The following is a 71918-nucleotide window of genomic DNA, read 5'->3' on the forward strand; positions in this document are numbered from 1 at the left end:
GCACAGTGGCCTCCATAATTCTCAAATGGAAGAAGTTTGGAACCACCAAGACTCGGCCCCGTCAAACTGAGCAATCGGGGAGAAGGGCCTTGGTCAGGGAGGTGACCAAGAACCCGATGGTCACTCTGACAGAGCTCCGGAGTTCCTCGGTGGAGATGGGAGAACCTTCTAGAAGGAGAACCATCTCTGCAGCACTCCACCAAGCAGGCCTTTATGGTAGAGTGGCCAGACGGAAGCCACTCCTCAGTAAAAGACACATGACAGCCCGCTTGGTGTTTGTCAAAAGTCACCTTAAGGACTCTCAGACCATGAGAAACAAGATTCTCTGGTCTGATGAAACCAAGATTGAACTCTTTGGGCTGAATGTCAAGCGTCACATCTGAAGGAAACCTGGCACCATCCCTACGGTGAAGCATGGTGGTGGCAGCATCATGTCTGGAGGAAACCTGACACCATTCCTACGGTGAAGCATGGTGGTGGCAGCATCATGCTGTGGGGATGTTTTCCAGCGGGCAGGGACTGGGAGACTAGTCAGGATCGAGGCAAAGATGAACGGAGAAAGTACAGAGAAATCCTTGATGAGAACCTGCTCCAGAGCACTCAGGACCTCAGACTGGGCCGAAGGTTAACCTTCCAACAGGACAACAACCCTAAGAACACAGCCAAGACAACACAGGAGTGGCATCGGGACAAGTCTCTGAATGTCCTTGAGTTGCCCAGCCAGAGCAAACATCTCTGGAGAGACATGAAAATAGCTGTGAAACGATGCTCCCTATCCAACCTGACAGAACTTTAGAGGATCTGCAGAGAAGAATGGGAGAAACTCAACAAATACAGGTGTGCCAAGCTTGTAGCGTCATACCCAAGAAGACTTGAGGCTGTAATCACTGCCAAAGGAGCTTCAACAAAGTACTGAGTAAAGGGTCTGAATACATATGTAAATGTGATATGTCAAATTCTAAAAACATGTTTTTGCTTTGTCATTATGGGGTATTGTGTGTAAATTGATGAGGGGAATCTCGTCAATTTTAGAATAAGGCTGTAATGTAACAAAATGTGGAAATAGTCAAGGGGTCTGAATACCTTCCAAATGCGCTGTATGCCCCTCCCTCTCTGCATTTCACCGTGTGACAGTATATATCTGTCTGTGTGATAGTATATATCTGTCTGTGTGATAGTATATATCTGTCTGTGTGACAGTATATATCTGTCTGTGTGATAGTGTATATCTGTGTGTGACAGTATATATCTGTCTGTGTGATAGTGTATATCTGTGTGTGACACTATATATCTGTGTGTGACAGTATATATCTGTCTGTGTGACAGTATATATCTGTCTGTGTGATAGTATATATCTGTGTGTGTGACAGTATATATCTGTGTGTGACAGTATATATCTGCGTGTGTGACAGTATATATCTGTGTGTGACAGTATATATCTGTGTGTGACAGTCTATATCTGTCTGTGTGACAGTATATATCTGTCTGTGTGTGACAGTATATATCTGTCTGTGTGACAGTATATATCTGTCTGTGTGTGACAGTATATATCTGTCTGTGTGTGATAGTATATATCTGTGTGTGACAGTATATATCTGTGTGTGATAGAATATATCTGTGTGTGACAGTATATATCTGTGTGTGATAGTATATATCTGTGTGTGACAGTATATATCTGTGTGTGACAGTATATATCTGTCTGTGTGATAGTATATATCTGTGTGTGTGACAGTATATATCTGTGTGTGACAGTATATATCTGCGTGTGTGACAGTATATATCTGTGTGTGACAGTATATATCTGTGTGTGACAGTATATATCTGTCTGTGTGACAGTATATATCTGTCTGTGTGTGACAGTATATATCTGTGTGTGACAGTATATATCTGTGTGTGACAGTATATATCTGTCTGTGTGACAGTATATATCTGTCTGTGTGTGACAGTATATATCTGTGTGTGACAGTATATATCTGTGTGTGACAGTATATATCTGTCTGTGTGACAGTATATATCTGTCTGTGTGATAGTATATATCTGTGTGTGACACTATATATCTGTGTGTGACAGTATATATCTGTCTGTGTGACAGTATATATCTGTCTGTGTGATAGTATATATCTGTGTGTGACACTATATATCTGTGTGTGACAGTATATATCTGTCTGTGTGACAGTATATATCTGTCTGTGTGATAGTATATATCTGTGCGTGACAGTATATATCTGTGTGTGACAGTATATATCTGTGTGTGTGACAGTATATATCTGTGTGTGACAGTATATATCTGTCTGTGTGATAGTATATATCTGTGTGTGTGACAGTATATATCTGTGTGTGACAGTATATATCTGTGTGTGACAGTATATATCTGTCTGTGTGACAGTCTATATCTGTCTGTGTGTGACAGTATATATCTGTGTGTGACAGTATATATCTGTGTGTGATAGAATATATCTGTGTGTGACAGTATATATCTGTGTGTGATAGTATATATCTGTGTGTGACAGTATATATCTGTGTGTGACAGTATATATCTGTCTGTGTGACAGTATATATCTGTCTGTGTGTGACAGTATATATCTGTGTGTGACAGTATATATCTGTCTGTGTGTGACAGTATATATCTCTGTGTGACAGTATATATATGTGTGTGACAGTATATATCTGTGTGTGTGTGTGTGTGTATGTGACAGTATATATATATCTGTGTGTGTGACAGTATATATTGGTCTGTGTGTGACAGTATACAGTATATATCTGTGTGTGTGACAGTATACATCTGTGTGACAGTATATATCTGTCTCTGTGTGTGACAGTATATATCTGTCTGAGTGTGACAGTATATATCTGTGTGTGTGACAGTATACATCTGTGTGACAGTATATCTGTGTGTCTTTTGTTTGTACTGCCTTCATCATAACTAATATATAAATCCATGCCTTTCTCTCAATTCAATTCATTTCAAAGGGCTTTATTGGCATGAGAAACATGTTTACATTGTTTACATAAATATGGGTTGTATTAACAATGGTGTTTGTTCTTCACTGGTTGTTTTCTTGTGGCAACAGGTCCCAAATCTTGCTGCTGTGATGTCACACTGTGGTATTTCACCCAGTAGATATGGGAGCTCATCCAAAATGGCTTTGTTTTCAAATTATTTGTGGGTCTGTGTAATCTGAGGGAAATATGTGTCTCTGATATGCTCATACATTTGACAGGAGGTTAGGAAGTGCAGCTCAGTTTCCACCTCATTTTGTGGGCAGTGAGCACATAGCCTGTCTTCTCTTGAGAGCCATAGGCACTATGGCGATCTCTCTCTATAGCAAGGCTATGCTCACTGAGTCTGTACATAGTCAAAGATTTCCTTAAGTTTGGGTCAGTCACAGTGGTCAGGTATTCAGCCACTGTGTACTCTCTGTTTAGGGCCAAATAGCATTCCAGTTTGCTCTGTTTTTTGGTTAATTCTTTCCAATGTGTCAAGTAATTATATTATAGTTGTCATGATTTGGTTGGGTCCAATTCTCTTTCCTCCTCTCTCTCTATCTCTCCTTCTCCAAACACCAACCATAAATCACACAATTAAATCCCAAAGCACTTAGACCCTTTGCATAGATTACAGTAACGAGTAAAGGGAGATAGCAAGGACGCGTTCAACAATATTATTTCAGGACAGTAGCGCCATCTGGCGCTGAGGTGAAACACCAGCTCATCCTCTTCGGCAGTGCTGGCGTAATCATTTGGCATGTCCCGGTGCTTGATGGGAATAGTAGTCATAGAATCTCCTGTATTTCCTGGAAACGAAAAGTCATAAGAAGTTCTTGCTCGCCTCTAAAAAGTTGTTTACCTGACTTCATCTACGGTGTAAAGCGAGAAAGGTTGAAACGAAAAACAGAGTAAGTACCGTGTTTTTACGAGGATTTTTGAAAACTGAGTGAAATCTCCGAAACGTGAAGGAAAAAATATGTTTGACTCACCTGGCAAACAAATGTTAGCTAGCTTGGTTAGCTACCTTGCTAGCTATTTTCCTAACAATGGGCCATTTATAGCTAACGTTAATACCGGGGTTTAGTGATCAAAACACCGTTTTTAGCTAGTTTCACAGTTTGCTACTTTTATTTATTGACTGGATGTTGGCGGTTACCCGTCAAAACAACCATTCCTTTGTTATGCTAGCAAAGCCAAATATCAATATGGAAATCTGGCAAAAATAATTGTATATTTTCACAGCTATACCATATGATAGTTGCGCCACGATGTTCTGTCTGATAGAGCAGTGGTTGTTGGGAGAAATGGAGAACGTCGCAGTGTTGACAATCCTTCAGATAATTTATTCAGGAACAACCGTCATAATAACCTCCTCTGCCCGGTTCTAGTCCCCTTTTCTCCTCCCCCTTTGTTCTCTTCTGTCCCTTCCCGTCCCTCTCCTCTTCTCCAGATGTCTCTGATGGAGCCCGGTGGTGGCGCCCACAACAGGCCGGTGACGGCAGTGGCCTGGGCCTCCAACAGCAGCACCTGTCCCAAAGACTTCAACCTGGTAGGAAGGGAGTCAGGGAGGAGGGAGGGATACAGGTAGAAAGAGTAGGAAATAGATTGAGATAATTTAAGGTCAGACTACATGCAGGCTTGGCTCATCGAGGAGACAGTAAGAGGTCAGACTACATTAAAGGCTCATCGAGGAGACAGTAAGAGGTCAGACTACATAAAGGCTTATAGAGGAGACAGTAAGAGGTCAGACTACATAAAGGCTTATAGAGGAGACAGTAAGAGGTCAGACTACATAAAGGCTTGGCTCATAGAGGAGGCAGTAAGAGGTCAGACTACATAAAGGCTTATAGAGGAGACAGTAAGAGGTCAGACTACATAAAGGCTTATAGAGGAGACAGTAAGAGGTCAGACTACATAAAGGCTTATAGAGGAGACAGTAAGAGGTCAGACTACATAAAGGCTCATCGAGGAGACAGTAAGAGGTCAGACTACATAAAGGCTCATAGAGGAGACATTAAGAGGTCAGACTACATACAGACTTGGCTCATAGAGGAGACAGTAAGAGGTCAGACTACATAAAGGCATGGCTCATAGAGGAGAGGTCAATAATTCTCAATATTGTGTGTAGCGTCTTACCCTCTCTCACTCTCTCTCTCTCTCTCTCTCACCCCCTCTGTCTCTCCCTCTCACCCTCTGTGTGTCTCTGTCTCTCACCCTCTGTGTGTCTCTGTCTCTCACTCCCTCTCTCTTTCTCTCTCTCCCCACCACCCCTCTCTCTCCCCACCACCCCTCTCTCCCATCTCTCTGTCTCTCTCTCCCATCTCTCTGTCTCTCTCTCCCCTCTCTCTGTCTCTCTCCCCTCTCTCTGTCTCTCTCCCCCCTCTCTGTCTCTCTCCCCTCTCTCTGTCTCTCTCTCCCCTCTCTCTGTCTCTCTCCCCTCTCTCTGTCTCTCTCCCCTCTCTCTGTCTCTCTCTCCCCTCTCTCTGTCTCTCTCCCCTCTCTCCCCTCTCTCTGTCTCTCTCCCCTCTCTCTGTCTCTCTCTCCCCTCTCTCTGTCTCTCTCTCCCCTCTCTCTGTCTCTCTCTCCCCTCTCTCTGTCTCTCTCCCCTCTCTCTGTCTCTCTCCCCTCTCTCTGTCTCTCTCCCCTCTCTCTGTCTCTCTCCCCTCTCTCTGTCTCTCTCTCCCCTCTCTCTGTCTCTCTCTCCCCTCTCTCTGTCTCTCTCTCCCCTCTCTCTGTCTCTCTCTCCCCTCTCTCTGTCTCTCTCTCCCCCCTCTCTGTCTCTCTCTCCCCTCTCTCTGTCTCTCTCCCCTCTCTCTGTCTCTCTCCCCTCTCTCTGTCTCTCTCCCCTCTCTCCCCTCTCTCTGTCTCTCTCCCCTCTCTCTTTCTCTCTCCCCTCTCTCTGTCTCTCTCCCCTCTCTCTGTCTCTCTCCCCTCTCTCTGTCTCTCTTTGTCTCTCTCCCCTCTCTGTCTCTCTCCCCTCTCTCTGTCTCTCTCCCCTCTCTCTGTCTCTCTCTGTGTCTCTCCCCTCTCTCTGTCTCTCTCCCCTCTCTCTGTCTCTCTCCCCTCTCTCTGTCTCTCTCCCCTCTCTCTGTCTCTCTCCCCTCTCTCTCTCTCTGTCTCTCTCCCCTGTCTCTGTCTCTCTCCCCTCTCTCTGTCTCTCTCCCCTCTCTCTGTCTCTCTCCCCTCTCTCTGTCTCTCTCCCCTCTCTCTGTCTCTCTCCCTGTCTCTCTCTGTCTCTCTCTCCCCTCTCTGTCTCTCTCTCCCCTCTCTGTCTCTCTCTGTCTCTCTCCCCTCTCTCTGTCTCTCTCCCCTCTCTCTGTCTCTCTCCCCTCTCTCTGTCTCTCTCCCCTCTCTCTGTCTCTCTCCCTGTCTCTCTCTGTCTCTCTCCCCTCTCTCTGTCTCTCTCCCCTCTCTCTCTCTCTCTCTCTCTGTCTCTCTCCCCTCTCTCTGTCTCTCTCTGTCTCTCTGTCTCTCTCCCCTCTCTCTGTCTCTCTCTGTCTCTCTCCCCTCTCTCTGTCTCTCTCCCCTCTCTGTCTCTCTCTGTCTCTCTCTCCCCTCTCTGTCTCTCTCTCCCCTCTCTGTCTCTCTCTCCCCTCTCTGTCTCTCTCTGTCTCTCTCCCCTCTCTCTGTCTCTCCCCTCTCTCTCTCTCTCTCTCTCTGTCTCTCTCCCCTCTCTCTGTCTCTCTCCCCTCTCTCTGTCTCTCTCCCCTCTCTCTGTCTCTCTCCCCTCTCTCTGTCTCTCTCTGTCTCTCTCCCCTCTCTCTGTCTCTCTCCCCTCTCTCTGTCTCTCTCTGTCTCTCTCTCCCCTCTCTGTCTCTCTCTGTCTCTCTCCCCTCTCTCTCCCTCTCTCTGTCTCTCTCCCCTCTCTCTGTCTCTCTCCCCTCTCTCTGTCTCTCTCCCCTCTCTCTGTCTCTCTCCCCTCTCTCTGTCTCTCTCCCCTCTCTCTCTCTTTCTAGATTAGTATAACTGAGGATGGAGCTGCTGCAAACTTCACACGGAGCTTCGCCATGAAGGCTGGCTACTACCTCTGCTACAGCAAGGTGTGTTATATACACACACACACACACACACACACACACTCAGACTCAGACTCAGACCCACACACTCAGACTCAGACCCACACACACACTCAGACTCAGACACACACACACACACTCAGACTCAGACACACACACACACACTCAGACTCAGACACACACACACACACACACACACACACACACACACGTGGACTCAGACAGCCACGTGCCTAAATGACATCTTCCCCCTCTCTAGGACATGTCAGGTGGTATGGTAGTATCAGATGTCCAGGTGATCTCAGACAAGGAGACTGTTCCTCATGGGTACTGTTACATACCTGAACACCTGGAGCCTAGTGAGTACCTGCTTCCCGCCTCAACACCTGGAGAAACACAGACATGCTTTACAGATACTTATTAAATACCTGAACACCTGGAGAAACACAGACATGCTTTACAGATACTTATTATATACCTGAACACCTGGAGGAACACAGACATGCTTTAGAGATGCTTATTATATACCTGAACACCTGGAGGAACACAGACATGCTTTACAGATACTTATTAAATACCTGAACACAGAGACATGCTTTACAGATACTTATTAAATACCTGAACACCTGGAGAAACACAGACATGCTTTACAGATGCTTATTAAATACCTGAACACCTGGAGAAACACAGACATGCTTTACAGATACTTATTAAATACCTGAACACCTGGAGAAACACAGACATGCTTTACAGATGCTTATTAAATACCTGAACACCTGGAGGAACACAGACATGCTTTACAGATACTTATTATATACCTGAACACCTGGAGAAACACAGACATGCTTTACAGATGCTCATTATATACCTGAACACCTGGAGGAACACAGACATGCTTTACAGATGCTCATTATATACCTGAACACCTGGAGGAACACAGACATGCTTTACAGATGCTTATTATATACCTGAACACCTGGAGAAACACAGACATGCTTTACAGATACTTATTAAATACCTGAACACCTGGAGAAACACAGACATGCTTTACAGATGCTTATTAAATACCTGAACACCTGGAGGAACACAGACATGCTTTACAGATACTTATTAAATACCTGAACACCTGGAGAAACACAGACATGCTTTACAGATGCTTATTAAATACCTGAACACCTGGAGGAACACAGACATGCTTTACAGATACTTATTATATACCTGAACACCTGGAGGAACACAGACATGCTTTACAGATGCTTATTATATACCTGAACACCTGGAGAAACACAGACATGCTTTACAGATGCTTATTATATACCTGAACACAGAGACATGCTTTACAGATGCTTATTAAATACCTGAACACCTGGAGAAACACAGACATGCTTTACAGATGCTTATTATATACCTGAACACCTGGAGAAACACAGACATGCTTTACAGATGCTTATTAAATACCTGAACACCTGGAGGAACACAGACATGCTTTACAGATGCTTATTATATACCTGAACACCTGGAGAAACACAGACATGCTTTACAGATGCTTATTATATACCTGAACACCTGGAGAAACACAGACATGCTTTACAGATGCTTATTAAATACCTGAACACCTGGAGGAACACAGACATGCTTTACAGATGCTTATTATATACCTGAACACCTGGAGGAACACAGACATGCTTTACAGATGCTTATTAAATACCTGAACACCTGGAGGAACACAGACATGCTTTACAGATGCTTATTAAATACCTGAACACAGAGACATGCTTTACAGATGCTTATTAAATACCTGAACACCTGGAGAAACACAGACATGCTTTACAGATACTTATTAAATACCTGAACACCTGGAGGAACACAGACATGCTTTACAGATGCTTATTAAATACCTGAACACAGAGACATGCTTTACAGATGCTTATTAAATACCTGAACACCTGGAGAAACACAGACATGCTTTACAGATACTTATTAAATACCTGAACACCTGGAGGAACACAGACATGCTTTACAGATGCTTATTAAATACCCGAACACCTGGAGAAACACAGACATGCTTTACAGATACTTATTATATACCTGAACACCTGGAGAAACACAGACATGCTTTACAGATACTTATTAAATACCTGAACACCTGGAGGAACACAGACATGCTTTACAGATGCTTATTATATACCTGAACACCTGGAGAAACACAGACATGCTTTACAGATACTTATTATATACCTGAACACCTGGAGAAACACAGACATGCTTTACAGATACTTATTAAATACCTGAACACCTGGAGGAACACAGACATGCTTTACAGATACTTATTAAATACCTGAACACCTGGAGGAACACAGACATGCTTTACAGATACTTATTAAATACCTGAACACCTGGAGGAACACAGACATGCTTTACAGATGCTTATTAAATACCTGAACACCTGGAGGAACACAGACATGCTTTACAGATACTTATTAAATACCTGAACACCTGGAGGAACACAGACATGCTTTACAGATGCTCATTATATACCTGAACACCTGGAGGAACACAGACATGCTTTACAGATGCTTATTATATACCTGAACACCTGGAGAAACACAGACATGCTTTACAGATACTTATTAAATACCTGAACACCTGGAGAAACACAGACATGCTTTACAGATACTTATTATATACCTGAACACAGACATGCTTTACAGATGCTCATTATATACCTGAACACCTGGAGAAACACAGACATGCTTTACAGATACTTGGAAAATGTTCATAACTCATTTATTAACAAGCGACTACTGCAAGTTATTTAAAAGTTGTTTTTAGTAGGACAGAAGTTTTTAGTAGGACAGTAGTTGTTTTTAGTAGGACAGAAGTTGTTTTTAGTAGGACAGTAGTTTTTTTTAGTAGGACAGTAGTTGTTTTTAGTAGGACAGTAGTTGTTTTTAGTAGGACAGTAGTTGTTTTTAGTAGGACAGTAGTTGTTTTTAGTAGGACAGAAGTTGTTTTTAGTAGGACAGTAGTTGTTTTTAGTAGGACAGTAGTTGTTTTTAGTAGGACAGTAGTTGTTTTTAGTAGGACAGTAGTTGTTTTTAGTAGGACAGAAGTTGTTTTTAGTAGGACAGAAGTTGTTTTTAGTAGGACAGAAGTTGTTTTTAGTAGGACAGAAGTTGTTTTTAGTAGGACAGAAGTTGTTTTTAGTAGGACAGTAGTTGTTTTTAGTAGGACAGAAGTTGTTTTTAGTAGGACAGTAGTTGTTTTTAGTAGGACAGTAGTTGTTTTTAGTAGGACAGTAGTTGTTTTTAGTAGGACAGAAGTTGTTTTTAGTAGGACAGAAGTTGTTTTTAGTAGGACAGTAGTTGTTTTTAGTAGGACAGTAGTTGTTTTTAGTAGGACAGAAGTTGTTTTTAGTAGGACAGAAGTTGTTTTTAGTAGGACAGTAGTTGTTTTTAGTAGGACAGTAGTTGTTTTTAGTAGGACAGTAGTTGTTTTTAGTAGGACAGTAGTTGTTTTTAGTAGGACAGTAGTTGTTTTTAGTAGGACAGAAGTTGTTTTTAGTAGGACAGTAGTTGTTTTTAGTAGGACAGTAGTTGTTTTTAGTAGGACAGTAGTTGTTTTTAGTAGGACAGAAGTTGTTTTTAGTAGGACAGTAGTTGTTTTTAGTAGGACAGAAGTTGTTCAGGTGGTTTTTGTTATGTTTCATACAACGTGATCCATGTCTGTTTATGTTCTGGATGGCTTAGACCAGACATCTATAGGAACGTTCCTCTATATGCCCTCTATGTTATGTGTTTATGTTCTGGATGGCTTAGACCAGACATCTATAGGAACGTTCCTCTATATGCCCTCTATGTTATGTGTTTATGTTCTGGATGGCTTAGACCAGACATCTATAGGAACGTTCCTCTATATGCCCTCTATGTTATGTGTTTATGTTCTGGATGGCTTAGACCAGAAATCTATAGGAACGTTCCTCTATATGCCCTCTGAATCTCCATTTTTAACTGGATTTTTTTTTTAAGTATTCAAAAATGTGTGTGTGTGTGTGTGTGTGTGTGTGTGTGTGTCCAGGGGCCTCCGTGTCTAAGAAGAAGCGTGTGTGTGTCCGCATGGTGCCAGTGGGCGGTGTGGAGACTGCTGTACTGGACATCAAACTGACTGCTAAGACTAGGAGGATGCTGCAACACTACACCTGCTTGGGGTCAGACACACACACACAGACACACAGACACACAGACACACACACACACACACACACACAGACACACAGACACACACACACACACACACACACACACACACACACACACACACACATAGACACACACACACACACACACACAAAGAGAGTGACAGACACACACAGACATCCCACTAATGTAGCTTCTTCCAGGACAAAATAACAACATTTGAGTGAAGATCCTCCATTGAGCTACTCTCAGTGTGTGTCTGGGAGATCAGGGGTCGGTGTGTCTGGGGGGTCAGGGGTCGGTGTGTCTGGGGGGTCAGGGGTCGGTGTGTCTGGGGGATCAGGGGTCGGTGTGTCTGGGAGATCAGGGGTTGGTGTGTCTGGGAGATCAGGGGTTGGTGTGTCTGGGAGATCAGGGGTTGGTGTGTCTGGGAGATCAGGGGTTGGTGTGTCTGGGAGATCAGGGGTTGGTGTGTCTGGGAGATCAGGGGTTGGTGTGTCTGGGAGATCAGGGGTCGGTGTGTCTGGGAGATCAGGGGTCGGTGTGTTTGGGAGATCAGGGGTCGGTGTGTCTGGGAGATCAGGGGTCGGTGTGTCTGGGAGATCAGGGGTCGGTGTGTCTGGGAGATCAGGGGTCGGTGTGTCTGGGAGATCAGGGGTCGGTGTGTCTGGGAGATCAGGGGTCGGTGTGTCTGGGAGATCAGGGGTCGGTGTGTCTGGGGGATCAGGGGTCGGTGTGTCTGGGGGATCAGGGGTCGGTGTGTCTGGGGGATCAGGGGTCGGTGTGTCTGGGGGATCAGGGGTCGGTGTGTATGGGAGATCAGGGGTCGGTGTGTCTGGGGGATCAGGGGTTGGTGTGTCTGGGGGATCAGGGGTTGGTGTGTCTGGGGGATCAGGGGTTGGTGTGTCTGGGAGATCAGGGGTTGGTGTGTCTGGGAGATCAGGGGTCGGTGTGCCTGGGAGATCAGGCGTCGGTGTGCCTGGGAGATCAGGGGTCGGTGTGCCTGGGAGATCAGGGGTCGGTGTGCCTGGGAGATCAGGGGTCGGTGTGTCTGGGAGATCAGGGGTCGGTGTGTCTGGGAGATCAGGGGTCGGTGTGTCTGGGAGATCAGGGGTCGGTGTGTCTGGGAGATCAGGGGTCGGTGTGTCTGGGGGATCAGGGGTCCGTGTGTCTGGGGGATCAGGGGTTGGTGTGTCTGGGGGATCAGGGGTTGGTGTGTCTGGGGGATCAGGGGTTGGTGTGTCTGTCCTAATTGGTGCGTTGTCCTGTCTGTCTCAGGGACATGCATGGCTATGTGATGTGGTGTAAGAAGGGGCCCTTCTCCAGCCCTCTACCCCAGGCAAAGCCTCGCAGCCTCAGCCTTGACCTCCGTCAGCTCTCCCTGGACCAGAACCTCCCTCCGCTACCCCTCAGACCCAGGTAACTACCCCCTCAGACCCAGGTAACTACCTCCTCTGACCCCGGTAACTACCCCCTCTGACCCTGGTAACTACCCCCGGTAACTACCGACTCTGACCCCGGCAACTACCCTCTCTGACCCTGGTAACTACCCCCGGTAACTACCCCCTCTGACCCCGGTAACTACCCCCGGTAATTACCCCCTCTGACACCGGTAACTACCCCTGGTAACTACCCCCTCTGACCCCAGTAACTAACCCCGGTAACTACCCCCTCTGACCCCGGTAACTACCCGCTCTGACCCCAGTAACTACCCCTCAGACCCCATGTACAGTACACCCTCACCTGTTTAGCCAGTTATTTACTCCTAGGCCTGACCTTTCCTCCACTGTCCCTCAGACCCAGGTGAGACTGTTACCTTAGACCTCCCACCCAGGTAAGACTGTTACCTTAGACCTCCCACCCAGGTGAGACTGTTACCTTAGACCTCCCACCCAGGTGAGACTAGGTTAGGTGAGACCTCCCACCCAGGTGAGACTGTTACCTTAGACCTCCCACCCAGGTGAGACTAGGTTAGGTGAGACCTCCCACCCAGGTGAGACTGTTACCTTAGACCTCCCACCCAGGTGAGACTAGGTTAGGTGAGACCTCCCACCCAGGTGAGACTGTTACCTTAGACCTCCCACCCAGGTGAGACTAGGTTAGGTGAGACCTCCCACCCAGGTGAGACTAGGTTAGGTGAGACCGTTACCTTAGACCTCCCACCCAGGTGAGACTAGGTTAGGTGAGACTGTTACCTTAGACCTCCCACCCAGGTGAGACTGTTACCTTGGACCTCCCACCCAGGTGAGACTAGGTTAGGTGAGACCTCCCACCCAGGTGAGACTGTTACCTTAGACCTCCCACCCAGGTGAGACTAGGTTAGGTGAGACCTCCCACCCAGGTGAGACTAGGTTAGATGAGACCTCCCACCCAGGTGAGACTAGGTTAGGTGAGACCGTTATCTTAGACCTCCCACCCAGGTGAGACTGTTACCTTAGACCTCCCACCCAGGTGAGACTGTTACCTTAGACCTCCCACCCAGGTGAGACTGTTACCTTAGACCTCCCACCCAGGTGAGACTGTTACCTTAGACCTCCCACCCAGGTGAGGCTGTTACCTTAGACCTCCCACCCAGGTGAGACTAGGTTAGGTGAGACTGTTACCTTAGACCTCCCACCCAGGTGAGACTGTTACCTTAGACCTCCCACCCAGGTGAGACTGTTACCTTAGACCTCCCACCCAGGTGAGACTGTTACCTTAGACCTCCCACCCAGGTGAGACTAGGTTAGGTGAGACTGTTACCTTAGACCTCCCACCCAGGTGAGACTGTTACCTTGGACCTCCCACCCAGGTGAGACTGTTACCTTAGACCTCCCACCCAGGTGAGGCTGTTACCTTAGACCTCCCACCCAGGTGAGACTAGGTTAGGTGAGACTGTTACCTTAGACCTCCCACCCAGGTGAGACTGTTACCTTGGACCTCCCACCCAGGTGAGACTGTTACCTTAGACCTCCCACCCAGGTGAGACTGTTACCTTAGACCTCCCACCCAGGTAAGACTGTTACCTTAGACCTCCCACCCAGGTGAGACTGTTACCTTAGACCTCCCACCCAGGTGAGACTAGGTTAGGTGAGACCTCCCACCCAGGTGAGACTGTTACCTTAGACCTCCCACCCAGGTGAGACTAGGTTAGGTGAGACCTCCCACCCAGGTGAGACTGTTACCTTAGACCTCCCACCCAGGTGAGACTAGGTTAGGTGAGACCTCCCACCCAGGTGAGACTAGGTTAGGTGAGACCGTTACCTTAGACCTCCCACCCAGGTGAGACTGTTACCTTAGACCTCCCACCCAGGTGAGACTAGGTTAGGTGAGACCTCCCACCCAGGTGAGACTGTTACCTTAGACCTCCCACCCAGGTGAGACTAGGTTAGGTGAGACCTCCCACCCAGGTGAGACTGTTACCTTAGACCTCCCACCCAGGTGAGACTAGGTTAGGTGAGACCTCCCACCCAGGTGAGACTAGGTTAGGTGAGACCGTTACCTTAGACCTCCCACCCAGGTGAGACTGTTACCTTAGACCTCCCACCCAGGTGAGACTAGGTTAGGTGAGACTGTTACCTTAGACCTCCCACCCAGGTGAGACTGTTACCTTGGACCTCCCACCCAGGTGAGACTAGGTTAGGTGAGACCTCCCACCCAGGTGAGACTGTTACCTTAGACCTCCCACCCAGGTGAGACTAGGTTAGGTGAGACCTCCCACCCAGGTGAGACTAGGTTAGATGAGACCTCCCACCCAGGTGAGACTAGGTTAGGTGAGACCGTTATCTTAGACCTCCCACCCAGGTGAGACTGTTACCTTAGACCTCCCACCCAGGTGAGACTGTTACCTTAGACCTCCCACCCAGGTGAGACTGTTACCTTAGACCTCCCACCCAGGTGAGACTGTTACCTTAGACCTCCCACCCAGGTGAGGCTGTTACCTTAGACCTCCCACCCAGGTGAGACTAGGTTAGGTGAGACTGTTACCTTAGACCTCCCACCCAGGTGAGACTGTTACCTTAGACCTCCCACCCAGGTGAGACTGTTACCTTAGACCTCCCACCCAGGTGAGACTGTTACCTTAGACCTCCCACCCAGGTGAGGCTGTTACCTTAGACCTCCCACCCAGGTGAGACTAGGTTAGGTGAGACTGTTACCTTAGACCTCCCACCCAGGTGAGACTGTTACCTTGGACCTCCCACCCAGGTGAGACTGTTACCTTAGACCTCCCACCCAGGTGAGGCTGTTACCTTAGACCTCCCACCCAGGTGAGACTAGGTTAGGTGAGACTGTTACCTTAGACCTCCCACCCAGGTGAGACTGTTACCTTGGACCTCCCACCCAGGTGAGACTGTTACCTTAGACCTCCCACCCAGGTGAGACTGTTACCTTAGACCTCCCACCCAGGTGAGACTGTTACCTTAGACCTCCCACCCAGGTGAGACTGTTACCTTAGACCTCCCACCCAGGTGAGACTGTTACCTTGGACCTCCCACTCAGGTGAGACTGTTACCTTAGACCTCCCACCCAGGTGAGACTGTTACCTTAGACCTCCCATCCAGGTGAGACTGTTACCTTAGACTTCCCACCCAGGTGAGACTGTTACCTTAGACCTCCCACCCAGGTGAGACTGTTACCTTGGACCTCCCACCCAGGTGAGCCTGTTACCTTGGACCTCCCACCCAGGTGAGACTAGGTTAGGTGAGACTGTTACCTTAGACCTCCCACCCAGGTGAGACTAGGTTAGGTGAGACTGTTACCTTAGACCTCCCACCCAGGTTTGACTGTTACCTTAGACCTCCCACCCAGGTGAGACTAGGTGAGGTGAGACTGTTACCTTAGACCTCCCACCCAGGTGAGACTAGGTTAGGTGAGACTGTTACCTTAGACCTCCCACCCAGGTGAGACTAGGTTAGGTGAGACTGTTACCTTAGACCTCCCACCCAGGTGAGACTAGGTGAGGTGAGGCTGTTACCTTAGACCCCCCACCCAGGTGAGACTGTTACCTTAGACCTCCCACCCAGGTGAGACTGTTACCTTAGACCTCCCACCCAGGTGAGACTAGGTTATGTGAGACTGTTACCTTAGACCTTCCACCCAGGTGAGACTAGGTTAGGTGAGACTGTTACCTTAGACCTCCCACCCAGGTGAGACTAGGTTAGGTGAGACTGTTACCTTAGACCTCCCACCCAGGTGAGACTAGATGAGGTGAGGCTGTTACCTTAGACCCCCCACCCAGGTGAGACTGTTACCTTAGACCTCCCACCCAGGTGAGACTGTTACCTTCGACCTCCCACCCAGGTGAGACTGTTACCTTAGACCCCCACCCAGGTGAGACTGTTACCTTAGACCTCCCACCCAGGTGAGACTGTTACCTTAGACCTCCCACCCAGGTGAGACTGTTACCTTCGACCTCCCACCCAGGTGAGACTGTTACCTTAGACCCCCACCCAGGTGAGACTGTTACCTTAGACCTCCCACCCAGGTGAGACTAGGTTAGGTGAGGCTGTTACCTTAGACCTCCCACCCAGGTGAGGCTGTTACCTTACACCCCCCACCCAGGTGAGACTGTTACCTTAGACCTCCCACCCAGGTGAGACTAGGTTAGGTGAGACTGTTACCTTAGACCTCCCACCCAGGTGAGACTAGGTTAGGTGAGACTGTTACCTCTCAGACCCAGGTACTATACACCTGCTGTCCAGGTAGCTCTCAGGTGAGAGACTCAGATCTTGGTGTGTGGCTACTGGCCTGGTTAACTTCTATTAACCAGGTGGGACCTACACAGGAAATCTCTCTGACTAAAACCCCTAATGGTAACCCTCTCTCTGTGGCCAGGTGAGAGTGATGGTAACCCTCTCTCTCTGTGGCCAGGTGAGAGTGATGATAACCCTCTCTCTGTGGCCAGGTGAGAGTGATGATAACCCTCTCTCTGTGGCCAGGTGAGAGTGATGGTAACCCTCCTCTCTGTGGCCAGGTGAGAGTGATGGTAACCCTCTCTCTGTGGCCAGGTGAGAGTGATGGTAACCCTCTCTCTCTGTGGCCAGGTGAGAGTGACGGTAACCCTCTCTCTCTGTGACCAGGTGAGAGTGATGGTAACCCTCTCTCTGTGGCCAGGTGAGAGTGATGGTAACCCTCTCTCTGTGGCCAGGTGAGAGTGATGGTAACCCTCTCTCTCTGTGGCCAGGTGAGAGTGATGGTAACCCTCTCTCTGTGTTCAGGCGAGAGTGATGGTAACCCTCTCTCTGTGGCCAGGTGAGAGTGATGGTAACCCTCTCTCTGTGGCCAGGTGAGAGTGATGGTAACCCTCTCTCTCTGTGGTCAGGTGAGAGTGATGGTAACCCTCTCTCTCTGTGTCCAGGTGAATCTGAGAGCCAGGTGAGAGTGATGGTAACCCTCTCTCTCTGTGGCCAGGTGAGAGTGATGGTAACCCTCTCTCTCTCTGGCCAGGTGAGAGTGATGGTAACCCTCTCTCTCTGTGGCCAGGTGAGAGTGATGGTAACCCTCTCTCTCTGTGGCCAGGTGAATCTCAGAGCCAGGTGAGAGTGATGGTAACCCTCTCTCTCTGTGGCCAGGTAGATCTCAGAGCCAGGTGAGAGTGATGGTAACCCTCTCTCTGTGGCCAGGTGAGAGTGATGGTAACCTTCTCTCTGTGGCCAGGTGAGAGTGATGGTAACCCTCTCGCTGTGGCCAGGTGAGAGTGATGGTAACCCTCTCTCTCTGTGGCCAGGTGGATCTCAGAGCCAGGTGAGAGTGATGGTAACCCTCTCTCTGTGGCCAGGTGGATCTCAGAGCCAGGTGAGAGTGATGGTAACCCTCTCTCTCTGTGGCCAGGTGGATCTCAGACCCAGGTGAGAGTGATGGTAACCCTCTCTCTCTGTGGCCAGGTGAGAGTGATGGTAACCCTCTCTCTCTGTGGCCAGGTGAGAGTGATGGTAACCCTCTCTCTCTGTGGCCAGGTGGATCTCAGAGCCAGGTGAGAGTGATGGTAAACCTCTCTCTCTGTGGCCAGGTGAGAGTGATGGTAAACCTCTCTCTCTGTGGCCAGGTGAGAGTGATGGTAACCCTCTCTCTGTGGCCAGGTTAATCTCAGAGCCAGGTGAGAGTGATGGTAGCCCTCTCTCTCTGTGGCCAGGTGGATCTCAGAGCCAGGCAAGAGTGATGGTAAACCTCTCTCTCTGTGGCCATGTGGATCTCAGAGCCAGGTGAGAGTGATGGTAACCCTCTCTCTCTGTGGCCAGGTCGATCTCAGAGCCAAGTGAGAGTGATGGTAACCCTCTCTCTCTGTGGCCAGGTGAGAGTGATGGTAACCCTCTCTCTCTGTGGCCAGGTGGATCTCAGAGCCAGGTGAGAGTGATGGTAACCCTCTCTCTCTGTGGCCAGGTGAGAGTGATGGTAACCCTCTCTCTCTGTGGCCAGGTGGATCTCAGAGCCAGGTGAGAGTGATGGTAAACCTCTCTCTCTGTGGCCAGATGGATCTCAGAGCCAGGTGAGAGTGATGGTAAACCTCTACTCAGAATTCCACAGACTGACTTGGGTCTCCCTGTCTCCATAGCAACGCTCCACCCATGCCCCCTGGCAGGAAGCTCAGCCATCGCCGCAGCAACCTCCAATTGAACGATGCTGTGGACAAAGTGGTTGACAGCAGCAACATCTACGGCATCTCAGGTTGACCAAAAAACACTTATAGAAAAGAGACAGCTACTGTACATGTTATAAAGACTGATGTACTGACTCTCTCTACCTCTCTCTACCTATCCTCCCTCTCTCTCTACCTATCTTCCCTCTCTCTACCTACCTCTCTCTACCTACCTACCTCTCTCTACCTACCTTCCTCTCTCTCTACCTACCTTCCTCTCTCTCTACCTACCTTCCTCTCTCTCTACCTCTACTCTCTCTACCTCTACTCTCTCTCTACCTACATTACTCTCTCTTGACCTCTACTCTCTCTCTACCTACATTCTACTCTCTCTACCTACCTTACTCTCTCTCTACCTCTACTCTCTCTCTACCTACATTCCTCTCTCTCTACCTACCTCTACTCTCTCTACCTACCTCTACTCTCTTTACCTCTACTCTCTCTACATCTACTCTCTCTACCTACCTCTACTCTCTCTCTCTCTCTCTCTACCTACCTTACTCTCTCTCTACCTCTACTCTCTTTACCTCTACTCTCTCTACCTCTACTCTCTCTCTCTCTCTCTACCTACCTTACTCTCTCTCTACCTCTACTCTCTTTACCTCTACTCTCTCTACCTCTACTCTCTCTACCTACCTCTACTCTCTCTCTCTCTCTCTACCTACCTTCCTCTCTCTACCTACCTTACTCTCTCCACCTACCTTACTCTCTCCACCTACCTTACTCTCTCTACCTACCTTACTCTCTCTACCTACCTTACTCTCTCTACCTCTACTCTCTCTCTCTACCTCTACTCTCTCTACCTACCTCTACTCTCTCTCTCTCTCTCTACCTACCTTACTCTCTCTCTACCTCTACTCTCTTTACCTCTACTCTCTCTACCTCTACTCTCTTTACCTCTACTCTCTACCTCTACTCTCTCTACCTACCTCTACTCTCTCTCTCTCTCTCTACCTACCTTACTCTCTCTCTACCTCTACTCTCTTTACCTCTACTCTCTCTACCTCTACTCTCTCTACCTACCTCTACTCTCTCTCTCTCTCTCTCTACCTACCTTCCTCTCTCTACCTACCTTCCTCTCTCTACCTACCTTACTCTCTCTACCTACCTTACTCTCTCTACCTACCTTACTCTCTCTACCTCTACTCTCTCTCTCTACCTCTACTCTCTCTACCTACCTATCCTCCCTCTCTCTACCTACCTTACTCTCTCTACCTACCTTACTCTCTCTACCTACCTTACTCTCTACCTACCTTACTCTCTCTACCTCTACTCTCTCTACCTACCTATCCTTCCTATCTCTACCTATCCTCCCTCTCTCTACCTACCTTCCTCTCTCTACCTATCCTCCCTCTCTCTACCTACCTCCCTCTCTCTACCTACCTCCCTCTCTCTGCCTACCTTTCTCTCTCTACCTCTACTCTCTCTACCTACCTTCCTCTACCTCTACTCTCTCTACTAGAGGTCGACCGATTCATCGGAATGGCCGATTTCAAGTTTTCATAAATATCAGAAATCTGTATTTTTGGACACCGATTTGGACAAATGTTTAAAAATAATAATAATAATTTACTCCATTATTTAATCTTTATTTAACTAGGCAAGTCAGTTAAGAACACATTCTTATTTTCAATGACTGCCTATGAACAGCGGGTTAACTGCCTTGTTCAGGGGCAGAACGACAGATGTTTACCTTGTCAGCTCAGGGGATTCAATCTTGCAACCTTACGGTTAACTAGTCCAACGCTCTGCCTCACGAGGAGCCTGCCTGTTACGCAAATGCAGTAAGAAGCCAAGGTAAGTTGCTAGCTAGCTAACTTATCTTATAAAGAACAATCAATCAATCATCATCACTAGTTAACTACACATGGTTGATGATATTACTAGTTTCCCTAGCGTGTCCTGTGTTGTATATAATCGATGTGGTGCGTATCGTTGTTCCAATGTTTACCTAACCATAAACATCAATGCCTTTCTTAAAATCCAAACACAGAAGTATATATTTTTAAACCTGCATATTTAGCTAAAAGAAATCCAGGTTAGCAGGCAATATTAACCAGGTGAAATTGTGTTACTTCTCTTTAGTTCATTGCACGCAGAGTCAGGGTATATGCAACAGTTTGGGGCGCCTAATTTGCCAGAATTGTACATATTTATGACATAACATTGAAGGTTGTGCAATGTAACAGGAATATTTAGACGTAGGGATGCCACCCGTTAGATAAAATACAGAACGGTTCCGTATTTCACTGAAAGAATAAACGTCTTGTTTTCGAGATGATAGTTTTCGGATTCGACCATATTAATGACCTAAGGCTCGTATTTCTGTGTGTTATTATGTTATAATTAAGTCTATGATTTGATAGAGCAGTCTGACTGAGCGGTGGTAGGCACCAGCAGGCTCGTAAGCATTCATTCAAACAGCACCTTCATGCGTTTTGCCAGCAGCTCTTCGTTGTGCGTCAAGCATTGCGCTGTTTATGACTTCAAGCCTATCAACTCCCAAGATGAGGCTGGTGTAACCGATGTGAAATGGCTAGCTAGTTAGCGGGGTGCGCGCTAATAGCGTTTCAAACTAGAGTGGTTGTTCCCCTTGCTCTGCATGGGTAACGCTGCTTCGAGGGTGGCTGTTGTCGATGTATTCCTGGTTCGAGCCCAGGTATGGGCGAGGAGAGGGACGGAAGCTATACTGTTACACTGGCAATACTAAAGTGTCCATAAGAACATCCAATAGTCAAAGGTTAATGAAATACAAATGGTATAGAGGGAAATAGTCCTATAATTCCTATAATAACTACAACCTAAAACTTCTTACCTGGGAATATTGAAGACTCATGTTAAAAGGAACCACCACCTTTCGTATGTTCTGAGCAAGGAACTGAAACGTTAGCTTTCTTACATGGCACATATTGCACTTTTACTTTCTTCTCCAACACTTTGTTCTTGCATTATTTAAACCAAATTGAACATGTTTCATTATTTATTTGAGGCTAAATGGATTTTTATTGATCTATTATATTAAGTTAAAATAAGTGTAAATTCAGTATTGTTGTAATTGTCATTATTACAAATAAATGTAAAAAAAAAAGGTCAGATTAATCGGTATCGGCTTTTTTTGGTCCTCCAATAATCGTTGTTGAAAAATCGGTCGACCTCTACATACCTCTACATCGACCTCTACATACATAACTCTCTCACTCACTCACTCACTCACTCACTCACTCACTCACTCACTCACTCATATTCATTATTTATTTGAGGCTAAATGGACCAGGGATATATATATATATATCCCTGGTCCGTTGTAGTGTATTGACCATGTACAGTGCCTTGCGAAAGTATTCGGCCCCCTTGAACTTTGCTAACTTTTGCCACATTTCAGGCTTCAAACATAAAGATATAAAACTGTATTTTTTTGTGAAGAATCAACAACAAGTGGGACACAATCATGAAGTGGAACGACATTTATTGGATATTTCAAACTTTTTTAACAAATCAAAAACTGAAAAATTGGGCGTGCAAAATTATTCAGCCCCTTTACTTTCAGTGCAGCAAACTCTCTCCAGAAGTTCAGTGAGGATCTCTGAATGATCCAATGTTGACCTAAATGACTAATGATGATAAATACAATCCACCTGTGTGTAATCAAGTCTCCGTATAAATTCACCTGCACTGTGATAGTCTCAGCGGTCCGTTAAACGCGCAGAGAGCATCATGAAGAACAAGGAACACACCAGGCAGGTCCGAGATACTGTTGTGAAGAAGTTTAAAGCCGGATTTGGATACAAAACGATTTCCCAAGCTTTAAACATCCCAAGGAGCACTGTGCAAGCGATAATATTGAAATGGAAGGAGTATCAGACCACTGCAAATCTACCAAGACCTGGCCGTCCCTCTAAACTTTCAGCTCATACAAGGAGAAGACTGATCAGAGATGCAGCCAAGAGGCCCATGATCACTCTGGATGAACTGCAGAGATCTACAGCTGAGGTGGGAGACTCTGTCCATAGGACAACAATCAGTCGTATATTGCACAAATCTGGCCTTTATGGAAGAGTGGCAAGAAGAAAGCCATTTCTTAAAGATATCCATAAAAAGTGTTGTTTAAAGTTTGCCACAAGCCACCTGGGAGACACACCAAACATGTGGAAGAAGGTGCTCTTGTCAGATGAAACCAAAATTGAACTTTTTGGCAACAATGCAAAACGTTATGTTTGGCGTAAAAGCAACACAGCTCATCACCCTGAACACACCATCCCCACTGTCAAACATGGTGGTGGCAGCATCATGGTTTGGGCCTGCTTTTCTTCAGCAGGGACAGGGAAGATGGTTAAAATTGATGGGAAGATGGATGGAGCCAAATACAGGACCATTCTGGAAGAAAACCTGATGGAGTCTGCAAAAAGACCTGAGACTGGGATGGAGATTTGTCTTCCAACAAGACAATGATCCAAAACATAAAGCAAAATCTACAATGGAATGGTTCAAAAATAAACATATCCAGGTGTTAGAATGGCCAAGTCAAAGTCCAGACCTGAATCCAATCGAGAATCTGTGGAAAGAACTGAAAACTGCTGTTCACAAATGCTCTCCATCCAACCTCACTGAGCTCGAGCTGTTTTGCAAGGAGGAATGGGAAAAAATGTCAGTCTCTCGATGTGCAAAACTGATAGAGACATACCCCAAGCGACATACAGCTGTAATCGCAGCAAAATGTGGCGCTACAAAGTATTAACTTAAGGGGGCTGAATAATTTTGCACGCCCAATTTTTCAGTTTTTGATTTGTTAAAAAATTTTGAAATATCCAATAAATGTCGTTCCACTTCATGATTGTGTCCCACTTGTTGTTGATTCTTCACAAAAAAATACAGTTTTATATCTTTATGTTTGAAGCCTGAAATGTGGCAAAATGTCGCAAAGTTCAAGGGGGCCGAATACTTTCGCAAGGCACTGTATGTAGGTCTGTCCTTCAGCTGTTCCTGTCTATTAATGTTATGTATTGTTTCATGTTGTGTGGTCCCCAGGAAGTGTATTATGTAATGTTGTGTGGACCCCAGGAAGTGTATTATGTAATGTGTCATGTTGTGTGGTCCCCAGGAAGTGTATTATGTAATGTTGTGTGGACCCCAGGAAGTGTATTATGTAATGTGTCATGTTGTGTGGTCCCCAGGAAGTGTATTATGTAATGTGTCATGTTGTGTGGTTCCCAGGAAGTGTATTATGTAATGTTGTGTGGACCCCAGGAAGTGTATTATGTAATGTGTCATGTTGTGTGGTCCCCAGGAAGTGTATTATGTAATGTGTCATGTTGTGTGGTCCCCAGGAAGTGTATTATGTAATGTTGTGTGGACCCCAGGAAGTGTATTATGTAATGTGTCATGTTGTGTGGTCCCCAGGAAGTGTATTATGTAATGTTGTGTGGACCCCAGGAAGTGTAGCTGCTGATTTTACAACAGCTAATGGGGATCCTACCAAAATACCTCTCCACCCTCCCTCTCCTCCCACCATCCCTCTCTCTCACTCTTTCTACCCTCCATCTCTTTCCCCTCCATCTCTCTTCTCTTCCTCCCTCTCCAGCCATAGATGGTGTTCCCTTCACTCTACACCCCAAGTTCAAGACCCAAACGAACGGCACGGTAAGTTGAAATACCAACTGCCATCGTTTTACTGGTAAAGTGACAGGGACTACTTTTACTCCCAGTGGTGAAATACCACGAGTCTAAACTCTCTCTCTCTCCTCCATGAGTCTAAACAGTCTCTCTTTCCTCCTAGACCCCAACAAACACTCTGAAATACCATGAGTCTAAACTGTCTCTCTCTCCTCCTAGACTCCAACAAACACTCTGAAATACCATGAGTCTAAACTCTCTCTCTCTCCTCCACGAGTCTAAACAGTCTCTCTTTCCTCCTAGACTCCAACAAACACTCTGAAATACCATGAGTCTAAACTCTCTCTCTCTCCTCCACGAGTCTAAACTGTCTCTCTCTCCTCCTAGACTCCAACAAACACTCTGAAATACCATGAGTCTAAACTGTCTCTCTCTCCTCCTAGACTCCAACAAACACTCTGAAATACCATGAGTCTAAACTGTGTCTTTCTCTCCTCCTAGACTCCAACAAACACTCTGAACAACATTCGCATCAAGTCTGTCCAGGACATTGAAAATGAGGTGTGTGTGTTTATGTATTTATTTAACCAGGCAAGTCAGTTAAGAACACATTTTCATTTTCAATGACGGCCTAGGAACAGTGGGTTAACTGGTCTAGGAACAGTGGGTTAACTGGTCTAGGAACAGTGGGTTAACTGGTCTAGGAACAGTGGGTTAACTGGTCTAGGAACAGTGGGTTAACTGGTCTAGGAACAGTGGGTTAACTGGTCTAGGAACAGTGGGTTAACTGGTCTAGGAACAGTGTGTTAACTGGTCTAGGAACAGTGGGTTAACTGGTCTAGGAACAGTGGGTTAACTGGTCTAGGAACAGTGGGTTAACTGGTCTAGGAACAGTGGGTTAACTGGTCTAGGAACAGTGGGTTAACTGGTCTAGGAACAGTGGGTTAACTGGTCTAGGAACAGTGGGTTAACTGGTCTAGGAACAGTGGGTTAACTGGTCTAGGAACAGTGGGTTAACTGGTCTAGGAACAGTGGGTTAACTGGTCTAGGAACAGTGGGTTAACTGGTCTAGGAACAGTGGGTTAACTGGTCTAGGAACAGTGGGTTAACTGGTCTAGGAACAGTGGGTTAACTGGTCTAGGAACAGTGGGTTAACTGGTCTAGGAACAGTGGGTTAACTGGTCTAGGAACAGTGGGTTAACTGGTCTAGGAACAGTGGGTTAACTGGTCTAGGAACAGTGGGTTAACTGGTCTAGGAACAGTGGGTTAACTGGTCTAGGAACAGTGGGTTAACTGGTCTAGGAACAGTGGGTTAACTGGTCTAGGAACAGTGGGTTAACTGGTCTAGGAACAGTGGGTTAACTGGTCTAGGAACAGTGGGTTAACTGGTCTAGGAACAGTGGGTTAACTGGTCTAGGAACAGTGGGTTAACTGGTCTAGGAACAGTGGGTTAACTGGTCTAGGAACAGTGGGTTAACTGGCCTAGGAACAGTGGGTTAACTGGTCTAGGAACAGTGGGTTAACTGGTCTAGGAACAGTGGGTTAACTGGTCTAGGAACAGGGGGTTAACTGGTCTAGGAACAGTGGGTTAACTGGTCTAGGAACAGTGGGTTAACTGGTCTAGGAACAGTGGGTTAACTGGTCTAGGAACAGTGGGTTAACTGGTCTAGGAACAGTGGGTTAACTGGTCTAGGAACAGTGGGTTAACTGGTCTAGGAACAGTGGGTTAACTGGTCTAGGAACAGTGGGTTAACTGGTCTAGGAACAGTGGGTTAACTGGTCTAGGAACAGTGGGTTAACTGGTCTAGGAACAGTGGGTTAACTGGTCTAGGAACAGTGGGTTAACTGGTCTAGGAACAGTGGGTTAACTGGTCTAGGAACAGTGGGTTAACTGGTCTAGGAACAGTGGGTTAACTGGTCTAGGAACAGTGGGTTAACTGGTCTAGGAACAGTGGGTTAACTGGTCTAGGAACAGTGGGTTAACTGGTCTAGGAACAGTGGGTTAACTGGTCTAGGAACAGTGGGTTAACTGGTCTAGGAACAGTGGGTTAACTGGTCTAGGAACAGTGGGTTAACTGGTCTAGGAACAGTGGGTTAACTGGTCTAGGAACAGTGGGTTAACTGGTCTAGGAACAGTGGGTTAACTGGTCTAGGAACAGTGGGTTAACTGCCTTGTTCAGAGGCAGAACGACAGATTTGTACCTTGTCGGCTCGGGGATTCAATCTTGCAACCTTTCGGTTACTAGTCCAACCACTAGGCTACCCTGCCACCCCAGTGGGCATGGTATTGATTGTGTTACAGTGGGGTCCATCGTAGTGTCGACCATGTTGTGGTACTGTGGGGTCTGTTGTAGTGTGTTAACCATGTTGTGTTACTGTGGGGTCTGTTGTAGTGTGTTAACCATGTTGTGTGTTTACAGTACAACTACACTTTCACCGTGGAGGAAAACGCAGCCAAGAGAACCACATCGCTCACCACAGGAAGCACCTCTTAAGCACAATGACCTTTCATCTCCGACCTCAACAATGGCGGCCTGCTCGACCCACAACACTACGGAGGTCAATGTGATATGCCTGGGTCATGAAATGATAATCAATGTCCAAGTGCCTCGAAGATGACTGACTAGAACAGAAGTGTCATTCTACATTCCAGAGTACCATTGGTTGTACCCACATTCTACATTCCAGAGTTCCATTGGTTGTACCCACATTCTACATTCCAGAGTTCCATTGGTTGTACCCACATTCTACATTCCAGAGTTCCATTGGTTGTACCCACATTCTACATTCCAGAGTTCCATTGGTTGTACCCACATTCTACATTCCAGAGTTCCATTGGTTATACCCACATTCTTATTCCGTGTTCTAAACTCTTGCACATTTCATTCTCACGCCCCGTATATGGGGCCAGTTATATATGTGAGGGATGACTCTTCCCCCGTATATGGGGCCAGTTATATATGTTAGGGATGACTCTTCCCCCGTATATGGGGCCAGTTATATATGTTAGGGATGACTCTTCCCCCGTATATGGGGCCAGTTATATATGTTAGGGATGACTCTTCCCCCGTATATGGGGCCAGTTATATATGTTAGGGATGACTCTTCCCCCGTATATGGGGCCAGTTATATATGTTAGGGATGACTCTTCCCCCGTATATGGGGCCAGTTATATATGTTAGGCATGACTCTTCCCCCGTATATGGGGCCAGTTATATATGTTAGGGATGACTCTTCCCCCGTATATGGGGCCAGTTATATATGTTAGAGATGACTCTTTGACGGGGAAGAGAGCGTTGTATGGCAGGGCACGCTTGTTTCTCTCGTTAGAATAATGACAGGAACCTGTTGCGGTGTACCTGTTAACGTCAGGCTATTGATCTTCATCTTTATTGGGATGTTTAGGGACCAAACTAAATGTTGTTACACTTTCAATGTAAATAATGTTACTATTATGTCTCTGTGGTGAAACATGGGTCATTTCATGGTTAAAATATATAATAAGGAAGTATGGTTACCGGTCACTGGTTATATCTGTATATTGTGCCTTGCATGCAAGTATAAACAAATAAAGTACCAAATAGTTTGACGTGTACCGTTCTTATAAGGAGAGTTTGATATCTGTCACAGGGAGATAAAACATGTTAACACAGCAACTGCTGACACTTTATGCTCGGACTGATAGACACGCCCACTTTTCTGCATGTTCAAACAGGTGATTGGAGATTTGGTTTCCGTGTGTAACCCATAAGACCATGTGAACCTGCCAGTCTGCAGCTTTCACCTGTATCCACACTAGGTGCACCAGTCGACAGAAAAGTCCGGTTTTGGGGATTCAACTCGATCCGGAGTCGGGTGGATAGAAGATCCTGCAACCACGTTGTCAATTTGAATGCAAAACAGAGGTGACGTTTCCATTTGTTATCTGCTTCCGCGGTGATCCGAGGCTACTCCAGCGTTCCATTAAAAAAAAAATGAAATAATGTGAAGATGTTCTAACAATACTTTGATAATATTTTGCAATCCAGAATCATTCAATTTTGACATTTTCTTATCTTGTGTTCACGCTGTACTACAGAATACACAATCAGAAATACAACATCTGTGATGTCACTGCCATAGAATGATGAATTAGAACTTACTGGTCACTCCTCTCAGTTTGAATAGGCCTACGATACGTATTGCCATCTACTGGGCAGGTTGTGTTACTACGTTGGATTCCCCTCTGAACTGTCATTCAGTGTGTGGAAGAGATGTTCAAATCAAATTTTATTGGTCACATACACATGGTTAGCAGATGTTATTGGTCACATACACATGGTTAGCAGATGTTAATGGTCACATACACATGGTTAGCAGATGTTATTGGTCACATACACATGGTTAGCAGATGTTAATGGTCACATACACATGGTTAGCAGATGTTAATGGTCACATACACATGGTTAGCAGATGTTAATGCGAGCGTAGCGAAATGCTTATGCTTCTAGTTCCGACAATGCAGTAATATCTAACAAATTCACAACAACTGCCTTATACACACAAACGTATCGGGATGAATAAGAAATATGTACATATAAATATATGGATGAGCGATGGCCGAACGGCATAGGCAAGATGCAGTAGATGGTATAGCGTACAGTATATACATATTAGTTGAGTAATGTAGGGTATGTAAACATTATTATAGTGGTGTTATTTAAAGTGACTAGTGATTCCTTTTATTAAGTCAATTTATTAAAGTGGCCAGAGATTTGAGTCTGTATGTTGGCAGCAGCCTCTCAATGTTAGTGACGGCTGTTTAACAGTCTAATGGCCTTGAGATGGAATCTGTTTTTCAGTCTCTCGGTCCCAGCTTTGATGCACCTGTACTGACCTCGCCTTCTGGATGATAGCGGGGTGAACAGGCAGTGGCTCGGGTGGTTGTTGTTCTTGTTGATCTTTATGGCCTTCCTGTGACATCGGGTGTTGAAGGTTCACACCCATCTGAACAACGTGCACCCATCCGCAGACCCACGGCAGATTGTCGATCACTAACACCAGTACTACTGGCTGTGGAGAATCCCCACCACACGCAGCTCCTTTTCCTAATTATTTTACCACCTCTATAAACTTGATAACGGAAGACATGTTATTGAACCGTGGTACTAAGCATGCCAGTGTTACCAGTGTCTTACTGGGGGCCAGTTTCCTGGACCCAGAACACATCTTCTCAGGAAGACATTGTCCATAGATAATCCCAGTGGTTTTCCCAGTCAGTCAGTAAGACGGAGTAGCAGAAGCTGTATTAGTGTAGTAGTGGTTGTAATGCATTAGATGAAGCTGTATTAGTGGAGTAGTGGTTGTAATGCATTAGATGAAGCTGTAGTAGTGGAGTAGTGGTTGTAACGCATTAGATGAAGCTGTATTAGTGGAGTAGTGGTTGTAACGCATTAGATGAAGCTGTATTAGTGGAGTAGTGGTTGTAATCAAATCAAATTTATTTATATAGCCCTTCGTACATCAGCTGATATCTCAAAGTGCTGTACAGAAACCCAGCCTAAAACCCCAAACAGCAAGCAATGCAGGTGTAGAAGCACGGTGGCTAGGAAAAACTCCCTAGAAAGGCCAAAACCTAGGAAGAAACCTAGAGAGGAACCAGGCTATGTGAGGTGGCCAGTCCTCTTCTGGCTGTGCCGGGTGGAGATTATAACAAAACATGGTCAAGATGTTCAAATGTTCATAAATGACCAGCATGGTCGAATAATAATAAGGCAGAACAGTTGAAACTGGAGCAGCAGCACAGTCAGGTGGACTGGGGACAGCAAGGAGTCATCATGTCAGGTATTCCTGGGGCATGGTCCTAGGGCTCAGGTCCTCCGAGAGAGAGAAAGAAAGAGAGAATTAGAGAGAGCATATGTGGGATGGCCAGTCCTCTTCTGGCTGTGCCGGGTGGAGATTATAACAGAACATGGCCAAGATGTTCAAATGTTCATAAATGACCAGCATGGTCGAATAATATTAAGGCAGAACAGTTTAAACTGGAGCAGCAGCACAGCCAGGTGGACTGGGGACAGCAAGGAGTCATCATGTCAGGTAGTCCTGGGGCATGGTCCTAGGGCTCAGGTCCTCCGAGAGAGAGAAAGAAAGAGAGAAAGAGAGAATTAGAGAACGCACACCTAGATTCACACAGGACACCGAATAGGACAGGAGAAGTACTCCAGATATAACAAACTGACCCTAGCCCCCCGACACATAAACTACTACTGCAGCATAAATACTGGAGGCTGAGACAGGAGGGGTCAGGAGACATGCATTAGATGCATGTAATGCATTAGATGAAGCTGTGTTAGTGGAGTAGTGGTTGTAATGCATTAGATGAAGCTGTGTTAGTGGAGTAGTGGTTGTAATGCATTAGATGAAGCTGTGTTAGTGGAGTAGTGGTTGTAATGCATTAGATGAAGCTGTGTTAGTGGAGTAGTGGTTGTAATGCATTAGATGAAGCTGTAGTAGTGGAGTAGTGGTTGTAATGCATTAGATGAAGCTGTGTTAGTGGAGTAGTGGTTGTAATGCATTAGATGAAGCTGTGTTAGTGGAGTAGTGGTTGTAATGCATTAGATGAAGCTGTATTAGTGGAGTAGTGGTTGTAATGCATTAGTGGAGTAGTGGTTGTAACGTATTAGATGAAGCAGAATTATGATACAGGTACGGTCGGTTCACTGACAAGGTGATGTCATTTCAGAGTCGCCCACCATGCGTCAGTGTTGTGATGTTTGAGCAGAGCATGCGTCAGTGTTGTGATGTTTGAGCAGAGCATGCGTCAGTGTTGTGATGTTTGAGCAGAGCCTACAGTCCTCTTTTTATATCTCCCCTGACTGTAAGTATTGATCGGTCCCCTAACAGTAAGTAAGTATTGATTGGTTCCCTCTACATATGTTTAGTGGTGTCCTCTCCACTTGACATCTGTGTCACCAGTCAGATCTGAACCCTGGTCTCCCGCATATAAAACCAACACCTTAACCATTAGGCCAAGAGGACATTCTGTCTCAAGTTGAAGGTGACACGTAGTTTATGCTTCAGGTAGTACCTCACCAGTAGAGCTTGAGTCCAACTCACCTCCACTACATACAGGGATGATAACCAAGGAAAATACATGTCTTTTAAAGTTTGTTGTCTAACGGTCTTTTTCAGTATCTGGTCTGGGGATCATTCAGCTGGGGAAGACTGGAGCAGGGATGAGTGCAACCGGAAACACCAAAGAGGTGTTTATAGAAGAGTTCTCTTGTGAGTCTGTGACGACACAATGTGAAGATGTCCAAAGGATGAAGAGGACAGCTTCAGACACTACTGAAACAGCAGGAGGAGGAGCAGCAGGAGGAGGTGCAGCAGGAGGAGGAGGTGCAGCATGCATAACAGAAGGTGTACTAGCAGCAGTACTAGAAGGAGTAGCAGGAGGAGAAGGAGTAGCAGGAGGAGAAGGAGTAGCAGCAACAGGAGCAACAGGTGTACTAGCAGCAGTACTAGGAGGAGTAGCAGCAGGAGGAGGAGTAGCAGCAACAGGAGCAACAGAAGGTGTACTAGCAGCAGTACTAGGAGTAGTAGCAGGAGAAGGAGAAGCAGGAGTAACAGAAGGTGTACTAGCAGCAGTACTAGGAGGAGAAGGAGCAGCAGGAGAAGGAGAAGCAGCAACAGAAGGTGTACTAGCAGTAGTAGCAGGAGAAGGAGAAGCAGGAGAAGGAGAAGCAGCAACAGGAGCAACAGAAGGTGTACTAGCAGCAGTACTAGGAGGAGTAGCAGGAGAAGGAGCAGCAGGAGGAGGAGCAGGGGAAGGTGTAGTAGCAGCAGTACTAGGAGGAGTAGCAGGAGGAGCAGCAACAGGAGTATTGGTACTAGCTTTGGGAATACCAACAGGAATAGCAGGAGCAGGAGTAGCAGCAGTTGCAGGAGTAGCATTTGCAGAGATTTTTCAAAAATGTACGCCTAAATCTACAAAAGGCAGGTGGAAAAGAGAAAGTCTCTGAAAAGGTAGTACAGATCTGGTTAAACAACAACTAAACTACATGAGAGGATATCATATGTTTGTTTCTCTAGTTAAGACTAATGTAATGTAAAATGTACATGTTCAAAATATAAAACAAACGTACATCAATATCCCTTTATGGAAGGAACTTGTGTACTTTTTAAAATCAGTCTCCCCCTTTTATTTATCATCATTATTTCAATGGACCGTTTAGGGACCCCCCAAAAAAACATTCTTTAAGTTGCAATGTGAATAAATGTTAGTATCATGTTTGTGTTGTGAAACATGGGTAATTTCATGGTGTTTTTAAAGTAACCAATGGAGGATATATCACTGATTAAATAGACAAATTCTATTGTGCCTTGCATGCAATATAAGTATAAAAAAGATATTTTATTGACATGTTGTGTACCGTTAGTCAATGGGTGTGGCGTTAGATGCACCAATAGCAAACAGGTATGAGATTCCATTACGGGTTATAGAGGAAACTAACGTGAACCTCGAATGTCCCCTGTAAATCAGACTCAACACATAGATGGACGTTGTGGGGATCCATTTCTCTCCGGAGTCGGTTGGATAGAAGATCCTACAGCCACTGTCAATTTGAAGGCAAACTGACATAATGCTTAGATTTGTCCCCTGCAGTAATCCCAGGCTATTGCAGTGTTCCATTAAAAAAAAGAGCATCTGTGCCATTATTTAAACTTCTAACAATAATAATATTTTGTCATTTTTTGGATTATATTAATTGAGACAGTTTTATATCTTGTGCTCATGCTGTACTGCAACATAAAAACAATGATCAAGATTACACAATCCCTGACGTCACTGCTTTGAGTTTGCGTAGGCCTACTGCCATCTACTGGGCAGGTTGTGTTACTACATTGGATTCCCCTCAACTGTCACTCAGTGTGTAGAAGAGATTCCCATCTGAACAACATGCATCCAGGCTGCAGACCCACAGCAGATTGTCTGTCACTACAACTGGCCTGGCACTGAAATCAATACTACTGGCCGTGGAGAATCCCGACCACACACACACCAACTCTTTGCATAATCCTAGCTCTCTTTCTTCCTTTCCTAGCTCCTTGTCCTAATTATTTTACCACCTCTATAAATTTGATAACGGAAGACATGTTGTTAAACCGTGGTACTAAGCATGCCAGTGTTACCAGTGTCTTACTGGGGGCCAGTTTCCTGGACCCAGAACACATCTTCTCAGGAAGACATTGTCCATAGATAATCCCAGTGGTTTTCCCAGTCAATCAGTAAGACGGAGTAGCAGAAGCTGTATTAGTGAAGTAGTGTTTGTAATGCATTAGATGAAGCTGTGTTAGTGGAGTAGTGGTTGTAATGCATTAGATGAAGCTGTATTAGTGGAGTAGTGGTTGTAATGCATTAGATGAAGCTGTATTAGTGGAGTAGTGGTTGTAATGCATTAGATGAAGCTGTAGTAGTGGAGTAGTGGTTGTAATGCATTAGATGAAGCTGTATTAGTGGAGTAGTGGTTGTAACGCATTAGATGAAGCTGTGTTAGTGGAGTAGTGGTTGTAATGCATTAGATGAAGCTGTATTAGTGGAGTAGTGGTTGTAATGCATTAGATGAAGCTGTATTAGCGGAGTAGTGGTTGTAATGCATTAGATGAAGCTGTATTAGTGGAGTAGTGGTTGTAACGCATTAGATGAAGCTGTGTTAGTGGAGTAGTCGTTGTAACGCATTAGATGAAGCTGTGTTAGTGGAGTAGTGGTTGTAATGCATTAGATGAAGCTGTATTAGTGAAGTAGTGGTTGTAATGCATTAGATGAAGCTGTATTAGTGGAGTAGTGGTTGTAATGCATTAGATGAAGCTGTATTAGCGGAGTAGTGGTTGTAATGCATTAGATGAAGCTGTATTAGTGAAGTAGTGGTTGTAATGCTATAGATGAAGCTGTATTAGTGGAGTAGTGGTTGTAATGCATTAGATGAAGCTGTATTAGTGGAGTAGTGGTTGTAATGCATTAGATGAAGCTGTATTAGTGGAGTAGTGGTTGTAATGCATTAGATGAAGCTGTATTAGTGGAGTAGTGGTTGTAATGCATTAGATGAAGCTGTATTAGTGAAGTAGTGGTTGTAATGCATTAGATGAAGCTGTATTAGTGGAGTAGTGGTTGTAATGCATTAGATGAAGCTGTATTAGTGGAGTAGTGGTTGTAACGCATTAGATGAAGCTGTGTTAGTGGAGTAGTGGTTGTAATGCATTAGATGAAGCTGTATTAGTGGAGTAGTGGTTGTAATGCATTAGATGAAGCTGTATTAGTGGAGTAGTGGTTGTAATGCATTAGATGAAGCTGTATTAGTGGAGTAGTGGTTGTAATGCATTAGATGAAGCTGTAGTAGTGGAGTAGTGGTTGTAATGCATTAGATGAAGCTGTATTAGTGGAGTAGTGGTTGTAACGTATTAGATGAAGCAGAATTATGATACAGGTACGGTCGGTTCACTGACAAGGTGATGTCATTTCAGAGTCGCCCACCATGCGTCAGTGTTGTGATGTTTGAGCAGAGCATGCGTCAGTGTTGTGATGTTTGAGCAGAGCATGCGTCAGTGTTGTGATGTTTGAGCAGAGCCTACAGTCCTCTTTTTATATCTCCCCTGACTGTAAGTATTGATCGGTCCCCTAACAGTAAGTAAGTATTGATTGGTTCCCTCTACATATGTTTAGTGGTGTCCTCTCCACTTGACATCTGTGTCACCAGTCAGATCTGAACCCTGGTCTCCCGCATATAAAACCAACACCTTAACCATTAGGCCAAGAGGACATTCTGTCTCAAGTTGAAGGTGACACGTAGTTTATGCTTCAGGTAGTACCTCACCAGTAGAGCTTGAGTCCAACTCACCTCCACTACATACAGGGATGATAACCAAGGAAAATACATGTCTTTTAAAGTTTGTTGTCTAACGGTCTTTTTCAGTATCTGGTCTGGGGATCATTCAGCTGGGGAAGACTGGAGCAGGGATGAGTGCAACCGGAAACACCAAAGAGGTGTTTATAGAAGAGTTCTCTTGTGAGTCTGTGACGACACAATGTGAAGATGTCCAAAGGATGAAGAGGACAGCTTCAGACACTACTGAAACAGCAGGAGGAGGAGCAGCAGGAGGAGGTGCAGCAGGAGGAGGAGGTGCAGCATGCATAACAGAAGGTGTACTAGCAGCAGTACTAGAAGGAGTAGCAGGAGGAGAAGGAGTAGCAGGAGGAGAAGGAGTAGCAGCAACAGGAGCAACAGGTGTACTAGCAGCAGTACTAGGAGGAGTAGCAGCAGGAGGAGGAGTAGCAGCAACAGGAGCAACAGAAGGTGTACTAGCAGCAGTACTAGGAGTAGTAGCAGGAGAAGGAGAAGCAGGAGTAACAGAAGGTGTACTAGCAGCAGTACTAGGAGGAGAAGGAGCAGCAGGAGAAGGAGAAGCAGCAACAGAAGGTGTACTAGCAGTAGTAGCAGGAGAAGGAGAAGCAGGAGAAGGAGAAGCAGCAACAGGAGCAACAGAAGGTGTACTAGCAGCAGTACTAGGAGGAGTAGCAGGAGAAGGAGCAGCAGGAGGAGGAGCAGGGGAAGGTGTAGTAGCAGCAGTACTAGGAGGAGTAGCAGGAGGAGCAGCAACAGGAGTATTGGTACTAGCTTTGGGAATACCAACAGGAATAGCAGGAGCAGGAGTAGCAGCAGTTGCAGGAGTAGCATTTGCAGAGATTTTTCAAAAATGTACGCCTAAATCTACAAAAGGCAGGTGGAAAAGAGAAAGTCTCTGAAAAGGTAGTACAGATCTGGTTAAACAACAACTAAACTACATGAGAGGATATCATATGTTTGTTTCTCTAGTTAAGACTAATGTAATGTAAAATGTACATGTTCAAAATATAAAACAAACGTACATCAATATCCCTTTATGGAAGGAACTTGTGTACTTTTTAAAATCAGTCTCCCCCTTTTATTTATCATCATTATTTCAATGGACCGTTTAGGGACCCCCCAAAAAAACATTCTTTAAGTTGCAATGTGAATAAATGTTAGTATCATGTTTGTGTTGTGAAACATGGGTAATTTCATGGTGTTTTTAAAGTAACCAATGGAGGATATATCACTGATTAAATAGACAAATTCTATTGTGCCTTGCATGCAATATAAGTATAAAAAAGATATTTTATTGACATGTTGTGTACCGTTAGTCAATGGGTGTGGCGTTAGATGCACCAATAGCAAACAGGTATGAGATTCCATTACGGGTTATAGAGGAAACTAATGTGAACCTCCCATGTCCCCTGTAAATCAGACTCAACACATAGATGGACGTTGTGGGGATCCATTTCTCTCCGGAGTCGGTTGGATAGAAGATCCTACAGCCACTGTCAATTTGAAGGCAAACTGACATAATGCTTAGATTTGTCCCCTGCAGTAATCCCAGGCTATTGCAGTGTTCCATTAAAAAAAGAGCATCTGTGCCATTATTTAAACTTCTAACAATAATAATATTTTGTCATTTTGGATTATATTAATTGAGACAGTTTTATATCTTGTGCTCATGCTGTACTGCAACATAAAAACAATGATCAAGATTACACAATCCGTCACGTCACTGCTTTGAGTTTGCGTAGGCCTACTGCCATCTACTGGGCAGGTTGTGTTACTACATTTGATTCCCCTCAACGGTCATTCAGTGTGTAGAATTGATACCCATTTGAACAACATCCAGCTGCAGACCCACAGCAGATTGTCTGTCACTACAACTGGCCTGGCACTGAAATCAATACTACTGGCCGTGGAGAATCCCGACCACACACACACATCAACTCTTTGCATAATCCTAGTTCTCATTCTTCCTTTCCTAGCTCATTTTCCTAATTATTTTACCACCTCTATAAACTTGATAACGGAAGACATGTTATTAAACCGTGGTACTAAGCATGGCAGTGTTACCAGTGTCTTACTGGGGGCCAGTTTCCTGGACCCAGAACACATCTTCTCAGGAAGACATTGTCCATAGATAATCCCAGTGGTTTCCCCAGTCAGTCAGTAAGACGGAGTAGCAGAAGCTGTATTAGTGGAGTAGTGGTTGTAATGCATTAGATAATGAATAAGTTATATAAACACCAAAGAGGTGTTTATAGAATAGTTATCTTCTGAGTCTGTGACGGCACACTGTGAAGATGTCCAGAGGATGAAGAGGACAGCTTCAGACACTACTGAAACAGCAGGAGGAGGAGCAGGAGGAAGAGGACAGCTTCAGACAATACTGAAACAGCAGGAGGAGCAGCAGCAGCAGGAGGAGGAAGAGGACAGCTTCAGACACTACTGAAACAGGAGGAGGAGCAGCAGCAGCAGGAGGAGGAAGAGGACAGCTTCAGACACTACTGAAACAGCAGGAGGAGGAAGAAGACAGCTTCAGACACTACTGAAACAGCAGGAGGAAGAAGACAGCTTCAGACACTACTGAAACAGCAGGAGGAGGAGCAGGAGGAAGAGGACAGCTTCAGACAATACTGAAACAGCAGGAGGAGCAGCAGCAGGAGCAGCAGCAGGAGGAGGAAGAGGACAGCTTCAGACACTACTGAAACAGCAGGAGGAGTAGCAGCAGCAGGAGGAGGAAAAGGACAGCTTCAGACACTACTGAAACAGCAGGAGGAGGAAGAGTACCGCTTCAGACACTACTGAAACAGCAGGAGGAAAAGGTGCAGCAGCAGGAGGAGGTGGAGTAGGTGCAGAAGCAGGAGGAAAAGGTGCAGCAGCAGGAGGTGGAGTAGGTGCAGAAGCAGGAAGATAAAGAGCAGGAGCAGCAGGAGGAGTAACAGAAGGTATACTAGCAGGAGCAGCAGTAGGAGTATCACTACTAGCTTTGGGATTACCATTAGGAGTAACAGAAGGCATACTAGGAGGAGCAACAGAAGGCGTACTAGGAGGAGCAACAGAAGGCGTACTAGGAGGAGCAACAGAAGGCGTACTAGGAGGAGCAACAGAAGGCGTACTAGGAGGAGCAACAGAAGGCGTACTAGGAGGAGCAACAGAAGGCGTACTAGGAGGAGCAACAGAAGGCGTACTAGGAGGAGCAACAGGAGTAACAGAAGGCGTACTAGGAGGAGCAACAGGAGTAGGAGTAACAGAAGGCGTACTAGGAGGAGCAACAGGAGTAGGAGTAATAGAAGGCATACTAGGAGGAGCAACAGGAGTAACAGAAGCTGTACAAGGAGGAACAACAGGAGTAGGAGTAACAGAAGGCCTACTAGGAGTAGGAGTAACAGAAGCTGTACAAGGAGGAACAACAGGAGTAGGAGTTACAGAAGGCGTACCAGCAGCAGTAGGAGTATCCCTACTGGCTTTGGGAATACCAGCAGGAATAGCAGGAGTATCCCTACTGGCTTTGGGAATACCAGCAGGAATAGCAGGAGTAGCAGCAGTAACAGCAGTAGCATTTGCAGAGATTTTTCAAAAACGTACACCGAAATCTACAAGGAGCTGGGTGGAAAAGAGAAAGCCTCTGGTTAACAACTATTAAACTACTTGAGAGTATATCGTTTTCAGAATTGTGTTTGTTTCTCTAGTTGAGACTAATGTAAAATGTACATGTTCAAATGATAAAAACATCAATATACCTTTATGGAAGGAACTTGAGTACATGTTAAAATCAGTCTTCCCCTTTTATTTATCGTCATATTTTTTTTTAACGGGACCCCCAAAAAACCTGTTCTTACAGTTACAATGCAAATGTTACTCTTATGTTTGTGTTGTGAAACATGGGTCATTTCATGGCGTTTTTAAAATAACATTACATTTCATTTGTCTATTGTGCCTTGCATGCATTTTAAATAGAACATATTTTATTGTACCATTATTAAAATGGATGTGGCGTTAGATGCACCATGATCAAACATGTCTGAGATTCCATTACGGGTTAACGTTATACAGGAAATACATGTGAACCTCCCATGTCCCCTGTATTCAGACTCAATGCGTTGACAGAAAATCGACTTTGTGGGGATTCATTTCGTTTGGATAGAAGATCCTACAGCCACTTTGTTAATTTGAAGACAGAGGTAACGTTTAGATGTGTCATCTGCTCCCGCGGTAACCATAGGCTACTGCAGCGTTCCATAAAAATAATATATTTAAACTTAACAATAATACTGTGTCATTTAGGATCATATTGAGACAGTTGTATATCTTGTTCATGCTGTACTGCAACATACAAAAATAAATCAAGATTACACAATCCGTGATGTCACTACTTTCAGTTTGAATAGGTCTACGATACATCTTGCCATCTACTGGGCAGGTTGTGTTACTACATTGGATACTCCTCATTGTGTCGAAGAGATGGCTGTGACGTGGAACACATTGTTAAAGTAACTTAAAGTGTAAATCGATATGATTACTATAGGATGGTAAAATATGTTTGTAATTTCAGAGCGTCCACCAGGAGAAAGATATGGCATCTCCGTCTGGTACAGGTAAGTCTGTCAGGGTTGTGGAGAAGTTCTGAAATCTATTTTTAATCTACTAGAGCATGTTGTCAGTACAATGTGCTTTGTTTTTATATCAACAGTGGAGAGGAAGAGGAGAGCTAGCATTTCAGTACCTCCCCACAGTAAGTATTGACTGAGCAGTGCTCTCTTTTCACACACACGCCAGGCTGCCTAGCGGTTCAGAGCATTGGGCCAGTTACAAAAAAGTAACAGGTTCCAATCCCCGTGCTGACTAGGGCACATCAGATTTTTCGCCTAGTTGCTCCAGGGTCACCATCAATAATAGCTGATCCCTTGCCCCCACTCTCAGGGTGAGATATGGGAAAAAAAAGGCAATCCCCACTTGTACATGTGAGAACAATATTAATAATAATAAGGGCGCTTACATTTATCTTAACGCCATATTCTGGCAAGTCCACAGTCAGGGGAAATACATTGTTTTAATGCCTTTGTTTTGCACTGAATATTGCTGATAATCAAAGGACATGAAGTCTATTAAAAAGGTGCAATATGTAACTTTTTGGGAGACCACACCCAAATTCACACAGAAATTTGACTTATAGATCTGTCATTCTCATTGGAAGCAAGTCCAAGAAGCGGTAGATGGGTCCTATTTCTAGGCTTCCCTGGCGGAAGTTTCATTTTCGCATCTTTTACTTTGTTTCGTACACCAGCTTAAAAACAGCTGAAAATACAATGTTCAGAGAAAATATATTTCACAGCAGTTTAGACGGCACAGTGATTCTGGTCAATCAGCTGTTGTTTGCTAGGGATGGAGCAAAAGTGTGACCCCAATCAGTCCCTTGAGGACTGGAGTCGCCCACTCCGTTGATCTACACTACACACACTTGTTTTGTCACAATCTGAAACTAGGCTGACGATCACAATTTATCAACCAGGAAATGAGAGATAACTAATGACTGCATGTAATTTAAAGGGATAGCCCCACCTCTTTCAGGTGGTGGCGATCTAGTTGATTAGTTGTGTGTGTCGACCAATGAGAAGCAGGCTCCCCTCCTACTCGGGAGGGGTTTCGTACAAGTACTTGTTTCTCTTGGAAGAAACATTTAAATGCTTTAAAAAATAGTGTTGAAACCACTTTCGGTCATATCCCGTATTGTTGGTCTATTGCCCTTTCATTTTTAAAATTTTTATCTTCACCATTTTTTATGGGATGTTTAGGGATCAAACTAAATGTGTTCTTACAGTTTCAATGTGTACAATATTACTATCATGTCTGTGTTGTGAAACATGGGTCAATTCATGGTGTTTTTATAGTAACCCATGAAGGATATTTAACCGACTCTATTCTGTCCCTTTGTACCTTGCATGCATGTAAGAAAATAGAACACCAACTACTTGATTGAGATTTTTATTGCCGTTTTGTTAAACTAAATGGTTATTCCAAGGAGAATTGTATTTATTTATGTACTGCTGTCTGCTGTTTAAAGATGACGCCAACATAGAGGGCCGCCTCACTTCTAGTTCTTAGGAAACTTTGCAGTATTTTTTTGATGTATTATTTCTTACGTTGTTAGCACAGAAAATGTTATGTGTTATTACATATAACTGGGAATAACTATTTTTTCACAAGCATTTCGCTACACTCGCAATAACATCTGCTAACCACGTGTATGTGACCAATAACATCTGCTAACCACGTGTATGTGACCAATAACATCTGCTAACCACGTGTATATGACCAATAACATCTGCTAACCATGTGTATATGACCAATAACATCTGCTAACCATGTGTATATGACCAATAACATCTGCTAACCATGTGTATATGACCAATAACATCTGCTAACCATGTGTATGTTCACCAATAAAATGTGATTTGGTCATGTAATATTTTTGTGATTATTGAGTCGGCCATTTATCCAGGACGACTGGCTTTTACAAATCTGTCCAAAATGAGAAAACACAAAGTAAAGAATGCTGAAGATGCTGAAATTGTAGTACAAGTATGTGTGTATATGTGCGTCTGATCAAAATGATAGAAGTAACATTGAGTTATTTGTTACTATGACTATATATTGCTGTATTCTTTTTTTCTCTCTAATTATTTAAAAATGTTTTCGACAATTTTTCAAAAAGAGTATCAGCTGGTTCCGGACGACTGTGTGATCACGCTCTCCGCAGCCGATGTGAGTAAGACCTTAAAACAGGTCAACATTCCCAAGGCTGCAGGGCCAGATGGATTACCAGGACGTGTACTCTGAGCATGCACTGACCAACTGACAAATGTCTTCACTGACATGTTCAACCTCTCCCTGTCTTGAGTCTGTAATACCAACATGTTTCAAGCAGACCACCATAGTCCCTGTGCCCAAGAACACTAAGTTAACCTGCCTAAATGACTACCGACCAGTAGCACCCACGTCTGTAGCCATGAAGTGCTTTGAAAGGCTGGACATGGCTCACATCAACACCATTATCCAAGAAACCCTAGACCCACTCCAATTTGCATACCGCCCCAACAGATTCACAGATGATGCCATTTCTATTGCACTCCACACTGCCCTTTCCCACCTGGACAAAAGGAATAACTATGTGAGGATTCTATTCATTGACTACAGATCAGCATTCAACACCATAGTGCCCTCCAAGCTCATCACTAAGCTAAGGACCCTGGGACTAAACACCTCCCTCTGCAACTGGATCCTGGACTTCCTGACGGGCCGCCCCCAGGTGGTAAAGGTAGGTAACAACACATCCGCCACGCTGATCCTTAACACGGGGGCCCCTCAGGGGTGCGTGCTCAGTCCCCTCCTGTACTCCCTGTTCATTCATGACTGTACGGCCAGGCATGACTCCAACGCCATCATTAAGTTTGCCGATGACCAACAGTGGTAGGCCTGATCAACGACAACGACGAGACAGCCCATAGGGAGGAGGTGAGAGATCTGGCCGTGTGGTGCCAGGACAACAACCTCTCCCTCAACGTGATAAAGACAAAGGAGATGATTGTGGACTACAGGAAAAGGAGGACCGAGCTCGCCCCCATTCTCATCAACAGGGCTGTAGCTGTGCAGGTTGAGAGCTTCAAGTTCCTTGGTGTCCACATCACCAACAAACTAACATGGTCCAAGCACACCAAGACAGTTGTAAAGAGGGCACAACAAAAACCTATTCCCCCTCAGGAGAGTGAAAATATTTGGCATGGGTCCTCAGATCTTCAAACGGTTCTACAGCTGCACCATCGAGAGCATCCTGACCGGTTGCATCACTACCTGGTTTGGCAACAGCTCGGCCTCCGACCGCAAGGCACTACAGAGGGTAGTGCGCACTACAGAGGGTAGTGCGGACTACAGAGGGTAGTGCGGACTACAGAGGGTAGTGCGTACTACAGAGGGTAGTGCGGACTACAGAGGGTAGTGCGGACTACAGAGGGTAGTGCGGACTACAGAGGGTAGTGCGGACTACAGAGGGTAGTGCGGACTACAGAGGGTAGTGCGTACTACAGAGGGTCAGGGGACACACAGGGCCAACCAGGCAGGATATAACTCCACCCACTTTGCCAAAGCACAGCCCCTACACCAGCAGAGGGAAATCAACTGACCACCAACTTACTACCCTGAGACAAGGCTGAGTATAGCCCACAAAGATCTCCTCCACCGCACCAGGCACAACCATACAGAGCTGGAAATTCTAAAGGGAAACATTGTTTCTGAGATCGGGCAGGGAGACAGCAAGGCTCATAACCCTGTTATGTAAGGGATAATCAATGAGGGGCTATGCATTCCATGGAAAATAATGAAGGAGGTGGAAGGTGTGTTCTGAATTCTGTTTATAATTTTTTTTAAAGTCATATAGAATATGGTTGTTAAAATAATGAAGGATAGTTACCTGTAGCCAGTTCTATTTTATATGATTATTGTGCCTTGGAAAACAAACAAACACGTATTTATTTGTATGTACATGTTGTGTGCACTCTGACTGTTTCATTCACTACTGTCCAGGCTTGTAGCATACTATTAATTTCTAATATGTTTTCATTAGGGAAATCTATAAAATATGTTAAAGAAAAATTATGATTATTCCCAGTAACTGATTAGAAAAATTGTTATTCCGTCACTCGCTTTTGTTAACTGACAGACTATATAGCCAATTACAGTGTAGAGTTTTCTGATCAGCCAATAGTCGTATGGGGAGTGGCGTCCTGCTTTCGGATGACCCAATGGGAGAAACGAGGTGGTGTCTTTTGGTGACCCTAGCTAAACATATTCGCCCACTGCTGTGTCCGTTGCTCCTGGTTTGCTAACGGCTACAGTAGCTAGCTTTATATATATTTTTAAAAATCCATCAACAACAATAACATATCATCAAATTATGGAAGGCCGTGGCTACAGTTCAGGTATGTATCAAAATATTCCAATGGGTTTATATTTTCACTAGGTTATTCATGTTCAAGATGTTATATTACTAACGTCAGCTAGCTAGCTACTTACAAGCTAACGTTAGCTAGCCATTCAAGATTGCTAGCAAGCTAAAATAGTAACGTTAATTTGTACGTTATACATTGTCATTTTACAGAACCGGTAATGTATGCAATACGTAGCTAGCTGTGGTTTATATAGAAAGAGAACGCCACAGTCTTGGTGTGTAATCTCATTAAAATGGAGTCTGTCTGCCACGACTTGAACTCACAATAGCGTTAAGAAAATGGCCGCCATATGCCGTTTTTCTACATTCCCCCTCCAGAGAATACGATCCCCACAGCCCTTCACGTGAATGTAACTAACGTTAACGTACTAACAAGCTATGATTGCCACCGTTAACGGTATAGTTCATGTTTTTTTTTTACCAAACGGGTTGTAAAAGTGCAAGGTTGCCGACTAGTTAACTAACGTTAGCTAGCGAAGTTAGTTGGCTAGCTAGCTAGATGTTAGCTTACAACTAGTTTCTTTGTTGTCAAACGTTCACCCGTGTGAATTCATTAGCTAGCTATGCTACGCGTGTGTACGTTATTCTGATATGCCACATTGCGTTATACAACCCGTCTTGGAGTGCTTGTGGATAACCCTTTAATTTGAAACCTCTCTTTAATCTGTTAGGAGGATACTCGAGCTGGGGAGGAGGGTCGGGGAGCCGAGGTAAGAGAGAGAGAGAGAACGTACTGAACCTGTTAACACCAGTCTAGAACATTACATATCTGAATTGCCCAAGAATATGTGCCAGCGGTTTTAGTTGAATAAACAGTAACACTTTACACCACCGAATGTTAGCTAACACCTTGCTTGGGGAGGACAGGCTCACGGTAATGGCTGGAGTGGAATTAGTGGAACGTATCAAACACATCGTTTCCAGGTGTGATGCCATTCCTTTCGCTCTGTTCCTGGACATTGTGTGCCGTCCTCCCCTCAGCAGCCTCCTGTGCTTTAAACCTAATTGATTGTGTTGACTTATCATATTTACAAAATGCACTTAGCCAAAGGCGCCCATATCAAAATTATTGAATTTTAAACGAGGTAGCCTATGATTTGGCTCATTTTGATTCAGGTAGCTAGCTAGCTACACCTCTATACCCCTGCCTATAAACTGTGTGATCCTCACCTTAAAATCATCTCTGCTCTCCCCCGAGGCTCAGACAACTATGACCCGTATGGAGGGGGCTACAAGGACTCCATGTCAGGGATGGGGGGCTACGGAGGGGGGCACAAGAGGGGTCTCTCTGGGAGCTCTCTGTTGTCGACGGGAACCAGTGCAGACGCTGTCATCGCTAAGATCAACCAACGCCTTGACATGCTGACCCAGCTGGAGGGAGGCATGAAGGGTGGGGGGCGCAGCGACAGGTAACACACACAGATCTCTAGCTGACATGCACACACTTTTTTTCCCCTGGCTGGTAAAGGTGTCCGCATGCTTCTCAGCCCAAAGTGTCCGGAACAGCTCGTGCATATATCATGACGACATTGTAACATTTTTGTGGTCTTCGGTACATTTCCCCCTGGGTTGTTCTGTCAAACAGTGTTGATTCTTCAGGAAAGTCTTGGTCATTCAACGAGAGATGATGATTGGTTTTCAAGCAAATTCTTTCATTGAGAAATACTGCACAAGACATCTTAGTTATGTGTAAAATTGACTAAGATCTCCTTTGTAAAAAAAAACGTAAACATTTGATATTCCATGAGTTATTAGATTAACTCTTGACTATTGAGGGAGTGTATACTGGCTATGGCGCCTCAAAATGGACAGACTATTGTCGCGTTTCTCATTTTTCAAGCGAAGGTCTTTTAAGGGAGTATGCGACCACACTCGTTCAGTTCGCTTAGCCCACTATTATAGCTAGCACCAGCCGAACTGAAGCAAGCTAACACCTTAACTCTCCCCTGGTTTCAACTCGCCACACACACACGTCTTTGCCCTCAAGATCAATCACGCACCTTCACACGGTTGTGTAGTCTGCCTTTCCAACACTATACATACACTCTATCATCTGACCTGCACCTTTCCTGTGTTTTCCACACATCTGCAGCTAGCTGTTTTCCATATCAATCCCCCTTTCTCTTCACACCTCAATCACTCTCAATCACCTCACAATGCTTCCACACCCTCGCTCTTCCTGCTTGATTCACCTCACAATGCTGCTGCCACACCCTCTCTCTTCCTGCTGTAACCTCTCTGGGATATGTGGGACGCCAGCGTCCCACCTGGCCAACATCCAGTGAAAATGCAGAGCGCCAAATTCAAATAAATTACTATAAAAATTGAACTTTCACGAAATCACACATGGAATACACCAAATTAAAGCTACACTTGTGAATTCAGCCAGCGTGTCAGATTTCAAAAAGGCTTTACGGGGAACACAAACTATGCTATTATCTGAGGACAGCACCCCAGCAAACATACACAGACGATCATATTTCAACCCTGCAGGCGCGACACACAACGCAGAAATAAATTTATAATTTGACGTGCTTCTTCTGTTGGCTCTCCAATATGTCCCATAAACATCACAAATGGTCCTTTTGTTCGATTAATTCCATCGATATATTAACAAAATGTCCATTTATTTGACGCGTTTGATCCAGAAAAACACTGCTTCCAACTCGCGCGACATGACTACAAAATTTCTCGTACGTTACCTGTAAGCTTTGTCCAAACATTTCAAACTACTTTCCTAAAACAACTTTTGGTAAAATTTAAGACGGGATTAACTGTGTTCAATACCGGAGGAAAACAAAGTGGAGCCTCTAACAAAGAGTACACCTCTCTCTAGCCTCGTTCTGAACGGTGCTACTTCTTCATTTCTCAAAGGAAAAACCTCAACCAATTTCTAAAGACTGTTGACATCCGGTGGAAGCGGTAGGAACTGCAAGAAAGTCCCTTTAGATATCTGGATTACCAATGAAAATCCATTGAAAAGACAACCAAAAAACAACCATCTGGATGGTTTGTCCTCGGGGTTTCACCTGCCAAATTAGCTATGTTGTACTCAGACATGATTCAAACAGTTTTAGAAACTTCAGAGTGTTTTCTATCCAAATCTAATAATAATATGCGTATCTTAGCTTCTGGGCCTGAGAAGCAGGCAGTTTACTTTGGACACGCTTTTCATCCAGACGTGAGAATACTGCCACCTATCCCAGAGAAGTTAATCACCTCACAATGCTGCTGCCACAGCCTCTCTCCCTGCTTTAATTACTTCACAATGCTGCTCCACAGCCTCTCTCCCTGCTTTAATTACTTCACAATGCTGCCGCCACAGCCTCTCTCTTCCTGCTTTAATCACCTCACATTGCTGCTCCACAGCCTCTCTCTCCCTGCTTTAATCACCTCACAATGCTGCTCCACAGCCTCTCTCTCCCTGCTTTAATCACCTCACAATGCTGCTCCACAGCCTCTCTCTCCCTGCTTTAATCACCTCACAATGCTGCTCCACAGCCTCTCTCTCCCTGCTTTAATCACCTCACAATGCTGCTCCACAGCCTCTCTCCCTGCTTTAATCACCTCACAATGCTGCTCCACAGCCTCTCTCTCCCTGCTTTAATCACCTCACAATGCTGCTCCACAGCCTCTCTCCCTGCTTTAATCACCTCACAATGCTGCTCCACAGCCTCTCTCTCTCTGCTTTAATCACCTCACAATGCTGCTCCACAGCCTCTCTCTTCCTGCTTTAATCACCTCACAATGCTGCTGCCACAGCCTCTCTCTTCCTGCTTTAATCACCTCACAATGCTGCTCCACAGCCTCTCTCTCCCTGCTTTAATCACCTCACAATGCTGCTCCACAGCCTCTCTCCCTGCTTTAATCACCTCACAATGCTGCTCCACAGCCTCTCTCTCTGCTTTAATCACCTCACAATGCTGCTCCACAGCCTCTCTCTCTCTGCTTTAATCACCTCACAATGCTGCTCCACAGCCTCTCTCCCTGCTTTAATCACCTCACAATGCTGCTCCACAGCCTCTCTCTCTCTGCTTTAATCACCTCACAATGCTGCTCCACAGCCTCTCTCTCCCTGCTTTAATCACCTCACAATGCTGCTCCACAGCCTCTCTCTCCCTGCTTTAATCACCTCACAATGCTGCTGCCACAGCCTCTCCCTGTAATCACTACATACCACCCACATATTTCCTGTCCCCGCCCTCCTTAGCTAGCCCCTCCCCCTGGACACGGCTAGGATGTAACGGTAAGGGTTACAGGGTAAATATCCAATGTATTTCGGTTGGGGAAATGTTTTGATTTAAAGGGGATTTTCAGACCTCAAGGATACGTATTGCTTCATTTTGCTGAAACATGACATGTTAAGGATAAGTAGTCTGTTTCTCCGATTCCAGTCCGTTAGTTTGGGTAACACAAGTAGGTTTAGTCTAAACCAGAAAGTAGCTAGCTGTAGTTAAGGGTTTTTAACTGTTGTTGAAGTAACGATAGTAACTATCCAGATGAGCCTCTACCTGGCTCCTCCCACCCAGCACTAGAGATATGAGCCTCTACCTGGCTCCTCCCACCCAGAACTAGAGATATGAGCCTCTACCTGGCTCCTCCCACCCAGCACTAGAGATATGAGCCTCACCCTGGCTCCTTCCACCCCGTATGCTGTCCTGGGTGTAGTTGGTTTGTCTTCATTATACTGTCATGCTTATGGATTCCCATTCATATACCCAGGTAGATCCCTCACCACCACAGGCATAGTTCCCAGACACACGGAAGTCAGCAGCAGGTTGTTATAGTATTCCCCTTGTGTCATGGAGGTAGAAGTGCAGCACCCACAGATCCCCCAAATGCACTCCCCTGTCTGATCTATCTGACTCAGACAAATACACCAACATGTCCACCTCATCCTGACTCTCTGTGTCTGAGCGGGAGGTTGCTCGAGGGGGGAGGAGGGAGAGAACGAATGCCGGTGACAACAACCAAGGTCATATTCTGGCTGAGGCCCCACCCTGTAAATGCACAACGAACACCAACTAAATGTGCCCCCCCCGCCCCCTCTGTATTGTGGTACAGTCTAATCACCCCCACATGCAATTTGCCACATGGAACAGTCCTGTTTCTATAAGGCTGCTCTTGTCTGTCTGTCTGTGACCCATGAACCAACCCTGATATTCTGTACAGCTCCAGCTCTGTCCCCACACAGTGAGACCTCATCTTGACTAGGGAGTAAACCCCCCCTCCCCCACTACTGGGGTACCAACCAACCCCCCCTTTGACCTCAGAGAGAAGGGTGAGGTGGATGAGAAATGGGGAATGCTCAAATGTGTGTAAACCAAATGTTGACAGAGAAAAGCCTTCCTGCCATGAATGCCTACATCAAGACTCAGCAGCGTTGGGATTGGCAGAAACATTCTGCATCATTATGACATCACTAATGTGGCTCATCATCTTGGGGGGAAACATGTCATAGAGAGAGAGGAGTAAAAGGAGGGGAAGAGAGATTCCCTCCCTCACTCTCTGCTCGTTCTACCACTCCCTCCCTCCCCCTTTTCGCAGGTTTGACCAATACGAGTCCTTCGACTCGCGGGGCCCCTCCTCCCTCCCCTCCCGGGATCTCTACAGATCCGGTAGCTATGGTTACGGCGATGGCCGAGGGGACATGACCCAAAGAGCTTCAGGCTTCGGAGGAGGTGGTGGTCTAGGCTCAGGCTTTGACAGCTCCTCCTCCTACGGAGCTGCTAAGATGCAGCGGCAGAACATGAGAGACTCCTTCTCCAGTGGCCAAGGAGGAGGAAGCTGGGCCGGAGCAGGCCAGCGCTCCCCGAGAAGGGGGGGAGGCCGCGGAGGGTTTGGAGGCCGCAGATCCGACCCCACTCCCATGGGTGGAGGTGGTGGTAGGATGGGTGGAAGAGGAGGAGGCCGGGGAGGTGGCGGTCACTCCCCTGGGGGTAGGGGCAAGCTCCCATCCCTCCTGGGTCACCGCATGCCCCCCCAGACCGGGGCCTTCCACCAGTCCGCTCAACAGGGCCGGGTCCCTGGGCACCAGGACTTCCCAGGGCGCCACTTTGGAGGGGGCCCCCAGGGAGGCCACCAGCGCGGGCGCAAGAGGCCCCTCAACCGAGTAAGTACCCTACCGTACTGCCCGCCAGTCTGCCAGCCCCACAGCAGGGCATGATGACCTACCTACCAACCCCCCCACCCCTGTTCATCAACCCCCGTACCCCCTAAACGCTCCCCTACCCTGCCTACAGTGCTAAGGGCCTGGGGAGGCGTGGATATAATTGACATGACAACTACCCCCCCAAACTCATAGTTTGGTCATCGTACTATCGCCCCCAGTCCCTATTCAATATAGCCACAAATGCCTCTTTGATTGAACCGAACTGTCCCTTTCCCATTGAAAGGAAACTGCCCTGCTCCAAGAAATAGTGGCCCCTACCAACACCACCCAGCAGAGATCTGGACCAAACTCCATTATAATGTCCGTTCTCTGGGTTTTATTTTCTGTTTTTATTTTGCCTGGTTCTGCCCCTGATGGAGGCCTTATGGTAATAGTGGAGATATGTCAGGGAGTCCACTAAAAGTTCCTTTTGAGAATCTATTGAAAAGTTCCTTTTGAGAATCTATTGAAAAGTTCCTTTTGAGAATCTATTGGAAAGTTCCTTTTGAGAATCTATTGAAAAGTTCCTTTTGAGAATCTATTGGAAAGTTCCTTTTGAGAAAAGTCTATTATAGTAATGGTTAAGGGATCCAAGTTAAAGATGGAAAAAAAGTTTTTATTAGTCTACTGATGGTCCCAAAATGTTTTGCATGTCAGCAATCACGTTTTGAAGATATTTGACTTTGAAGACGCAGTGTCACTGGCCACGTCATCAATGTGATGATGATGTCCCCCAGCAGCAGCAGCAGCCTGGTGGTGGTCAGCGTGACGGTCAGAAGAAGAGAAAACAGACTCTGACCGCAGCAGATGAACCAGAGTCCAAGATGAACAAGACAGAGAGCGCAGGTGGAGAGACCGCTGAAGGTACCACACACACACAGAACAGACGACAATGTCCACACACAGTAACTACCCCTATGCACTGTCTGACCTGACTGTCTTTCTGTCTCTCTCTATGACAGAACCAGCAGAGAACAACGGTGAAGAAAATGAGGTGAGGAGCTGCTGTGACTTAACTAACACATCTGTGTGACCGTGTGTGTCTGTGTCAGTAGTCATTTCGTTTCTCTCCTCTCCAGGCAACCAAAGCCCCAGCTGATGGAGAGAAAGGTAAGATGGATTCATCTCCTCTGTTATTAGATCTACTATCCTCTCTTCATCAACTGGCCCCTGTTCTCCTCCTCTTCCTCCTCTCTTCATCAACTGGCCCCTGTTCTCCTCCTCTTCCTCCTCTCTTTATCAACTGGCCCCTGTTCTCCTCTTCCTCCTCTCTTCATCAACTGGCCCCTGTTCTCCTCCTCTTCCTCCTCTCTTCATCAACTGGCCCCTGTTCTCCTCCTCTTTCTCCTCTCTTCATCAACTGGCCCCTGTTCTCCTCCTCTCTTCATCAACTGGCCCCTGTTCTCCTCCTCTTCCTCCTCTCTTCATCAACTGGCCCCTGTTCTCCTCCTCTTTCTCCTCTCTTCATCAACTGGCCCCTGTTCTCCTCCTCTTTCTCCTCTCTTCATCAACTGGCCCCTGTTCTCCTCCTCTTTCTCCTCTCTTCATCAACTGGCCCCTGTTCTCCTCCTCTCTTCATCAACTGGCCCCTGTTCTCCTCCTCTTCCTCCTCTCTTCATCTGGCCCCTGTTCTCCTCCTCTCATCATCAACTGGCCCCTGTTCTCCTCCTCTTCCTCCTCTCTTCATCAACTGGCCCCTGTTCTCCTCCTCTTCCTCCTCTCTTCATCAACTGGCCCCTGTTCTCCTCCTCTCTTCATCAACTGGCCCCTGTTCTCCTCCTCTTTCTCCTCTCTTCATCAACTGGCCCCTGTTCTCCTCCTCTTTCTCCTCTCTTCATCAACTGGCCCCTGTTCTCCTCCTCTTTCTCCTCTCTTCATCAACTGGCCCCTGTTCTCCTCCTCTTTCTCCTCTCTTCATCAACTGGCCCCTGTTCTCCTCCTCTTTCTCCTCTCTTCATCAACTGGCCCCTGTTCTCCTCCTCTTCCTCCTCTCTTCATCAACTGGCCCCTGTTCTCCTCCTCTTCCTCCTCTCTTCATCTGGCCCCTGTTCTCCTCCTCTTCCTCCTCTCTTCAACTGGCCCCTGTTCTCCTCCTCTTCCTCCTCTCTTCATCTGGCCCCTGTTCTCCTCCTCTTCCTCCTCTCTTCAACTGGCCCCTGTTCTCCTCCTCTTCCTCCTCTCTTCAACTGGCCCCTGTTCTCCTCCTCTTCCTCCTCTCTTCATCTGGCCCCTGTTCTCCTCCTCTTCCTCCTCTCTTCAACTGGCCCCTGTTCTCCTCTTCCTCCTCTCTTCATCAACTGGCCCCTGTTCTCCTCCTCTTCCTCCTCTCTTCATCTGGCCCCTGTTCTCCTCCTCTTCCTCCTCTCTTCAACTGGCCCCTGTTCTCCTCACAAAACAACTATAAATTGTCTCCATAAACTTGCCCAGTGATTTAAAGTAATGATAATTAGTGGACATTTAGAAAACATTGTAATGAGATGGGACAATAGCCTGCTACGGTGCGTTTCCATTGAACTGTGTTGTCATAGAAACAAACAACACATTCCCATCTAGTGTCTTGGAGGTGTTTCCATGATCTATTTAGTCTGCCCTCCCACCTATCTGTTTCTTGTCTCAGGTAGCCTCCGAAAGCCAGCATGGACAGAATGTAATAATTTACTAATGAGCCATATTCTAATAATTCTCATGTGCCAAAGTGTCGCCATGGTGAAACTTGCACTCCTGTAGATCTGGAATAATTGGATGGTGAAACAGGAAGACCAGAGATGCCTCGTCCCTGATTGGCAGATGAGTGGCAAACCTGATTAGAAGCACTTGTTGCTCATTGGTTGTTCCCTACAAATGCTGTTTTGAAGATTATTTTTTTTTTTACCTACACACTGAAGAAGGCTGCAAAAGCGGAAACATCTGTGTACGCTATCCTTGATGCAGTGAAAATAATAGAAATTGAAACATTTAAGTAAGCTTGATTCAACAAGTGTTTAGAATTAAATGTGGAGTCTAGCTTATAGTTTGTTACGTGATGACATCACATGCCCCTCATACCTTAAAAATTGTACTTGTGGAAAAGTTTTCCGCTGTAAAGAAAGTTGGACTACAGAGAGATTGTTGAGCGGAGAACATTTCTCCTATAGCTGCCGTTTCTGTATTTAGATTTTTTTTTGCCTTATTGCTTTTGTCAAATGAACCTGGGTCAATGCAAACCTACCGACAGTCTCTCTTTTCTGCTCCGCTCTTCTTTTATTCAAGCTGGGTGACGTTTCACAACTCTAGATGTCATTTTCAATAGACCGCCCCTCCTTGCTTCCCTCCCTTGCCCGCTTCCCTGTCACCTCCTCCCTCTTTCCCTTCCCCTCCAACACGGAAACCTTCTCTCCCTTTCCCTCGCTATTTCCCCTCCTCTCTTTCCCCGTCTCCCCCTCCTCTCTTTCCCCGTCTCCCCCTCCTCTCTTTCCCCGTCTCCCCCTCCTCTCTTTCCCCGTCTCCCCCTCCTCTCTTTCCCCGTCTCCCCCTCCTCTCTTTCCCCGTCTCCCCCTCCTCTCTTTCCCCGTCTCCCCCTCCTCTCTTTCCCCGTTTCCCCCTCCTCTCTTTCCCCGTCTCCCCCTCCTCTCTTTCCCCGTCTCCCCCTCCTCTCTTTCCCCGTCTCCCCCTCCTCTCTTTCCCCGTCTCCCCCTCCTCTCTTTCCCCGTCTCCCCCTCCTCTCTTTCCCCGTCTCCCCCTCCTCTCTTTCCCCGTCTCCCCCTCCTCTCTTTCCCCGTCTCCCCCTCCTCTCTTTCCCCGTCTCCCCCTCCTCTCTTTCCCCGTCTCCCCCTCCTCTCTTTCCCCGTCTCCCCCTCCTCTCTTTCCCCGTCTCCCCCTCCTCTCTTTCCCCGTCTCCCCCTCCTCTCTTTCCCCGTCTCCCCCTCCTCTCTTTCCCCGTCTCCCCCTCCTCTCTTTCCCCGTCTCCCCCTCCTCTCTTTCCCCGTCTCCCCCTCCTCTCTTTCCCCGTCTCCCCCTCTACTTCCCCTCCTCTCTTCGCCTCATCTCTCCATCGGTCTTCCTCTCCAACTGTAACCTCTCCTCTCTCCCCAGTGGTGTCGATGCAGGAGGAGATCTCTCAGATGAAGAAGAAGCTCCAGACAGGGAAACAGACTCCTCCCCAGGACAAGGTCCCCAAAAACAGGAGGAAGAGGGGCGGCTTCCTGGAAAGGTCAGGGGTCACACTAACACCCAAAAGTCAAACCCAGAGGTCAGTTATTACAAAATACATCTCTTAATTTCTCTTCGTCTAATTTTCTTCCTTTTCTGTCTGTCCTTTTACATATCTTCTCCTCTCTCTCTTCTCTTTCTCAGAGGTCAGAGTTTTTATATGGAATCTTTTCCTAAATACACCAATAAAACCACTGATCATTATAACAGAATGTGATGTCACTAAGGCGCCTTCAGAGAGGATTCATACCCCTTGACTTTTTCCACATTCTGTTACAAAGTGGGCTTAAAATGGATAATTTTTTGTTTTGTCCATTACATGTTAGAATAACCTTTTGTCAACTTGCTTGTTGATCATTGCTAGACAACCATTTTCAGGTCTTGCCATAGATTTGAAAGCAGATTTATGTCAAAACTGTGACTCAGGAACATTCAGTCTTCTTGGTAAGCAACTCCAGTGTAGATATGGCCTTGTGTTTTAGGTTATTGTCCTGCTGAAAGGTGATTTCCTCTCCCAGTCTATTGGAAGCAGACTGAACCAGGTTTCCCTCAAGGATTTTGCCTGTGCTTATCTCCATTCCGTTTCTTTTTATCCAGAAAAATTCCCCAGTCCTTAATACAAGCATACCCATAACATGATGCAGCCACCACTGTGCTTGAAAATATGGAGGGTGGTACTCCATAATGTGTTGGATATGTCCCAAACAACATTGTATTCAGGACAAAAAAGTGAAATGCTTTGCCACAATTTGTATTAATTTAGTGCCTTGTTGCAAACAGGATGCATATTTATGGAATATTTTAATTCTGTTCAGGCTTCCTTTTCACTTTTTCAGTTAGGTTAATATTATGGAGTAACGTTTGTTGATCCATGCTCAGTTTCCTCTTATTAAGTTCTGTGACTGTAAAAGTCACCATTGGCCTCATGGTGAAATCCCTGAGTGGTTTCCTTCCTCGTTAGGAAGGACGCCTGTATCTTAGTAGTGACTGGATGTATTGATACACCTTCCAAAGTGTAATTAATAACTTCACTCTGTTCAAAGGGATATTCAGCATATGCTTCTTTTATATAAAAAAAATAATAATAATAATATCGACCAATCGGTGCCCTTTAAGGCATTGGAAAACCTCCCTGGTCTTTGTGGTTTAAATTTACTGTGCTATTGAGTGACCTTACAGATACTTGTACATGTAGGGTACAGAGACGAAATCGTCAATCAAAATCATTTACTGTGCAACACTATTATTACACACTGAGTCCATGCAACTTATTATGTGACTTGTTAAGCACATGTTTACTCCTGAACTTAATTAGGCTTGCCATAACAAAGGGCTTGAATACTTATTGACCCAAGATAGTTCAGCTTTCATTTTAAATATATTTGTAAAAATTTCATGAGACATCATTCCACTATGACATTATGGGGCATTGTGTGCAGCAGGCCAGTGACAATAATAAATGTAATCTGTTTTAAATTCAGGCTGAAACAAAATGTGGAACAAATCAAGTGGTGAAAACTCTGGGGGGCTCTGGGAGGGCTCTGTATGTTCTCAGTGAGGGCAGAATGACCTGTCTACTCCTCTCTCCCCTCTATGTTCTCAGTGAGGGCAGAATGACCTGTCTTCTCTCCGCTCCCTCCCCGCTCTCTCCCCTCGCGCTCTCCTCCCTCCCTCTGTCTCCTCTCCTTCTTTTCCTAAATATTCTCTGAGGGCAGAATGACCTCCTGTAGTCTTTCCTCTGTCTCTGTGAATGGATGGGGGGGATAATGCGTTACTCAACACTAACCACTTAGCCGTAGTTTCACTCACCACACCGTCCAACATAGCTGCCTCTGATTGGGCCGGCAGGCTTGTGGTCTGACGGTTGTTCTGTGTGGTCGACAGGGTGACGTTTGCGTGCTCGGTGTGTAAGTTCCGTTCGTTCTACCACGAGGACATGGCGGCCCACCTGGAGAGCAAGTTCCACAAAGATCACTTCAAGTTCCTGTCCAGTCAGCTGTCCAAACCCACCACAGACTTCTTACAGGTACACACACACAATCAAAGGCGGACACACAGGCAGACACACACACACACACACAAAGGCAGACACACACACACACACACACACACACACAAAGGCAGACACACACACACAAAGGCAGACACACACACACAAAGGAAGACACACACACACAATCAAAGGCGAACACACAGGCATACACACACACACACCCACACCCAATCAAAGGTGGACACACACAGGCAGACCCATGCAGATGGGGACACACACAGGCAGACCCATGCAGATGGGGACACACACAGGCATACCCATGCAGATGGGGACAGTCACTCAATCTTCTGTAAGATTCCCGTGTGTTTTGAGCGGCCCCCCCCCTCTTACTGTGTGTGTCCACACCAGGAGTACCTGAACAACAAGTATAAGAAGACGGAGCAGAGGACCAGTCAGATGGAGAACCACTGTGCTGCCATCTGTCAAGTCTACAAGGAACAGGACCTCACCAGGCGTAAGGACAGCAGTGTGTTTGTGGTGTCTACCAGGGTTTCCGTTTGTCGCTAATAGCGGGCTATTGTGACATAATGCATTTTGACTTTCCCACCAATGAAAATACCAGTGAATAAACTGGTGGTTTAAGCTCAGACAGCTGTTTGTTGCTGCTGATTTTAAGATCAGACAGCTGTTTGTTGCTGCTGATTTAAGATCAGACAGCTGTTTGTTGCTGCTGATTTTAAGATCAGACAGCTGTTTGTTGCTGCTGATTTTAAGATCAGACAGCTGTTTGTTGCTGCTGATTTTAAGATCAGACAGCTGTTTGTTGCTGCTGATTTTAAGATCAGACAGCTGTTTGTTGCTGCTGATTTAAGATCAGACAGCTGTTTGTTGCTGCTGATTAAAGATCAGACAGCTGTTTGTTCCTGCTGATTTTAAGATCAGACAGCTGTTTGTTGCTGCTGGAGTAAAACATGTCTGTTTAATAAGACCAGTTATTGCGCAACAATCACAACAACCTACTTTGTAATGAGCTGGAGGCCGTATGAATCTTTTGAAAACATGCACTTCATTCTGTGAAATGTGTTTTACCACATACTGAGGCATGTCTTGCCTCGCTTCAAAGTAGCCAGAATCCAACCAAACGTAACAGGCAGTTAGTTATCTGATAGACTTCCTATTGCCATTGAAACCAGTTGCCCCTTTCTCCTGTTCTATTGGTTTTCAAATCAACTTTCAGGTTTAAAGTTTGGAGAAGCAAATTTTCACCTTTTTAAAAAAAAATCACATTTATAACAAAACATTCCATGTATTCTCGCATTTGCAGACTAGTGTTTATAGAGCTTACTATTCCTCATGTGGTGATTGGATATACATAATTTTGCCTAATAGTAGGCCTTAGAGTAGACACAGGCGATATATTACATTTGTTTTCTCCTTTCTTTGCACAGGAAAATGTTGGCCTTTTTTTTTTTCATAAACACATTTCATGCAATTCTACCAAACTTTAGAGACATTAGCAGAGAGACTGGAGACATTAGCAGAGAGACTGGAGACATTAGCAGAGAGACTGGAGACATTAGCAGAGAGACTGGAGACATTAGCAGAACCTTTATTAATAGGACATTTACATGATCGCCTACTCTGCTGACAAACGGATCAATAAAAAGCTAATTTGTAGGCTAATTAGGATATATAATTTTTGGCAATTAAAATGTACTTTAGGGGGAAGCCTCCCCCGAGCCTTATGGACACTCCGCCTATGTATTGTATCATCTTCACATTGCAGTTGAGTTACATGTTCGGTTACGAGGTAATTACCATCTAAATGTTATTATTATTATTTATTACTGAACCGTGGGCGGACGACCTAATCAGGTAATGCAACCGATGCTTACGGGTCTGGTACGTTTCTTTAAACGTCCGGGAGATGAAAACGCTGCCGGTCAAATATCCGGCGCTACGTTTTCCAAACGGAAACCATGTTGTGAACGTACTGTGTGTTGTGAACGTACTGTGTGTTGTGAACGTACTGTGTGTTGTGAACGTACTGTGTGTTGTGAACGTACTGTGTACTCTGTGTGTGTGTGTGTGTTGCGTACGTACGTACTGTGTTGTGAACGTACTGTGTTGTGAACGTACTGTGTGTTGTGAACGTACTGTGTACTCTGTGTGTGTGTGTGTGTGTTGCGTACGTACGTACTGTGTTGTGAACGTACTGTGTTGTGAACGTACTGTGTTGTGAACGTACTGTGTACTCTGTGTGTGTGTGTGTGTTGCGTACGTACGTACTGTGTTGTGAACGTACTGTGTGTTGTGAATGTACTGTGTTGTGAACGTACTGTGTGTTGTGAATGTACTGTGTGTTGTGAACGTACTGTGTTGTGAACGTACTGTGTACTCTGTGTGTGTGTGTGTTGCGTACGTACTGTGTGTGTTGTGTACGTACTGTGTGTGTGTTGCGTACGCACTGTGTGTGTGTGTGTTGCGTACGCACTGTGTGTGTGTTGCGTACGCACTGTGTGTGTGTGTTGCGTACGCACTGTGTGTGTTGCGTACGCACTGTGTGTGTGTGTGTTGCGTACGCACTGTGTGTGTGTGTGTGTTGCGTACGCACTGTGTGTGTGTTGCGTACGCACTGTGTGTTACTCTTCTGTGGAACAGGGTGGATTTGTAAAGGTTTTCTCTGTGTTTCTCTTCTCTGCTGGTCCAACTGTTTCCCTGTTTCTCCCTCTGTAACAGAGTTGGGTATGGAACACTTCATGAAGAAGGTGGAGGCAGCCCACTGTGCAGCCTGTGACCTATTCATCCCCATGCAGTTCTACGTCATACAGAAACACCTCAAGTCCCCCGACCACAACTTCAACCGCAAGGTCAGTACACAGCTCAGTGTATAGTGACTGATACCAGGTCAGTACACAGCTCAGTGTATAGTGACTGATACCAGGTCAGTGTATAGTGACTGATACCAGGTCAGTACACTGCACAGCTCAGTGTATAGTGACTGATACCAGGTCAGTACACTGCACAGCTCAGTGTATAGTGACTGATACCAGGTCAGTACACAGCTCAGTGTATAGTGACTGATACCAGGTCAGTACACAGCTCAGTGTATAGTGACTGATACCAGGTCAGTACACAGCTCAGTGTATAGTGACTGATACCAGGTCAGTACACAGCTCAGTGTATAGTGACTGATACCAGGTCAGTACACAGCTCAGTGTATAGTGACTGATACCAGGTCAGTACACAGCTCAGTGTATAGTGACTGATACCAGGTCAGTACACAGCTCAGTGTATAGTGACTGATACCAGGTCACTACACAGCTCAGTGTATAGTGACTGATACCAGGTCAGTACACAGCTCAGTGTATAGTGACTGATACCAGGTCACTACACAGCTCAGTGTATAGTGACTGATACCAGGTCACTACACAGCTCAGTGTATAGTGACTGATACCAGGTCAGTACACAGCTCAGTGTATAGTGACTGATACCAGGTCACTACACAGCTCAGTGTATAGTGACTGATACCAGGTCAGTAACCAGTTCAGTGTATAGTGACTGATACCAGGTCAGTAACCAGTTCAGTGTATAGTGACTGATACCAGGTCAGTACACAGCTCAGTGTATAGTGACTGATACCAGGTCAGTACACAGCTCAGTGTATAGTGACTGATACCAGGTCAGTACACAGCTCAGTGTATAGTGACTGATACCAGGTCACTACACAGCTATACAGTATAGTGACTGATACCAGGTCAGTACACAGCTCAGTGTATAGTGACTGATACCAGGTCAGTACACAGCTCAGTGTATAGTGACTGATACCAGGTCACTACACAGCTCAGTGTATAGTGACTGATACCAGGTCACTACACAGCTCAGTGTATAGTGACTGATACCAGGTCAGTACACAGCTCAGTGTATAGTGACTGATACCAGGTCAGTACACAGCTCAGTGTATAGTGACTGATACCAGGTCACTACACAGCTCAGTGTATATTGACTGTAGGGGCAGGATGATACCAGGTCAGTACACAGCTCAGTGTATAGTGACTGATACCAGGTCAGTACACAGCTCAGTGTATAGTGACTGATACCAGGTCACTACACAGCTCAGTGTATATTGACTGATACCAGGTCACTACACAGCTCAGTGTATATTGACTGATACCAGGTCACTACACAGCTCAGTGTATAGTGACTGATACCAGGTCACTACACAGCTCAGTGTATAGTGACTAAAACCAGGTCAGTACACAGCTCAGTGTATAGTGACTGATACCAGGTCAGTACACAGCTCAGTGTATATTGACTGTAGGGGCAGGATGATACCAGGTCAGTACACAGCTCAGTGTATATTGACTGTAGGGCAGGATGATACCAGGTCACTACACAGCTCAGTGTATGTTGACTGTAGGGGCAGGATGATACCAGGTCAGTACACAGCTCAGTGTATAGTGACTGATACCAGGTCAGTACACAGCTCAGTGTATATTGACTGTGGGGCAGGATGAGACCAGGTCAGTACACAGCTCAGTATATGTTGACTGTAGGGGCAGGATGATACCAGGTCAGTACACAGCTCAGTGTATAGTGACTGATACCAGGTCAGTACACAGCTCAGTGTATGTTGACTGTAGGGCAGGATGAGACCAGGTCACTACACAATATAAACCCTGCTTGGTTGAGATTGACAGGGAGCACTACACAATATAAACCCTGCTTGGTTGAGATTGGCAGGGAGCACTACACAATATAAACCCTGCTTGGTTGAGATTGGCAGGGAGCACTATACAATATAAACCCTGCTTGGTTGGATACAGAAGATTTGGAGGAACCAGTACTTTTTTTATAATTTTTTTTTGCTCTGCCCTCTCTGACCTTTCCCCCACTGACTCCTGTGTGACCTTTGCTTCCTGCGTGACCCCAGGGTATGATGGAGCAGTCTAAGAGGGCCAGTCTGTCAGTGGCTCGCAGCATCCTCAACCACAAAATCATCGGAAAGAAGCTGGAGAGTTACCTCAAGGTACACAAACGCCTATCTCACACATAACCCCCCCCCCCCCCCCCACCTTAGAAACACTGACTCTCTGTGCCTCACACACTCATTCACTCACTCACAATCTCTCTCTGACCCTGCCCTTCCTCTCTCCTCTCTGCAGGGTGAGAACCCCTTCCTCGGTAACCAGGACGACCAGGACCCAGAGGACTCAATGATTATGGAGGTGTCAGAGGCTGAGCTGACCAATGAGAGCCTGGCGGAGACCACCAAGGAAGAGGCGGGGCCAGAGACATCGCAGGAGGCCACCGGGGCTGATGGGGTAGAGGAGGAGAAGATGGAGGAGGGGGGAGTGGCGGTAGCAGATGGAGGGGAGGAAGAGGCGCAAGTAGAGAAGCCAGCGGGAGGAGAGGGGGACACGCAGGGTGAGGAGGAGACGCAGGATGAGGGGGAGGCTGAGGGAGAGCTGGAGCAGGTAGGAGAGGAAGAGGAGGAAGGGTTTGAAGTAGGAGATGAGTTTGGAGAGGAGGATGAGGGAGTGGAAGGAGAGCTGGGAGAGGAAGAGGAGGATGAAGGAGTGGGAGGAGAGGATGAGAGTGTGGCGGTAGAGAAGAAAGACGAGGATGCTGACGTGGTCGTCATAGAGTGACCTTTACTCTCAATGACCCTTTGACCTCCCTCTGGACCAATTAATACAGCCCTCTCTCCCCTGTCCAGCCAATCCCACTCTACCCCTTCCACAAACAGCCAATCAGATTCATTTATACTTACCCCACCCCCTCCATTCAGAACCGATACTCACTAATAAACTTCTGATACATCTGTTTTCATATATAGTTTCTCTTCTGTGTAAGTAGACTTTTTTTGTTGTGCCTTTTGAATCTGTCGGTCTGTGTTGGGATATTTTGACAATGTTTCAGTGGGTAGAGGACCGTGAACTTAGTGTTATTGATATGACACACCCCCTACCTGGTATTACTACTGGACGCACCCCCTGTCCGTCATAGCTAGATTCCCAGGAAGTCTGAGCTGATTGGTTCGTCTCTTATCGACTCCTCCCAAACGTGCAAAAACTTATTTGAAATGTATTTGTTGGTGTGTTTAGATGGAAAGACGGGGCAGGATTTAGTTTTACAGACGGTTGCTGTTGTCATCCATGTTCTTTTTTGGACAGATGAGAATAAATGTTTAAAATGTTTATCTGTTGGTTTGGTTTCTTTGTTTGAGCTGATTTTCTTCTAGCCTGATCTCAGATCTTTGTGCTCTTGACAATTCCATTGCTGTTTGTCAAGACACACGACAAAGAATTATAGTCGGCATGATCGCACAAACAGACTGGCTGATGTTCTGGGTTTAGATTAGAATACGATCAAGGGTCAAATTCTTTCTTTACACATATGGTTAAAAGGCTCAGGACAACCTTAACACGACACTGTAAATCCAATCATTCACATTGGGTGCAGCAGGATGGCGGCAGGCAGTGGTTAGAGCGTTGGGCCAGTAACCCGGAAGGTTGCTGGATCCAATCCCCGAGCTGACGAGGTAAAAATCTGTCTTTCTGCCCCTGAGCAAGACCGTTAACCCACTGTTCCCCGGGTGCTGAAGACGTCGATTTTAAGGCAGCCCCCCCACACCTCTCTAATTCAGATGGATTGGGTTAAATGCGGAAGACATATTTGTTGAATACATTGTTGTTTAACTGACTAGGTATCCCCCAAAGTAGTATTTTGTTTAAAAGGGCTTTTGGCAGTTACTACATACGTTTTTGGACTTCTAAATGACTGTGTACCCATTAATTCATGAACATCACTTCTAAATGACTGTGTACCCATTAATTCATGAACATCACTTCTAAAGGAACATGTACCCATTAATTCATGAACATCACTTCTAAATTAACGTGTACCCATTAATTCATGAAGAACATCACTTCTAAATGAACATGTACCCATTAATTCATGAAGAACATCACTCCTAAATGAACGTGTACCCATTAATTCATGAAGAACATCACTCCTAAATGAACGTGTACCCATTAATTCATGAAGAACATCACTCCTAAATGAACGTGTACCCATTAATTCATGAAGAACATGTACCCATTAATTCATGAACATCTCTTCTAAACGCCTCCATGAGCTTTTAGTTCAGTTGTCATACCTTATCAGAATCCGAAATATAAGCTTATTTTACTCCAATGTTTAAAACTATAATTTTGATATCATGGATGGTCAGTCCTTGCATCCATTGCTCTGTGAATTTGAGTGGTTATATTTCTGCAGTCCCATCCCTTGGCTTTTTTACTGAAACAGGAGCAGGCTTTGTTATTTCTGCTACTTTAAGGTCTTGTCTTAATGTGTAACAGCATTCTGCATAATACAATCTTGTTGACTATGACGACCATGAATCAACTAAAAGGAAGGAACAAGTGGGCTGTATGCATCAAGTGGGCTGTATGCAACAAGTGGGCTGTATGCATCAAGTGGGCTGTATGCATCAAGTGGGCTGTATGCATCAAGTGGGCTGTATGCATCAAGTGGGCTGTATGCATCAAGTGGGCTGTATGCATCAAGTGGGCTGTATGCATCAAGTGGGCTGTATGCATCAAGTGGGCTGTATGCAACAAGTGGGCTGTATGCATCAAGTGGGCTGTATGCATCAAGTGGGCTGTATGCATCAAGTGGGCTGTATGCATCAAGTGGGCTGTATGCATCAAGTGGGCTGTATGCATCAAGTGGGCTGTATGCATCAAGTGGGCTGTATGCATCAAGTGGGCTGTATGCATCAAGTGGGCTGTATGCAACAAGTGGGCTGTATGCATCAAGTGGGCTGTATGCATCAAGTGGGCTGTATGCATCAAGTGGGCTGTGTGCATCAAGTGGGCTGTGTGCATCAAGTGGGCTGTATGCATCAAGTGGGCTGTGTGCATCAAGTGGGCTGTGTGCATCAAGTGGGCTGTGTGCATCAAGTGGGCTGTGTGCATCAAGTGGGCTGTGTGCATCAAGTGGGCTGTATGCATCAAGTGGGCTGTATGCATCAAGTGGGCTGTATGCATCAAGTGGGCTGTATGCATCAAGTGGGCTGTATGCATCAAGTGGGCTGTGTGCATCAAGTGGGCTGTATGCATCAAGTGGGCTGTATGCATCAAGTGGGCTGTATGCATCAAGTGGGCTGTATGCATCAAGTGGGCTGTATGCATCAAGTGGGCTGTGTGCATCAAGTGGGCTGTGTGCATCAAGTGGGCTGTGTGCATCAAGTGGGCTGTGTGCATCAAGTGGGCTGTGTGCATCAAGTGGGCTGTATGCATCAAGTGGGCTGTATGCATCAAGTGGGCTGTATGCATCAAGTGGGCTGTATGCATCAAGTGGGCTGTATGCATCAAGTGGGCTGTATGCATCAAGTGGGCTGTGTGCATCAAGTGGGCTGTGTGCATCAAGTGGGCTGTGTGCATCAAGTGGGCTGTATGCATCAAGTGGGCTGTGTGCATCAAGTGGGCTGTGTGCATCAAGTGGGCTGTATGCATCAAGTGGGCTGTATGCATCAAGTGGGCTGTATGCATCAAGTGGGCTGTGTGCATCAAGTGGGCTGTGTGCATCAAGTGGGCTGTATGCATCAAGTGGGCTGTATGCATCAAGTGGGCTGTATGCATCAAGTGGGCTGTGTGCATCAAGTGGGCTGTGTGCATCAAGTGGGCTGTATGCATCAAGTGGGCTGTATGCATCAAGTGGGCTGTATGCATCAAGTGGGCTGTATGCATCAAGTGGGCTGTATGCATCAAGTGGGCTGTATGCATCAAGTGGGCTGTATGCATCAAGTGGGCTGTATGCATCAAGTGGGCTGTATGCATCAAGTGGGCTGTATGCATCAAGTGGGCTGTGTGCATCAAGTGGGCTGTGTGCATCAAGTGGGCTGTGTGCATCAAGTGGGCTGTGTGCATCAAGTGGGCTGTGTGCATCAAGTGGGCTGTGTGCATCAAGTGGGCTGTATGCATCAAGTGGGCTGTATGCATCAAGTGGGCTGTGTGCATCAAGTGGGCTGTGTGCATCAAGTGGGCTGTATGCATCAAGTGGGCTGTATGCATCAAGTGGGCTGTATGCATCAAGTGGGCTGTATGCATCAAGTGGGCTGTACGCATCAAGTGGGCTGTACGCATCAAGTGGGCTGTACGCATCAAGTGGGCTGTACGCATCAAGTGGGCTGTACGCATCAAGTGGGCTGTGTGCATCAAGTGGGCTGTGTGCATCAAGTGGGCTGTATGCATCAAGTGGGCTGTATGCATCAAGTGGGCTGTATGCATCAAGTGGGCTGTATGCATCAAGTGGGCTGTATGCATCAAGTGGGCTGTATGCATCAAGTGGGCTGTATGCATCAAGTGGGCTGTGTGCATCAAGTGGGCTGTATGCATCAAGTGGGCTGTATGCATCAAGTGGGCTGTATGCATCAAGTGGGCTGTACGCATCAAGTGGGCTGTACGCATCAAGTGGGCTGTACGCATCAAGTGGGCTGTACGCATCAAGTGGGCTGTACGCATCAAGTGGGCTGTACGCATCAAGTGGGCTGTACGCATCAAGTGGGCTGTACGCATCAAGTGGGCTGTACGCATCAAGTGGGCTGTACGCATCAAGTGGGCTGTACGCATCAAGTGGGCTGTACGCATCAAGTGGGCTGTACGCATCAAGTGGGCTGTACGCATCAAGTGGGCTGTACGCATCAAGTGGGCTGTATGCATCAAGTGGGCTGTACGCATCAAGTGGGCTGTGTGCATCAAGTGGGCTGTATGCATCAAGTGGGCTGTATGCAACAAGTGGGCTGTGTGCATCAAGTGGGCTGTATGCATCAAGTGGGCTGTATGCATCAAGTGGGCTGTATGCATCAAGTGGGCTGTATGCATCAAGTGGGCTGTACGCATCAAGTGGGCTGTATCAAGTGGGCTGTGTGCATCAAGTGGGCTGTGTGCATCAAGTGGGCTGTATGCATCAAGTGGGCTGTATGCATCAAGTGGGCTGTACGCATCAAGTGGGCTGTACGCATCAAGTGGGCTGTATGCATCAAGTGGGCTGTATGCATCAAGTGGGCTGTATGCATCAAGTGGGCTGTATGCATCAAGTGGGCTGTATGCATCAAGTGGGCTGTATGCATCAAGTGGGCTGTATGCATCAAGTGGGCTGTATGCATCAAGTGGGCTGTATGCATCAAGTGGGCTGTGTGCATCAAGTGGGCTGTATGCATCAAGTGGGCTGTACGCATCAAGTGGGCTGTGTGCATCAAGTGGGCTGTATGCATCAAGTGGGCTGTATGCATCAAGTGGGCTGTATGCATCAAGTGGGCTGTATGCATCAAGTGGGCTGTACGCATCAAGTGGGCTGTACGCATCAAGTGGGCTGTGTGCATCAAGTGGGCTGTATGCATCAAGTGGGCTGTACGCATCAAGTGGGCTGTACGCATCAAGTGGGCTGTATGCATCAAGTGGGCTGTATGCATCAAGTGGGCTGTATGCATCAAGTGGGCTGTATGCATCAAGTGGGCTGTGTGCATCAAGTGGGCTGTGTGCATCAAGTGGGCTGTGTGCATCAAGTGGGCTGTATGCATCAAGTGGGCTGTATGCATCAAGTGGGCTGTATGCATCAAGTGGGCTGTATGCATCAAGTGGGCTGTATGCATCAAGTGGGCTGTGTGCATCAAGTGGGCTGTATGCATCAAGTGGGCTGTATGCATCAAGTGGGCTGTATGCATCAAGTGGGCTGTATGCATCAAGTGGGCTGTATGCATCAAGTGGGCTGTGTGCATCAAGTGGGCTGTATGCATCAAGTGGGCTGTATGCATCAAGTGGGCTGTATGCATCAAGTGGGCTGTGTGCATCAAGTGGGCTGTGTGCATCAAGTGGGCTGTATGCATCAAGTGGGCTGTATGCATCAAGTGGGCTGTGTGCATCAAGTGGGCTGTATGCATCAAGTGGGCTGTATGCATCAAGTGGGCTGTGTGCATCAAGTGGGCTGTGTGCATCAAGTGGGCTGTACGCATCAAGTGGGCTGTATGCATCAAGTGGGCTGTATGCATCAAGTGGGCTGTACGCATCAAGTGGGCTGTATGCATCAAGTGGGCTGTATGCATCAAGTGGGCTGTACGCATCAAGTGGGCTGTACGCATCAAGTGGGCTGTATGCATCAAGTGGGCTGTACGCATCAAGTGGGCTGTATGCATCAAGTGGGCTGTATGCATCAAGTGGGCTGTATGCATCAAGTGGGCTGTATGCATCAAGTGGGCTGTGTGCATCAAGTGGGCTGTACGCATCAAGTGGGCTGTACGCATCAAGTGGGCTGTGTGCATCAAGTGGGCTGTATGCATCAAGTGGGCTGTATGCATCAAGTGGGCTGTATGCATCAAGTGGGCTGTATGCATCAAGTGGGCTGTATGCATCAAGTGGGCTGTATGCATCAAGTGGGCTGTATGCATCAAGTGGGCTGTGTGCATCAAGTGGGCTGTACGCATCAAGTGGGCTGTACGCATCAAGTGGGCTGTGTGCATCAAGTGGGCTGTATGCATCAAGTGGGCTGTATGCATCAAGTGGGCTGTATGCATCAAGTGGGCTGTATGCATCAAGTGGGCTGTATGCATCAAGTGGGCTGTATGCATCAAGTGGGCTGTATGCATCAAGTGGGCTGTATGCATCAAGTGGGCTGTACGCATCAAGTGGGCTGTACGCATCAAGTGTAATACACTGAACAAAAATATAAATGCTCCATGCAACAATTTCAAAGATTTTACTGAGGTTCAGTTCATATGAGGAAATCAGTGAATGGAAATAAATCCATAGATTAGGGCCGAATGAATTTCACATGACTGGGAATACAGATATGCATCTGTTGGTCACAGATACGTTAAAAGAAAGGTAAGGGGCGTAGATCAAAAAACCAGTCCGTATCTGGTGTGACCTCCATTTGCCCAAATGCAGCGCAACACATCTCCTTCACATAGAGGTGATCAGGTTGTTGATTGTGGCCTGAGGTGTGTTGTCCCACTCCTCTTCAATGGCTGTGCGAAGTGGCTGGATATTGGCGGGAACTGGAACACGCTGTTGCACACGTCGATCCAGAGCATCCCAAACATGCTCAATGGGTGACATGTCTGGTGAGTATGCAGGCCACGGAAGAACTTGAACATTTTCAGCTTCCGGGAACTGTGAACAGATTCTTGCGACACGAGCCTTGCATTATACTGAAACATGAGGTGATCTTTTTTACAACTTTGACATTAAAAAAGGGAGATACTTAAGTCAGTTGTACAACTGAATGCCTTCAACTGAAATGTGTGGTGTTGTCACAAAACTGCACATTTAGTGGCCTTTTATTGTCCCCAGCACAAGGTGCACCGGTGTAATGATCATGCTGTTTAATCAGCTTCTTGATATGCCACACCTGTCAGGGGGATGGATTATCTTGGCAAAGGAGAAATGCTCACTAACAGGGATGTAAACAAATTTGTGCATAAAACTTGAGAGATTTAAGCTTTTTGTGCTTATGGAACATTTCTGGGATCTTTTATTTTAGCTCAGGAAACATAGGACCAACAATTTATATGTTGCGTTTCTATTTTTGTTCAGTGTAGGATCAGACACCGCCTGTCCCTATAATTTTGATCTGAAAGACCTGAACTCAGAGGATTGATACTACCAAAGATTGTCTATTATATTGACAAGATATTTGAGTGACCGCTTTAAAGATGGAAGACAGGTGGGAGAAGTCGAGATCAGGTGGGAAGGGAAAGGGGGATACCTTGTCAATTGCACAACTGAATGCATTCAACCGAAATGTGTCTTCCGCATTTAACCCAACCCCTCTGAATCAGAGATGTGTGGGCACTTGCCTTAATCGACATCCACGTCCCGGGAGTAGTTGTTGGGGGTTAACCGTCTTGCTCATCGGCAGAACGGCTGATTTTTCCACCTTGCTGGCTCTGGGATTCAAACCAGCGATATTTTGGTTGCTGGCCAAACCCTCTTAGCCAATGTCAGGGCAGAAACATGTGTGAACAACAGTCCATGGAGATAGATAGCAGATTCATCATTGTATCTGTGCCATTATAGTGTCTGTGAGGGCATGAGCAGCGCCATTGAGTCTATCTCCATTATGAAGTAGTTCTTTTTTTGTTCTTCATTAGCGGACCGCTCCCAATTCATAGGAATCACCCCCCAGGTGGCTACTTTAAAATGGTGGAGGCCCTCAATGGCAATGCTAAAGCGGTTTATATCCATGATGAGTCTTCTATCGCTATGACAACAGGCACAACTCCAATAAAAATGTTTTGCCACGTGCGTCCATATCAGTACATTCAAGAACAATTTAACCATTAACAAACTTCTATTTGATCAAATAAGCCTCACGTAGCAAATGAGCAATTACATGTTTTGTTGACCAAATTCGACACTAATTGACCTCCAAACAAACATTTCTCACTTCGTGGCATTATTTTCGTGTATACATTTTGGGCGGAGTAAACCTCTCACTTCGCCTTTTCCTCTCTGATACTACCATACTTGTGATTAATTGACCACTAGGTGGAGGGCTCACTCCACTATAGGTGGAATTAATTGCGTTTCTTCAAGGTAAAATTTACCATAACATGAGTTTATTATAAGAGTATTAAGAACCTATAGTTTATAAGATTATGTGATTTATAGAAGGTGAAATTATGCAATTGTTACAATATCTATCACAAATTATCCAGTCCATTGACAGTGTGTGGTTACGCGAAAATAGGGCAATTAATTGTGATGCTATGTATGGCCATTTATGCAGACCAGTGTATATTGGGAATTTGTCTATAATAATTTTCAGTGTTTGAAGTTATTGCATGGTATTGCCTGTTCCGGGAGACAGAGGGGATTCGTTCGTGGAGAGGTGACATTCCTCCGAATGACGTCCTGACGTTCCCCCTACGTCTGACGTCACTGACGTCGAACGGGGCTGTTTGTTCTGGATTCAGGGGTGAGGAAGACCTGCGCGCGCTGACAACCGACAGAAAAAGGTAAATAAACGTGTTTTGGGGTGTCGCTCCACCGATACCGGTAGGGTAAACGAAGGCATTCAATCTCAGGAATCCGATAAAACACTCAGAACCACACTCGGTGCATTATTTCGGTTGGTGTCAGTGCGCGAGGTGCCTAGCGGGGCATGGACTGTCTTATCACAGGCCTGTCGCCGGTGCGGGCGCACGGGAAGATGAATATTCTCTGTATTTACGTTACCTGATTTGCAGTTTATTGCACATCTTGTGTTTTCGTAATCTATGCTCCTTGGTGGTACATTAACGGTGTTTTTCAGGGGCATGGGCACTCCCTGTTGTCATTGCGCACGGTAGTTGGGGGACGGTAGCAGGCTAACGTTAGTAGCTAGCTAGGTTGTTTGTTTGTAGCCCCGTAGGCCGTATTCTTGACAGAAGTTACGCCTGGTTTGGGGCGTATTTTACGCTCCGTGGCGCTGAAAGCACGTGAAATACGACGTAGTTTTTTTTTCTAGAATAACGTCACAGTCCAAGTTGTATTCTGAAAGGGTGTTTACGTACGGAGCTGTCAGAAAAATGCTGACAGCGATCATGACTAGCTGTTGTATCTCTAGACCAGGGGTCCCAAACTTTTGCAGGTTTAAATTTTTATTTCCTGCAATTCTACACATGTTGTCATGGCGTGCAAATAATATTTAGCAGTTGTAAAACACATTTCTTACCATTCTATACATTTGCCCAATATCTAATGTGTATTCGTGTGATATTTGAGTGACAAAAAAATAACTATCTATGGGCTAAAAGTTACCTGACATGAGCTACTTGATCTGGACATTTCTGACAAGTTATAAATAGTTCTCTAAGGTCTGTAATGACTAAGAAGACGAGAGGAACTGATGATGTACTACCCAATTTAGAGATGACAATTTTCAAGAGTAAGTTTTTAAAGCTGGACTGAGTTCCTAAAATAAATAAATAACCTGTGGCGACCCCTCCACAGTTGGGGAACCACTGCCCAAGACAACAGTAGCTATTGACAAGAGAACTGAATATCCAATGTAAAACTAATTTTTACCAAAGAACTGAGTAACCATCTTTACCACGTTACCAACCATATACTGAACCCAAAAAGTCAGTTAAACAGTCATTTCCTGTGGATATTTTGTCTCAAATTTCGGGCAGCAGAAGGACAACTGCACAGACAAACGGTAGAGTAAGTTTAAATGTAATTTTATCCAATATCCTGAAACATTTACACAGGATTTTTCACACAAATGTCTTAGG

General features: G+C 45.9%; 2 protein-coding genes across 9 annotated transcripts; both read left to right on the forward strand.

The window, feature by feature from the left end:
• Positions 1-4438: 4438 nt before the first annotated feature.
• Positions 4439-28006, forward strand: LOC139369545 (multivesicular body subunit 12A-like). Its single transcript, XM_071108789.1, has 9 exons — positions 4439-4537; positions 6945-7028; positions 7264-7363; positions 11082-11211; positions 12479-12619; positions 18732-18844; positions 24394-24452; positions 24927-24986; positions 26846-28006. The coding sequence occupies exons 1-9, from the start codon at positions 4439-4441 to the stop codon at positions 26918-26920; spliced, it is 861 nt and encodes a 286-aa protein (XP_070964890.1). The 3' UTR covers positions 26921-28006.
• A 16095-nt stretch (positions 28007-44101) lies between these two features.
• Positions 44102-62832, forward strand: LOC139370214 (A-kinase anchor protein 8-like). 8 transcript variants are annotated; one of them, XM_071109564.1, is made up of 13 exons: positions 44102-44271; positions 44972-45010; positions 45499-45709; positions 49848-50412; positions 51198-51315; positions 51414-51445; positions 51531-51561; positions 54523-54679; positions 56524-56665; positions 57041-57146; positions 59372-59502; positions 61566-61661; positions 61798-62832. In XM_071109564.1, the coding sequence occupies exons 1-13, from the start codon at positions 44247-44249 to the stop codon at positions 62281-62283; spliced, it is 2139 nt and encodes a 712-aa protein (XP_070965665.1). In that variant the 5' UTR covers positions 44102-44246; the 3' UTR covers positions 62284-62832. The 8 variants fall into 8 exon arrangements, with proteins under 8 accessions (XP_070965665.1, XP_070965661.1, XP_070965666.1 ...); XM_071109560.1 differs by having other exon boundaries at positions 44136-44271; positions 51189-51315; XM_071109565.1 differs by having other exon boundaries at positions 44136-44271; positions 51189-51315; positions 54523-54640.
• The last annotated feature ends 9086 nt before the right edge of the window (positions 62833-71918 follow it).

The sequence above is a fragment of the Oncorhynchus clarkii genome, chromosome 17, assembly GCF_045791955.1.
Source record: "Oncorhynchus clarkii lewisi isolate Uvic-CL-2024 chromosome 17, UVic_Ocla_1.0, whole genome shotgun sequence".
NCBI lineage: Eukaryota > Metazoa > Chordata > Actinopteri > Salmoniformes > Salmonidae > Oncorhynchus > Oncorhynchus clarkii.

Bases quoted from the DNA above. Each gene is read 5' to 3' on its own strand.
- LOC139370214 (XM_071109560.1), top strand. From the start codon at position 44,247: ATGGAAGGCCGTGGCTACAGTTCAG. The intron at 51,316-51,413 runs GTACCACACACA...TCTCTATGACAG, and splicing joins AGGTGGAGAGACCGCTGAAG to AACCAGCAGAGAACAACGGT. The intron at 59,503-61,565 runs GTCAGTACACAG...GCGTGACCCCAG, and splicing joins ACCACAACTTCAACCGCAAG to GGTATGATGGAGCAGTCTAA.
- LOC139369545 (XM_071108789.1), top strand. From the start codon at position 4,439: ATGTCTCTGATGGAGCCCGGTGGTGGCGCCCACAACAGGCCGGTGACG. The intron at 7,029-7,263 runs GTGTGTTATATA...CCCCCTCTCTAG, and splicing joins ACTACCTCTGCTACAGCAAG to GACATGTCAGGTGGTATGGT. The intron at 18,845-24,393 runs GTTGACCAAAAA...CTCCCTCTCCAG, and splicing joins CAACATCTACGGCATCTCAG to CCATAGATGGTGTTCCCTTC.